The sequence below is a fragment of the Hypanus sabinus genome, chromosome 5 (assembly GCF_030144855.1).
Source record: "Hypanus sabinus isolate sHypSab1 chromosome 5, sHypSab1.hap1, whole genome shotgun sequence".
NCBI lineage: Eukaryota > Metazoa > Chordata > Chondrichthyes > Myliobatiformes > Dasyatidae > Hypanus > Hypanus sabinus.
The window spans coordinates 167,056,301-167,127,897 of NC_082710.1; the positions used below are offsets into that span (position 1 = coordinate 167,056,301).

Below are 71,597 nucleotides of genomic sequence, written 5' to 3' on the forward strand. Positions count from 1 at the left end.
TCATTGAAACCTAGCAGACACTGCAAGGTCTGGATAGAGTGGATGTGGAGAGGATTTCTCCGTTAGTAGGAGAGTCTGGGACAGCCTCAGAATAGAAGGATGTCACTTTTGAACCATGGTAAAGAGGGATTTCTTCAGCCAGAGGGTGAAGTGGAGTATGTTGCCTCGGAGGCCAAATGCAGACTTTAGGTTATAGTTAACAGTGGCATGTATTTGTCGGACATGAGATGTATGAAAGAGGTAAAAAGCCAGGTGAGGGGGGTGTAAGGGACTAGACTGACGGGGCAAAGAAGGGAGTGAACGGCTTTCTGTCCCCAAGGCGGTGGGGTTGGTAAAGCCTCGCACACCGGTGCCTTGCGGTTTGGGCAGAGGGGTTAAAGACCGTGGTTTGACTTTGGGGTATTCTCCACTGATGGAAAGCAGATCACCCCACATCTGTGACCCAGCCTCACAGAATCCTGAGCACAGAGAAATGACCGTCATCACACGCTGGCTTCAGTTATTCCAAAGGTCCTGTTCATCGAACCTGTGTGATCCAATTAAATTACAGCCTGTCGATCGGCAGCATCCTTTTATAGAAATCATCTCAACGGAATTAGACTGACGGTGTGGGTGTGTTGATTCTGTGCGTGCACTGTGCTTTATCTGTATGCGTATTTCATTGTGTATGAGTGTGTGTTAACACTTTACTTACTAGTGTGCACGTGTGCGTGTGTGTCTTTATCTCAATCTCACGCTCTCTCTAACTCTCTCGCTCTCCCCCCACTCTCTCCCCACTCTCTCCCCACTCTCTCCCCCACTCTCTCCCCCACTCTCTCCCCCACTCTCTCCCCCACTCTCTCCCCACTCTCTCCCCACTCTCTCCCCACTCTCTCCCCCACTCTCTCCCCCACTCTCTCCCCCACTCTCTCCCCCACTCTCTCCCCCCACTCTCTCCCCCCACTCTCTCCCCCCACTCTCTCCCCCCACTCTCTCCCCCCACTCTCTCCCCCCACTCTCTCCCCCCACTCTCTCCCCCCACTCTCTCCCCCACTCTCTCCCCCCACTCTCTCCCCCACTCTCTCCCCCACTCTCTCCCCCACTCTCTCCCCCACTCTCTCCCCCACTCTCTCCCCCACTCTCTCCCCACTCTCTCCCCCCACTCTCTCCCCCACTCTCTCCCCCACTCTCTCCCCCACTCTCTCCCCCCACTCTCTCCCCCCACTCTCTCCCCCCACTCTCTCCCCCCACTCTCTCCCCCCACTCTCTCCCCCCACTCTCTCCCCCCACTCTCTCCCCCCACTCTCTCCCCCCACTCTCTCCCCCCACTCTCTCCCCCCACTCTACACCCCCCTCACTCAATCCCCTCCTCCCCCCTCTCCCCCTCCTCCTCCCCTCTCCCCTCTATTTTTCTTCCTGATGCCTACTCTCCTTGTCCCTCTTTGTGGAATCCAATCACATTGATCACCGGCAATGACGAGGAAAGCAATCAAGTTACCCCAAATCCCAAGGATGTGAAATTTGCCCAAATGAGTGCAACTGGGAGCCTTTCACACACCCCCCCCCCAGCCCCACTGACTCCTTCCTGCAAGTCTCCGCATATCTTGCCGCCATTCCTGTGCTCTCTGTGAATGAACGCCACTGTCAGGCCAACAGCTGGCTGCTCTCTGCTGCTCCGCTTGCTAATGTCATCGGATAGTTATGTGCAGTGACATTCCTCGGCACCGTCCCACATCTTGTAGATCCATCCGCTTTGCTTCAGGATGCAAGCAATCGGATTCACAATCAGGTTTAACATCGCTGGCTGCTGTCAGGAAATTTGTTGTTTTCCAGCAGCAATGCAGTGCAGAATAGAAAACATTAAATCACAGTACAATCTATATAGAAAGGGTCAACGACCCTATACCTCATCCCTGATGAATGACAGAGATTGTCATCGAAATGTCAGTTATAATCGACCACTGTACCCGGCTGAGAGGTGTGTGTGTGTGTGTGTCTGTGTCTGTGTCTGTGTGTGTGTGTGTGTGTGTCTGTGTGTGTGTGTGTGTGTGTGTGTGAGTGTGAGAGGGGAAAATAGTGAGTGGTGTAGAAGTGACAGAGAGATGCATATATACACTCTCACACACACACACAAATACACATAGACACAGACAGATACACATTCACACGTGTGCGTACACGCACACAGACTCTTAGTTCACCTCCCAGAAGGTCACAGAGTGGAGACGGGGATGGGCCCTGTGGTCTATTCACCCGATTGAAGAGTTCACCCTGAACTCTCTCCTTGCGGCTGGAGAGTGAGACGGGGATGGGCCCTGTGATATATTCACCCCATTGGAGAGTTCACCCTGAACTCTCTCCTTGCGGCTGGAGAGTGGAGACGGGGATGGCCCTGTGATCTATTCACCCCATTGGAGAGTTCACCCTGAACTCTCTCCTTGCAGCTGGAGAGTGGAGACGGGGATGGGCCCTGTGATCTATTCACCCCATTGGAGAGTTCACCCTGAACTCTCTCCTTGCGGCTGGAGAGTGGAGACAGGGATGGGCCCTGTGATCTATTCACCCCATTGGAGAGTTCACCCTGAACTCTCTCCTTGCGGCTGGAGAGTGGAGACGGGGATGGGCCCTGTGATCTATTCACCCCATTGGAGAGTTCACCCTGAACTCTCTCCTTGCAGCTGGAGAGTGGAGACGGGGTTACCTGAGTACAAGGGTTGACTGGTCTTGTCTCAACTGGGTTTGATGGGGATGTTTAATTCTCCTCGAGCAGTCTTGTTATTGGCCTTTACATCACTGTGAGGGCAACCTGGTACTCTTGCAGAACAAAGTGCAGAGGCAGAGATCTTGAGAGATAAGGACTCGGAGTATGACAGCACAGAAACAACCCCTTCATCCATGGTGACAGGGTGCCTTCCTGGGCCAGCCCCAGTTGCCCGTGTTTGACCTCTATATCCCTCCAAACATCTCCTATCTATGTGAATTTGCCAGAGATGGGGAATCGAGAACTAGACGACATGGATTTAGTGTGAGGGGAGTGGGGGGGGAGGGTGGAGAGCATTGAATAAGAACGCGGGCAGCATCTTTTACAGCTGGAGGACGCTGTTTGTGTGCTCTAATTCTGCTCCAGTGTCTTGTACATAGAATGCATTAATGGAACTGGTCCGTGGCATAAAATAGGTCTGAAACCCTGGTTTTTAAAGGAATATGGGACACATGGAGCAAATGCTGGCTGTCTTGGTCGACATGGACCAGATGGGCCGAAGAGCCTGTGTCTCTGTTTTATGACCGTGAGCTGTCTGATTGAGTTAGGAGAGCATGTCAATGGAGTGAAGGTGAGTGAGAGGGTGAAGGGTCTGTTGAGATGTAAGCGATCGGACCACCGCTGACTGGGGGCGTTGGCACAGATATCGGGCCAACACTGAGCTCTTTCCCCGGAGAACGTGAAGACCAGTGAGGCTGTGAACGTGTGGCGAGGGCGCCGAGCGATCTCCCCGCCACGTGGTCCCGCTGTCGTGTAACACGGGCAAGTTGAGGGTTGCGGAGAGTGGGTCTGGGGTGGAGAGTGGTCCCGCTGTCGTGCGATACGCCCAGAGGGAGGGGGTTGCGGAGAGTGGGTCTGGGGTGCCCGCACCGTCGTGCGATACGCCCAGAGGGAGGGGGTTGCGGAGAGTGGGTCTGGGGTGCCCGCACCGTCGTGCGATACGCCCAGAGGGAGGGGGTTGCGGAGAGTGGGTCTGGGGTGCCCGCACCGTCGTGCGATACGCCCAGAGGGAGGGGGTTGCGGAGAGTGGGTCTGGGGTGCCCGTACCGTCGTGCGATACGCCCAGAGGGAGGGGGTTGCGGAGAGTGGGTCTGGGGTGGAGAGTGGTGCCCGTACCGTCGTGCGATACGCCCAGAGGGAGGGGGTTGCGGAAAGTGGGTCTGGGGTGGAGAATGGTGCCCGTACCGTCGTGCGATACGCCCAGAGGGAGGGGGTTGCGGAGAGTGGGTCTGGGGTGGAGAGTGGTGCCCGCACCGTCGTGCGATAGGCCCAGAGGGAGGGGGTTGCGGAGAGTGGGTCTGGGGTGCCCGCACCGTCGTGCGATAGGCCCAGAGGGAGGGGGTTGCGGAGAGTGGGTCTGGGGTGGAGAGTGGTGCCCGTACCGTCGTGCGATACGCCCAGAGGGAGGGGGTTGCGGAGAGTGGGTCTGGGGTGGAGAGTGGTGCCCGCACCGTCGTGCGATACGCCCAGAGGGAGGGGGTTGCGGAGAGTGGGTCTGGGGTGCCCGCACCGTCGTGCGATACGCCCAGAGGGAGGGGGTTGCGGAGAGTGGGTCTGGGGTGGAGAATGGTGCCCGCACCGTCGTGCGATACGCCCAGAGGGAGGGGGTTGCGGAGAGTGGGTCTGGGGTGCCCGTACCGTCGTGCGATACGCCCAGAGGGAGGGGGTTGCGGAGAGTGGGTCTGGGGTGCCCGTACCGTCGTGCGATACGCCCAGAGGGAGGGGGTTGCGGAGAGTGGGTCTGGGGTGGAGAGTGGTGTCCGCACCGTCGTGCGATACGTCCAGAGGGAGGGGGTTGCGGAGAGTGGGTCTGGGGTGCCCGTACCGTCGTGCGATACGCCCAGAGGGAGGGGGTTGCGGAGAGTGGGTCTGGGTGCCCGTACCGTCGTGCGATACGCCCAGAGGGAGGGGGTTGCGGAGAGTGGGTCTGGGGTGCCCGCACCGTCGTGCGATATGCCCAGAGGGAGGGGGTTGCGGAGAGTGGGTCTGGGGTGGAGAGTGGTGCCCGCACCATCGTGCGATACGCCCAGAGGGAGGGGGTTGCGGAGAGTGGGTCTGGGGTGCCCGCACCGTCGTGCGATACGCCCAGAGGGAGGGGGTTGCGGAGAGTGGGTCTGGGGTGGAGAGTGGTGCCCGCACCATCGTGCGATACGCCCAGAGGGAGGGGTTTGGGCTCCAACTCTGAGGCACGCGTAGCTCCTCGCACTGAACGGCGCCTTGAGCAAGACCATGGAAGTGTCAGAGGCAGTCGGAGGATGGTAGCAGGGCAGAAACCTCCTGGCAGGAGGGGCAAGGGGGAGATTATCGGGAGGCAATACTATTCATGTTTAAGAGGGGGGCACCAGCTTAAAAATCGTAGCTTTGGGTGTCCAGGTCCAGCATCTCACCACAATCTGGAGAGGAAATCCCCCAAAGTCCCACAGGTGTCCACGTCAGTAAAGGAAGCGGCAGAAAGCCTTTTCAACCATCTCCACTGTATCTGGTCCTGCGTCTCAAGTTTACTTTCCCAGCTAGTCTCTGTAATCCCTTAATTCTCTTAGTGAACTGAAATCCAATCTTAACTGCACTGTGCAATGAGCCTCCATTTCTCATGGCGTGCAGATCTCTCCTCATCCCACTCGGACACAGCCGGCTCCTGATCCTCGGATCGTGCCCTCCAGTCAGAATTCTGCAGCCTCAGAAGGCGGTGTCTCACCCTCTGTGTTCTCAGTCCCTCTCAGGACCTTGCATGTCTCAATGAGATGGTTTCTCAATCATCTAGGTTCCAGTAAGTACAATGCAATCTCACTCTATCATAACCAGGAATCGGTGTAATCAATCTCAACTGCACTCAATTCCAGACCAAATACTGAGTAATCCTCCTTCAGTTACAAGGATCAAAATGCTCCAGATATGGTCTGACAGGAGTTTTGTATGAGACCTTTCCATTACTGTACCCACACCCCTTTGCAATCCATATAATATAGGAGCAGAATTAGGCCATTCAGCCCATCGAATCTGCTCTGCCCTTCTATCATGATTGATTTTTTTAAAATCTTATTCTTATTGGCTGAAGAGATCCCTACTCATCCCGGCTCTAAAGAGACATCCCTCCGTCCTGAGGCTGTGTCCCTGGGACTCTGGACCCTCGTATCACGTGAGTCTACAGTCACTCTACAATCATATTGTAACTGTGTACCGTCATGTGAGCGTTAAGGCATTCAGCAAACCATCACACCAGAGCCTCTGGCTGCTCACAGTTTCCAGCTTCCCACTTCAACTTGTATTGACACAGAAGGCTATTTGGCCCATTGGGCTCTTACTAGCTCCCAGGGGAAAATCTCATTGTCCACTTTTATTCTTCCTACCAGGATGAATAATCTCACATTTTCTCTCTTTATATTCCTTCCAATTGCCCACTTCCCTTTGTGCCCCCTTCAAAGATCAGTGTCACAGACGTTCTCCCACCTCCAGCACATTACATACCTTACACGCTCCCTTTACCTCAATGACTCATGCAGCTTGCATGTCGCGGTGTACCCAGTACTCAGTCCAGCTAGTTTCAGTTCCTGAGAACCGGTCTGCTGAGGTTGATGGGCTTATGGAGACACAAGCTATGCCTCCAGCTCAAAATAAAACACAATGTGGGGGGTGAGAGGGGGAGGATTGATGGTGCTTGCTGCTGTGTGTGGGAGGGGCAGGGGGCTCTGGGGGTTCTTGCATTTTTTCTGTCATTCATTCTTCGGGGATTTTTCTGTTTTGTGGGTGTCTGTGAAGAGTAAGAACTTCAGGTTGTATATTGTATACTTTCTCTGATATTAAATGGGACCATTCAACAGGCCGCCCACTGTCGGTGAGACAGACACAGATAGACTGCTTTACCGACCAGCTTTGCTCCATCCGCCACGGGCCATCTAGAGCTCCCCATCCCAGCCATTTCACTTCTCCTCTTCCCCTCCCCAGCCTCTATGCCCTCGGCTTGCCCCACTGCCGGGCACAACCTTGGGGAATTCTCCAGCTCCGGTAACTGCTCTGCCGCGGTCTCTTTCCTCCCTCCTTATCCAGCTGGCCCCCGTCGCCTTGGCTCTCTCTCTCCCCCATCCTCTCCATCTGCCCATCACCCACGTGATGCCCCCACTATCACCATCTGCCCTCCCCACCTCCCTCCCTGTGACCCCCATCAGATTCCACCATCCCCTCGTCTCTCCTCCCTGTCATCTCCCCCAGCTTCCGATAACATTCCCACTCTACCCCTCTCCCTCATCTGCCTATCCACCCCTTACCTGCCAGCCCTTGCTCTGCCTTCTCACCACCTTTTTATATCAGCTACCTCCCGTCTTTCTTTCAGTCCAAATCGACCCAAATCGTCCATTCCCCTTCACAAATGCTCAGCTCCCCCCCCAGCTTTTAGTATGTTGGTAGGTGTCTGTTGGGCGTCAAGAAATACCAAGTTCAAGTTTCAATCAGATTTATTGTCATATGCACAGGCACGGTGAGGTACAGATACAATGAAAAGTTTTCTTCCAGCATCAGTCACAGCAAACAAAATATGTTATATATGAAATTGTACAATCTAGTGGTAAAAAAGACTCTGCAAAACAAGATCATCGTACAAAATCAACTCAGTCAAACACTAGTAGCTCAAGAGGTGGTCCGTAGTGTTCCATGGCTGAAGTAGCTGTGGAGTTGTGCAGATTGATTCAGGAACCTAATGGCCGAAGGGAAGTAGCAGTTCCTGAACCTGGAGGTGTGGGACTTGGAGGCTCCTGTTCCGCGTATGTGCTGGTGGCTGTTCCTGAACCTGGAGGTGTGGGACTTGGAGACTCCTGTTCCGCGTATGTGCTGGTGGCTGTTCCTGAACCTGGAGGTGAGGGACTTGGAGGCTCCTGTTCCGCGTATGTGCTGGTGGCTGTTCCTGAACCTGGAGGCGTGGGACTTGGAGGCTCCTGTTCCGCGTATGTGCTGGTGGCTGTTCCTGAACCTGGAGGCATGGGACTTGAAGGCTCCTGTTCCGCATATGTGCTGGTGGCTGTTCCTGAACCTGGAGGTGTGGGACTTGGAGGCTCCTGTTCCGCGTATGTGCTGGTGGCTGTTCCTGAACCTGGAGGTGTGGGACTTGGAGGCTCCTGTTCCGCGTATGTGCTGGTGGCTGTTCCTGAACCTGGAGGCGTGGGACTTGGAGGCTCCTGTTCCTCAAACCTGATAGTATCCGTTCCTGAATTTGGTGCTGTGGGGGGAAAAAAACCAGAGGTGGACGGGCAAATGGAAGTTCAGCTGCAGATGAGAAATCGTACAGCACAGGCTGGAGGGGGAGGAATTTCCCCAAAGCTGCTGATGTGTTTATCTGTGGCCCTTGTTTGGAATTGTGCTGTGTGTGAGTTTGCACACATTCATTTCCTCCCTCAAGCTGTGTGGTTTACAGGCAATTGACCTGAACGGCTGCTTGTGCAAAATAAGTTGGTGTTTTGTGAGAGGAAGCAAAACGGATGAATTTGCATTAATGTCAGTCCTTTTCTAGCCTTGAGTCATCTCCGAGTGCTGCGCAGCCAATGAGGTGCTTTCGTGAAGGGGAAGCTGATGCAGCCGCCTCTTAATGCAACAAACAACTAAATGGCCAGGCAGCGGCTGCGGTGATGGTAGCCGAGCGGTGCAGGAACAAACTGAGAGTTCAGACGGAGCTGGTGTAAAGGGCGATTTATTAAAGACTAGTGCACAGCAGACCAGCCAAAGCTTATCTATTGAAGAGGAATTGGGCACAGTGTTTGTGTTCTGAGTTGACAAGATTATCAGGAAAACTACAATGGTGGCTACAGGAAGATTAAATAATAGACTAGGTCCTGATGATAGAATAAAATGATTCTCCCCAGGCCTAACAGCAAATCCAACATTTCTGTTACGCGAGTGACAAAATTACAGTCGGCCTCCTTATCTGCGGGTTCCGCATGCACAGTTTCAACCGACTGCGGATTGGGAAAACCCGGAAGTTGAGCATTGTTCGCCTCGTGTCTCGTCCGTTCGCTACTTGTGTTGTGAGCAGGTGGCAGCGGCGTTCCCAGAAGAGCTACGATGGTTGTGTCCATTCTGAACATGTGCACGCTTTTTTTTCTTGTCATTATTCCCTAAACAATGCAGTAATACAACTATTTACATAGCATTGTATTAGGTATTATAAGTAATCTAGAGATGATTTAAAGTATACGGGAGGATGTGCGTAGGTTATATGCAAATACTATTCCATTTTATATAAGGGACTTGAGCGTCCGTGTTTTCTGGTATCCTTGGGGGGTCCCAGAACCAATCCCCCGCGGAGAAGGAGGGGCGACTGTAGTGAACTTTCTGAAAGCAGGGTGTTGTCACTACTGCATTTAGCGTCTCTACTTTTGTCTGCAGTTCCCTGTTTCCACATCAGCACAATCCACGTCCCTATTTATTAGTCAATAGCCCTCACTGTGCTTTACCCTACAAGGGGTGGCTGCGAGCCAGAGGCACGTACCCTCCTACAGGGCAATGGAGGAAAAGACTCACAGTTCTCACTACTACCACGGACCCTCGTCACTGGAAATAAGTTTTGACTCCCAGCGTCTCTCACCCGATTCCCCTAGTGCTGTGATTCCCAGAGAGCACAGTGCAGGTCTTTCAGCCCACGATGGTAGCCGACCTTCAAACCGACTGAGATCAATCCAGCCCTTCCCTCCCACATGGCACTTCATTGTTCCTCATCCTTGTTAAGAGCTTATTAACTGCCCCTAATGCATCTGCCTCTACCCTCACCCCTGAGAGGGTGTTAAGCGCACCCACCACACACTGTGTAAAGAACTTACCTCTGCCACCCCCCCCCATACTTTACTCCAATCACCTTACAATCACACCCCCTCAATTGAGTATTTGATTGAGCTGATTAATGAGGGTAGGGCGGTGGGTGGTATCTACCTGGATTTTAGTAAGGATTTTGGCAACGTCCCTCATGGTCGTGCTGGATCGTGATACCCTTGTTCTGCAGAAGTCGAGGATGAAGGGTAAAACCTGCTGCGTGCGGCCGGTTTACTACGTGCGACAAGAGCAAGAGGAGGCGGAGAGAGCGAAGGAAAAGCCCGTTGTGGTTGTCTCGGGCTCCGACTAGAGATAAACAAAATTGCAGTGATGACTAATAGCCAATAGCCAGGTTCAAGCAGTGTCAGAACCTGATAATGAAGAGCAAGTTTCCAGAAAAACACGAAGCAACTGTACTGTAATTGCTGGGAAATCCTCTGAAGAGTTACCTGTACGCTTTATGGTGGGTGGTGGGGTGCAGAGGTGAGTGGGAGGGGCCCTGGGGTCCTAACATTGTTACTGTCACTCATTCTTTGGGGCACTCCTCTGTCTTGAAGGGTGTCTGTGAAGAACAAGAATCTCAGGATGTATATTGTATACATCCTCTGATGTTAAACGGAACCTTTGAACTGTACAGGAGATTATATAAAAATACAGGCAATCATAGGAAAGTCAAGCTAAAGTAAAAATAACAGTTCTGCAACCCGATCCAGCAGTAGGCTCTCTCAGCGGGTTAAAAAGCGTGGGATCCACGTTTGCAGATGTACTGCACATAAAACTTCGGTTGGACTTCACTTGGCGATATCGTGCAAAGTTCTGATCGCCCCTTTCACTTGGGGATATCGAGGCTCTGTAAGCTGAGCAGGATGCTGACTGGATGAGTTGTCAGGGCAGGTTGGACTCGCCTGGAGAGTTTGAATTCCAGATTGGCTTGCCCGTTGGAGACAGGTTGTGCTGGGCCGCGAGTAAGATTGAAATGCAGAGGCTTTACATCCCCACTCTCAATTCAGCTTCATCAGATTTCTCAATGGTCAATGGACGCTCTCTTTTTGCATGACTTGGTTAATTTATTTTATATCTACTTATTGTAATTGATAATTTTTTAATTCTGTACTGCATTGTACAGCAGCCACAGAGCAACAGATTTGATGGCATAAGCCGCTGATACTAAACTTGGTTTCAATTCGGCTAGATCAGTGCTGGGGCCTCTGTTGTTTGTGGTTTATATAAATGACTTGGATGAGAGCGTAGGTGGCTGGGTTAGTGAGCTGGTGAAATCATTGCCGGTGTAGAGGGCTGTCAAAGGAAAGAGCAGAATATGGAGAAGTTACAGATCTGGGTGGAATGACGGCAGACGGAGTTTAAACTGAGGCGGTGCACTTTGGGAGCTCAGGTGTGAGGGAAAGAAGACAGTAAATGGTGGGGCCGTTAACAGAGGGATCTTGAGGAACAAGTCCACAGTTTAGTTTAGGTCATTCAACCACAAGCTTGTATAGATCTAAATAAAATATCGTTCCTATCGGGCCAAGGTGCAAAGAGTCAGACACAGCTCATGTATAGTTATGATTCTATATGGAGTTACAAAATATTATTTGCACAAAATGCTGAGTGGTCTGGCCTGAAGACGGACAGGTAGACATAAAGTGCAGTTTAGGTCAGACGGTATTATATAACTGACACTGTTATAATGACACAAACTGTTGTATAAATATGAAAGCATCAGTAAGAGATGAAAAGTGACCGGTGCAGGATGAGTGTGTCTGTGCGTTGTGGTGGGGATGGTAGGGTGTTCTGACACGGTACACACGTGTGCTGGGTGGTAGCGGGATGCTCAGAGGCCTAACAGCCTGGGGTAAGAAGCTGTTACCCAGTCCGACCGTTCTGGTTCTTGTGCTGCAGGAGGTCACAGAGACTGTGGGAAAGATGGGAGGGGTCTGGGGGCACTGAATATGCAGTGCTTCAGATATAAGCCCTGAACAGGCAGGAGGAGAGACCCCGATGGTGCTTTCAGCATAACTCGCCGAGTGTGACTACGCAGGCAGGCAGGGTGATAGAGGAGGCAGGTGGCGTTCACTGGTCGAGGAGTTAGACTAAAGGAAGTCATGTTGCAGATATATATACTGTATACATAACACTTTGGTTAGGCTGTAAGAGAATTGCGTGCAATTCTGCTCGCCCCATTACAGGAAGGATGTGGATGCTTTAGAAACTGCACAGAAGAGGTTTACCAGGAACCTGTCTTGATTAAATGGTATTATCTGTAAGGGGAGGTTGGGCAGATTTGGTTGCTTTTACTGGAGGATCAGAGGCTGGGGGGAGACCTGAACGAAGTCTGTAAACTTATGAGGGCACAAGTCAGAATCCTTTAAGCAGGGCAGATGTGTAAAGTACCACAAGACATAATGAGGTGTGCAGGGCAAATCTTTTACACAGACGGGTGCCTGGGTGCAGTGGCGGAAGCGGATACGGGGCTTTTTGAGGGGCACGTGAGCATTCAGGGGGCTGAGGGATTTGGTCCACACACAGGCAGGGGGTATTTAGTTTAATTTGGAATCTTGTTGCGTGCAGATGTCCACAGACCGAGGAGCCTGCCCGTGTTCTATGTCGTATGTTCTGTGAGTCTATTCCTTCCGGTAGCGTGAGCACATTTGATCTTCCCCACCCCCTGAACCACCCACCGAGGGTAAGGAGCGCTGAACCACAGCTGACCCTCGGCACACTGCAGTTAACTGGCCGGCCGCCCTGTCTTCTGTCCCAAGCAGTGACAAGACCGGTTTGCCCACGGTACTTTGCCCCGGCTGAAAGTGCCCGTCCAAGGACATTGGACTGTTGGACGTGGACTGGGCATTCCATCTCCCTCATCCTCCCCACCACCCGACCCAGGTTCAATTCCTGTTGCTGTCTGTAAGGAGTCTGTACGTTCTCCCGGTGACCGCGTGGGTTTCCTCCGGGTTCCTCCCTCAGTCCAGAGGCGTACCGGCTGGTTGGTTAGTTAGTAAATTGTCCTTTGATTCAGCCGGGGTTAAATCAGGGGTTGCTGGGTGGCGTGGCTCAGGGGAGCCAGAAAGACCTGTTCTGTGATGAATCTCAATAAATCAGTAAGACCATGGAGTATTGGAGAAGGTTTCGACCAGTCAGCTCCAGCATTCCATGGCTGATGTATCTTCCCTCTCAATCCCACTCGCCAATGTAGGAATGGGGACGGGAATTGAAATGGCTGCTGCCAGAGGTGTTGGTTGCCCAGTCTACACCTGACTGTTTTTTAACCCCCCCCCCCACCTTCACCTCGTAACACTTTACCAATCTGCGCCTTGTACATAATGACTTAACCTCTGCAGCCCCTTGCAACGCTGAATTCCACAAGTTCACCACCCACTACCTGAAGAACTTCCTCCTTATCTCTGTCCTAAAGGGATGTTCTTCTATTCTGAGGCTGGCCTCTTGGTTTTGTGATCTCCCACCACTGGAAACATCCTCTCCGCGTCCACTCTAGGCCGCTGTAGTTCGACCCTTCCACGGAAACTCCCAGCAGCAAAGTGACTAACAACGTTGCCCACATCCCAGACAGGAATTGGGAAGTGACTGCAGGAAGGGGAATTCCTTTGGAAACACCGGGTGATTGTATCACAGGCTGAAGGGTTAAGTTCAGTCCCCAGAGGAAAGGCTTGCAATGTGTTTATGGACACTAAAACAATGACTGGAAAATATTTCAGTGCTTTCCTTGAGGGAAGTATAAATTGGTTCAATCCCAACAAACGCACGAAGTTCTGAAAAACAAGCTGATTTAGCAGGTCAGTACCAGGAATCTGTAACGACTTGAGAGCTGGAAACTGTTTACCCTCAGGAGGTTAAGGGTCATAGTGTTTTGAAAGGATCAGGGTGGTGGGGGGGGGGGTAGTTGTTTCCACTGAAAGTATAAAAAAACAGATTGATGGTGATGTTGCAAGTCCCACCAAGGGTAACAAGAGCTTTTTCTGCACTTTACCCAGAAAATTTGTGATTCGGAAAATACTGCCTGAAAAGCAAGTGGCACCAAGCAAAACTTGAAATAGATAAACGATAAGGGGAAGGCCCAGCAAAATACCAGAGGAAGTGGGGAGAGGCAGTGGGGGTGGGGAGTGTGTGGTGAAGAACACCATTCTTGTGAAGAGCAAAGCCAACAGGCCCCTGTTGAGCTTCATCTGTCCAGGGTTGAACATAGATCAGCAGGAGCGATTTTAACATGAAGTGGCTGTGAAAGGGTTGATGGTGCCAGAGGGTCACACTCAGTGATGAGCTGGAGGTTAGGAATGCTACTTTTGCTGTTTTCCTTGGCTTGTGGGCTAGAATCTTGCCTGGTGAAACATTCAAGTTTGCAAAGAGAGAAGCCCCAGCTCGCTCAACCTTTCCTGATACGACACGTTCTGTAAATCTGAAAGAATCTGGCATGCTTGCCTTCATTGAGGGTAAGAATTGGGGCGCCGTGTTACAGCTTACAAGGTGTCAGTGAGACCCCACTCGGAGACCCGTGTGCAGTTCAGGTTGCTGAGTTAGAGGATGTGATTAAGCTGTGGAGAGGGTGCAGAAAAGATTCCGAAGCGTGTTACTGGGACTGGAGGACGTGGGTTATAAGGAGAGAATGCGTAAGCTGTCACTCACTTCCCTGGGGCAAAGGAGGCTGAGGGGTGATATTACAGAGGGGCACAGATAACGTGGAGGGCCACAGAGTGAGACGGGGAACTAAGATGACAGGCGTACGGAAATGAGGTCTGAGCAGTTCTCACTCAGTCCAAGTTCGACTTCTCCGAAGGTGAAGTGCTTTAGGACTTTAGACGAGGTGCTTTAGAGCGTAGCACAGGCCCTTCGGCCCACAGTGTCTGCACTGACCACGAAGCAACCCAAACTAATCCCATCTGCCTGCACATTCCCTCCATTCACTCCCAAATCATGTACTGAGCCTGTTTAAATCCATCTTAAATACAGCCAAGATCAAGTTTAATTGTCATTAATCATGCACAGCTAAATGAAACATCGTTCCTCCGGGCCAAGGTGCAATAGACGATACACAGAGTCTCACACAGCACATCGAGGATGACCATGTTATCATATCTGGGGCCGCCACTTCCCCTGATGTGCCAATCTGAATACCTTTGAAACGCCACTTCCTGTTTGCACCATCTCCCCAGGCACCAAGTGCTCTCTGTTTTAAAAAAACACATTGCCTCGTAACACTCCTGTGAACTCTCCCCCCTCACGTTTAACCTATGCCCTTTAGCATTTGGCAGTTCCACCGGATAGTAATCCCAGTCTCTCCGTGTACTTGCAGATCCTACGCTGTCCATTCCTTCCAGAGAAGTGACATAATCCATTGACTGTTTCCACAGCCCGTTGTCTTCTGCATGCTGGTGCCCATCCCGTTGGTGTGGTCTCCCATTGATTCTGTTTTGGTTGTTGGACTGATTGAGTATGCCCGCAAGCAAATGAATCTCAGGGTTGTTTATGGTGCCGTATATGTACTTTCTGACAGCCTGCATCACTGTCTGGTATGGGGGGGGGGGGGGGGGGGAGCTACTGCACAGGACCGAAAGAGGCTGCAGAGGGTTGTAAGTTTAGTCAGTTCCATCTTGGGTACTAGCCTACAAAGTATCCTGGGCATCTTCAGGGAGCGGTGTCTCAGAAAGGCAGTGTCCATTATTAAGGACCTCCAGCACCCAGGGCATGCCCTTTCTCACTGTTACCATCAGGTAGGAGGTACAGGAGCCTGAAGGCGCACACTCAGCGATTCAGGAACAGCTTCTTCCCCTCCGCCATCCGATTCCTAAATGGACATTGAACCCATGAACACTACCTCACTTTATTAATATACAATTTGCACGGTTTTAATCTATTCAATCTACATATACTATAAATTAATTTACTTGTTTATTTTTTTTTCTATATTATGTATTGCATTGAACTGCTGCTGCTAAGTTAACAGATTAATCCCGTTGGTGCAGTCTGTTTTGGTTATTGGATTGATTGAGTATGCCCACAAGCAAGTGAACCTCAGGGTTGTTCATGGTGACGTACATGCACTTTGCTTTGAACATGGAGGGGTGGGAAATTGAGAACCGTGTAAACCATGCGGGAGGGGGAATCCATGGTTAAAGGACTGAGGCGGCAAAGACGCGGGTGTAGAAAGTATTAGCACAGGTGCGGCAGAGCTGGAGAAGTGGGGCTCTCGGTTCATATTGTCACGTGTACGAGACACAGTGAAAAGCTTGCCTTGCCTACAGATCTGATCGTTACACAGAGCACTGAAGTAGAACAAGGTAAAACAGTAACAGAATGCAGAAAGAAGTGTAACAGCCCCAGAGAAAGTGCAGGTAGATGATAAAGTGCAAGATCGTAACGGGGATGTTGAGCCAGACTAAGTAAATTAGTGATCATCTAAATGAATCCCGTTAGCCTACACAATGTCCATATCTTTCCACTTCCTAAACATTCACCTACCTGCAAGATCATAACGAGTTAGACTCTGAGGTCAAGAGTCCATCTTATCGTACCAGAGGTCTATTCAGTGGTCTGATAATGGGGATAGAAGGTGTCCTTGAGCCTGGTGGTATGTGCCTTCAAGCTCCTGTATCTCTTCCCTGTTGGGAGACGGCAGAAAAGGGAATGTCTTCTCCCAGGATTACAAATACCTGTGAATACAATAAACTGGACTGGTCAAAGGGCACTGAGGCTGTCTACAAGAAGGGTCAGAGCCGTCTCTATTTCCTGATGAGACTGAGGTCCTTTAACATCTGCTGGACGATGCTGAGGATGTTCTACGAATCTGTGGTGGCCAGTGCTATCATGTTTGCTGTTGTGTGCTGGGGCAGCAGGCTGAGTGTAGCAGACACCAACAGAATCAACATACTCATTCGCAAGGCCAGTGATGTTGTGGGGGTGGAAATGGACTCTCTGATGGTGGTGTCTGAAAAGAGGATACTGTCCAAGTTGCACGCCATCTTGGACAATGTCTCCCATCCACTCCATAATGTACTGGTTAGGCACAGGAGTACATTGAGCCAGAGACTCATTCCACAGAGCTGTAACACTGAGCAACATAGGAAGTCATTCCTACCTGTGGCCATCAAACTTTACAACTCCTCCCTCGGAGTGTCAGACACCCTGAGCCAATAGGCTGGTCCTGGATTAACTTCCACTTGGCATGATTAACTTATTATTTAATTATTTGTGGTTTTATATTGCTATATTTCTACACTATTCTTTGTTGGCGCGGCTGTAACGAAACCCAATTTCCCTCGGGATCAATAAAGTATGTCTGTCTGTCAGGGTGGGTGAGGTCTTTGATTATGTTGGCTGCTGTACTGAGGCAGCAAGAGGTACAGAGAAAGAGAGAGTCCGTAGACAGGAGGGTGGTTTCCTGTGATGTGCTGAGCTGTGTCAACAACTGTCTGCAGTTTCTGGCAGAGCAGAGAAGATGAGAGAATTGAATGCAGTCCTTACAGGGAAGCGAGGGGCAGAGGGGAAGGTGTGGTCAGGATAGCTGTGGATATTGGATCTTAGCTCATCTCCCGAGACCAGGAACTTCAGTGTCAAAGTGGAGTTTACTTGTCATGTGCACCAGTACATCTATGGACAGGTGCACTGAAAAACTCGCTTACACCAGCCTGACAGGCACAGATCACAGAGGCTTCGGACGGTGAGAGTCAGGAGGACCATGGTAAAGGGAGAGAGGGTGGAAACTGGCAGTAAAGTTGGTGAAACTTTCCAGTTCTGACTGAGTACAGTACCACCAGAAGGAGATTGCTGTCTGATCTATGCATCTCACAGAGGTGGTTGTAACTTGAACTCCAACGTTCTGTGTCGCGACATGTTGTCTTATGGCAACAGTACAGTGCAAAGACGTAAATTACAAATATAGAATAAATAAATCATGCAGAAAAGAAGGAATAATGAGGTCGTGTTCGTGGACCGTTCAGAAGTCTGACGGTGGAGAAAAATCTGTTCCTGAATCACTGACAGTGGGCCTTCAGGCTCCTGAATCACTGACTGTGCGTCTTCAGGCTCCTGAATCACTGACTGTGCGTCTTCAGGCTCCTGAATCACTGACTGTGCGTCTTCAGGCTCCTGAATCACTGACTGTGGGCCTTCAGGCTCCTGAATCACTGACTGTGCGTCTTCAGGCTCCTGAATCACTGACTGTGCGTCTTCAGGCTCTTGAATCACTGACTGTGCGTCTTCAGGCTCCTGAATCACTGACTGTGGGCCTTCAGGCTCCTGAATCACTGACTGTGGGCCTTCAGGCTCCTGAATCACTGACTGTGGGCCTTCAAGCTCCTGAATCACTGACTGTGGGTCTTCAGGCTCCTGAATCACTGACTGTGGGTCTTCAGGCTCCTGAATCACTGACTGTGGGTCTTAAGGCTCCTGAATCACTGACTGTGGGTCTCCAGGCTCCTGAATCACTGACTGTGGGTCTTCAGGCTCCTGAATCACTGACTGTGGGTCTTAAGGCTCCTGAATCACTGACTGTGGGTCTTCAGGCTCCTGAATCACTGACTGTGGGTCTTCAGGCTCCTGAATCACTGACTGTGGGTCTCCAGGCTCCTGAATCACCGACTGTGGGTCTCCAGGCTCCTGAATCACTGACTGTGGGTCTCCAGGCTCCTGAATCACTGACTGTGGGTCTTCAGGCTCCTGAATCACTGACTGTGGGTCTTCAAGCTCCTGAATCACTGACTGTGGGTCTTCAGGCTCCTGAATCACTGACTGTGGGTCTTTAAGCTCCTGAATCACTGACTGTGGGTCTCCAGGCTCCTGAATCACTGACTGTGGGTCTTCAAGCTCCTGAATCACTGACTGTGGGTCTTCAGGCTCCTGAATCACTGACTGTGGGTCTTTAAGCTCCTCTACCTCCTCCACAGTGGAATCAATGAGGAGGGCACTTCTTGGGTGGGGAGCATCCCTAGTGGTGGATGCTGCCTTCTAGCTGTGCCTGCTTTTGAGGCTGTCCTTGCCGGTGGGGAAGGTTGTGCCCTTGTTGCAGCTGGCTGAGTCTACAAGCCTCGGCAGCCTCCTCTGATCTTGTGCATTGGAACTCCACACCGGGCTGTGGTGCAGCCGGTCAGAATCCTCTCCACCGCGTATCTATAGAAATCTGTAAGGGTCTCTGGTTCTATACCAAATCTCCTCCAAACTCCTAGCCTAGTGGAGCTGCTGCCTTCTTCCCACCAAACCAGACATCTTGCTCGGAGAAATTATTTCCTGGTGTCTTTCTAGCCCTGATGAAGGGTCTCAGCCTGAAATGTCGACTGTCTATTCCCCTCCATAGAAGCTGCCTAACCTGCAGAGTTCCTCCAGCATTGTGTGTGTGTGCGTGTAAGTGTGACCTGCCCTTTCTTTTCTGAGCATAAACAGTTAGCAGTTGCCATGGGGGGATGTGCTCTAACACTACTCAGGAGTGGCTGGAATGTTCAGAGTTTACCTGTTTAACGAGATCCAGGCAGGTTTGTCCTGACGGACCAATTCTCTCAGCTGAAGAAGGGAGCTTCACGTTGGGATTTATTGGAATTGATTTCAAACATTCCTTTTCAGACTGTGAGCAGTGCCAAAGAGATCAGTGCCTGTTGTCTGTCCTCGGTTCTGTTTTAGACATCAACCCCACCCCCCACACCATCCGTCATCACAGTTCAAAGTAGAGACGCCCCAGCCAACTGACGGGGGAATCTGGAGCAAAGCACGGTCAGCTGGAAGAGCACAGCAGCTCGAGCGGCACCTGCAGGAGGGGAGGGGAGGGGACTGTCGACGTCTTGGGTGAAGGACTGGGAGCAGAAGGGGGAGTGTCGAGGCTGAGATTGGCGGACTGAGGAGGGGTGGGAGGTGACCTGCCGTAGGTGCCGTATAGGTATTTACAGGGCAGGGTGGGAGAGGCGGATGTAACCACTGGCTTTTGGTTGCCCCCCCCCCCCCACTTCAACTTCAGTGGGGAGGGAAGTCTCTCAGGGTCACGGCACAGCAACAGGCCCTGACAATGCAGCCATTTGCCCAAGTTTGTAAAGCTCTCCTGTCCGAGGGCTTTTGTAAATGCTGGTAATGTACCAGCTTCAGCTGCCCCTCAAGTCCCTTTCTGTGAGAAATGAGATCTGTCTTTGCTGTGGCTGAGGCTCTGATGTTTGAAGTGGCCTCTCATGACGTGAGGAAGTCAGGCGGTATCAGCATAATCTGAATCACATTTACGTACATTCCACTGAGGTAGGGTGGGACTACAACCAGAGGTCATGGGTTAAGGGTGGAAGGTGAAGGGTTTAAGGGGAACATGAGGGGAAACTCAGCGGGTCGTCAGAGTGTGGAACAAGCTGGCTGCTGAAGTGGTGCATGCGAGGTAGATTTTAACGTTTAAGTGGTTTGGCTGGGCACGTCAATGGTAGGCCAAGGGTTCTGCTGCAGGTCGATGGGAGTAGGCAGTTTAAATGGTTTCAGCATGGACTAGATGGGCCAAAGGGCCTGTTTCTGAGCTGTACTTCTCTAAGGCTCCATGTGTCATTGGACTTACAGCAATGACATAAGATAAAACTGTACAGGTGAAAATTAGATCAATAAAGCAAGAGAGAAAGCAGGCAGTCAAGTTCAGGGGCCGGCCAGCCGGAAATGTGCTGGTGGAGGGGTAGATGCTGTTCCTAACACTCTGCGTGTGGTTCTTCAGCTGGCTCAAACATGAAGAGGGCATGATCCGGTGGTGAGGGTCCTTCTCGAGGCACGGCCTCTTGAAGACGTCCCTGATGTGGGGAGGGTTGTGCTGTAATGGAGGTGCCTGAGTCTCCAGCCTCTGTGACCCTGTGCATTGGAGAAGCTGTGCCGGGCTCTGCGCCATACATTTACAAATAATGGCAATCACTGATTCTGAATGCAGTCATAGGACACGGGAATAGCTGGGCAGTCCGTCTGGGCTGGGGGCTGGTGACTGGGGACAGTCCTCACATTACCTCATCCTCTCCTCTTCCTTCCAGCTGAACATCTCTTTCAACGACTCGGAGTCCATCTTCGAGTACCCGTCGGAGCTGGCGCTTCTGGCAGAGTTTGGCACAGGCGACGACGAGGTGCTGCCCCAGGCCCGGGAGCCTCAGGAGGAAGAGGAGGAGGAGGAGGAGGAGGCGCTAGTCTCCCGCCGAGAGGCGCCTGGGTCACCCGTGATCCGAAGGGCAGTCCGCAGAAAACCTCTGCTCGTAGGTAGGAGTCTCTGCGTGGATCAGGAGGAGGAGGAGGCAAGATTGAGGTGCCCTCCGCTGCCCTCCCAATGGGACACAGCACGGTTCTGCGGTCCCATTCGAGAGAGTGGCCTGCACAAAACCCATCCAAACCTGACACCAACCTCCGAAATCACCATCTCTAAATCACACTCCCCCTCGACCATAGACTGGGTATATCACCATCCCTAAATCACACTCACCCTCGACCATAGACTGGGTACATCACCATCTCTAAATCACACTCACCCTGTATCATAGACTGGGTAGATTACCATCTCTAAATCACACTCACCCTGTATCATAGACTGGGTACATCAGCATCTCTAATTCACACTCACCCTGTATCATAGACTTGGTACATCACCATCTCTCAATCACACTCACACTTGACCATAGACTGGGTACATCACCATCTCTAAATCACACTCGCCATGAATCATAGACTGGGTACATCACCAACTCTAAATCCAACTCACCATGAATCATAGACTGGGTATATCACCATCTCTAAATCACACTCACCCTTGACCATAGACTGGGTACATCAGCATCGCTAAATCACACTCACCCTCGATCATAGACTGGGTACATCACCATCTCTAAATCACACTCACCCTTGACCATAGACTGGGTACATCAGCATCTCTAAATCACACTCACCCTCGATCATAGACTGGGTACATCACCATCTCTAAATCACACTCACCCTCGACCATAGACTGGGAACATCACTATCTCTAAATCACACTCGCCCTCAACCATAGACTGGGTAGATTACCATCTCTAAATCACACTCACCCTGTATAATAGACTGGGTACATCACCATCTCTAAATCACAGTCACCCTGTATCATAGACTGGGTATATCACCATCTCTGAAGCACACTCACCCTGTATCATAGAATGGGTACATCACCATCTCTAAAGCACACTGTCCCTGTATCATAGACTGGGTACATCACCATCTCTAAATCGCACTCACCCTGTATCATAGACTGGGTACATCACCATCTCTAAATCACACTCACCCTCGTCCATAGACTAGGTACATCACCATCTCTAAATCACACTCGCCCTCAACCATAGACTGGGTACATCACCAACTCTAAATCAAACTCACCATGAATCATAGACTGGGTATATCACCATCTCTTAATCACACTCACCCTTGACCATAGACTGGGTACATCAGCATCGCTAAATCACACTCACCCTGTATCATAGACTGGGTACATCTCCATCTCTAAATCACATTCACCCTCAACCATAGACTGGGTACATCTCCATCTCTAAATCACATTCACCCTCAACCATAGACTGGGTACATCACCATCTCTAAATCACATTCACCCTCAACCATAGACTGGGTACATCACCATCTCTAAATCAAACTCGCCCTGTATCATAGACAGGGTACGTCACCATCTCTAAATCACACTCACCCTGTATCATAGACTCGGTATATCATCATCTCTAAATCACACTCACCCTCGACCATAGACTGGGTACATCACCATCTTTAAATCACACTCACCCTTGACCATACACTGGGCACATCTCCATCTCTAAAGCACACTCCCCCTCGACCATAGACTGGGTACATCACCCTCTCTAAATCACACTGACCCTCTATCATAAAATGGGTAGATCACCATCTCTAAAGCACACTCACCCTCAACCATAGACTGGGTTCATCACCATCTCTAAATCACACTCAACCTCGACCTTAGACTGCGAACATCACCATCTCTAAATCACACTCACCATGAATCATAGACTGGGTACATCACCAACTCTAAATCACACTCACCCTTGACCATAGACTGCGTACATCACCATCTCTAAATCACACTCACCCTGTATCATCGACTGGGTACATCACCATCTCTAAATCACACTCACCCTGTATCATAGACTGGGTACATCACCATCTCGAAATCACACTCGCCATGAATCATAGACTGGGTACATCACCAACTCTAAATCAAACTCACCATGAATCATAGACTGGGTATATCACCATCTCTTAATCACACTCACCCTTGACCATAGACTGGGTACATCAGCATCGCTAAATCACACTCACCCTGTATCATAGACTGGGTACATCACCATCTCTAAATCACACTCACCCTCGACCATAGACCGGTACATCCCCATCTCTAAAGCACACTCACCCTGTATCATAGACAGGGTACATCAGCATCTCTAATTCACATTCACCCTGTATCATAGAATGGGTACATCACCATATCTAAAGCACACTCACCCTGTATCATAGAATGGGTACATCACCATCTCTAAATCACACTCACCCTCGACCATAGACTGGGTACATCACCATCTCTAATTCACACTCACCCTGTATCATAGAATGGGTACATCACCATCTCCAAAGCACACTCACCCTGTATCATAGAATGGGTATATCACCATCTCTAAAGCACACTCACCCTGTATCATAGACTGGGTATATCACCATCTCTAAATCACACTCACCCTCGACGATAGACTGGGTACATCACCATCTCTAAATCACACTCGCCCTCAACCATAGACTGGGTACATCACCAACTCTAAATCAAACACACCATGAATCATAGACTGGGTACATCACCATCTCTAAATCACACTCACCCTGTATCATAGACTGGGTACATCACCATCTCTAAATCACACTCACCCTGTATCATAGACTGGATACATGACCATCTCTAAATCACACTCACCCTGTATCATAGACTGGGTACATCACCATCTCTAAAGCACACTCACCCTGTATCATAGACTGGGTACATCACCATCTCTAAATCACACTCACCCTGTATCATAGACTGGGCACATGACCATCTCTAAATCACACTCACCCTGTATCATAGACTGGGTACATCACCATCTCTAAAGCACACTCACCCTGTATCATAGACTGGGTACATGACCATCTCTAAATCACACTCACCCTGTATCATAGACTGGATACATGACCATCTCTAAAGCACACTCACCCTGTATCATAGACTGGGCACATCACCATCTCTAAATCACACTCACCCTGTATCATAGACTGGGCACATCACCATCTCTAAATCACACTCACCCTGTATCATAGACTGGATACATGACCATCTCTAAAGCACACTCACTCTGTATCATAGACTGGGCACATCACCATCTCTAAATCACACTCACCCTGTATCATAGACTGGGTACATCACCATCTCTAAATCACACTCACCCTGTATCATAGACTGGGCACATCACCATCTCTAAATCACACTCACCCTGTATCATAGACTGGGTACATCACCATCTCTAAATCACACTCACCCTGTATCATAGACTGGGTACATCACCATCTCTAATGCACACTCACCCTGTATCATAGACTGGGTACATCACCATCTCTAATGCACACTCACCCTGTATCATAGACTGGGTACATCGGCATCTCCAATTCACACTCACTCTGTATCATAGACTGGGTACATGACCATCTCTAAAGCACACTCACTCTGTATCATAGACTGGGCACATCACCATCTCTAAATCACACTCACCCTGTATCATAGACTGGGCACATCACCATCTCTAAATCACACTCACCCTCGTCCATAGACTAGGTACATCACCATCTCTAAATCACACTCGCCCTCAACCATAGACTGGGTACATCACCAACTCTAAATCAAACTCACCATGAATCATAGACTGGGTACATCTCCATCTCTAAATCACACTCACCCTCGACCATAGACTCCGTACATCACCATCTCTAAATCAAACTCGCCCTGTATCATAGACTGGGTACATCACCATCTCTAATTCACACTCACCCTGTATCATAGACTGGGTACATCACCATCTCCAAAGCACACTCACCCTGTATCATAGACTGGGTACATCACCATCTCTCAATCACACTCACCCTCGACCATAGACTGAGTACATCCCCATCTCTAAATCACACTCACCCTGTATCATAGACTGGGTACATCACCAACTCTAAATCAAACTCACCATGAATCATAGACTGGGTATATCACCATCTCTTAATCACACTCACCCTTGACCATAGACTGGGCACATCACCATCTCTAAATCAAACTCGCCCTGTATCATAGACTGGGTACATCACCATCTCTAAATCACACTCACCCTGTATCATATACTCGGTATATCATCATCTCTAAATCACACTCACCGTGTACCACAGACTGGGTACATCAGCATCTCTAAATCACACTCAACCTCGACCATAGACTGTGTACATCACCATCTTTAAATCACACTCAACCTCGACCATAGACTGGGTACATCACCATCTTTAAATCACTCTCACCCTCGACCATAGACTGGGTAGATCACCATCTCAAAATCACACTCACTATGTATCATAGACTGGGTACATCACCAACTCTAAATCACACTCACCCTCGACCATAGACTGGGTACATCACCCTCTCTAAATCACACTGACCCTGTATCATAGACTGGGTACATCACCATCTCTAAAGCACACTCACCCTGTATCATAGACTGGGTACATCACCATCTCTAAATCACACTCACCCTCGACCATAGACTAGGTACATCACCATCTCTAAATCACACTCGCCCTCAACCATAGACTGGGTACATCACCAACTCTAAATCAAACTCACCCTGTATCATAGACTCGGTATATCATCATCTCTAAATCACACTCACCCTCGACCATAGACTCCGTACATCACCATCTCTAAATCAAACTCGCCCTGTATCATAGACTGGGTACATCAGCATCTCTAAATCACACTCACCATGTGTCATAAACTGGGTACATCGCCATCTCTAAATCACACTCAACCTCGACCATAGACTGGGTACATCACCATCTTTAAATCACACTCACCCTCGACCATAGACTGGGTAGATCACCATCTCAAAATCACACTCACTATGTATCATAGACTGGGTACATCACCATCTCTAAATCACACTCACCCTTGACCATAGACTGGGCACATCACCATCTCTAAAGCACACTCCCCCTCGACCATAGACTGGGTACATCACCCTCTCTAAATCACACTGTCCCTCTATCATAAAATGGGTAGATCACCATCTCTAAAGCACATTCACCTTCGACCATAGACTGGGCACATCACCATCTCTAAATCACACTCACCCTGTGTCATAGGCTGGGTACATCACCATCTCTAAATCACACTCAAGCTCGACCATAGACTGGGTAGATCACCATCTCTAAAGCACACTCACCCTCGCCCATAGACTGGGTACATCACCATCTCCAAATCACACTCACCCTCAACCATAGACTGGGTTCATCACCATCTCTAAATCACACTCAAGCTCGACCTTAGACTGCGAACATCACCATCTCTAAATCACACTCACCATGAATCATAGACTGGGTACATCACCAACTCTAAATCAAACTCAGCATGAATCATAGACTGGGTATATCACCATCTCTAAATCACACTCACCCTCGACCATAGACTAGGTACATCACGATCTCTAAATCACACTCGCCCTCAACCATAGACTGGGTACATCACCAACTCTAAATCAAACTCACCATGAATCATAGACTGGGTATATCACCATCTCTTAATCACACTCACCCTTGACCATAGACTGGGTACATCAGCATCGCTAAATCACACTCACCCTGTATCATAGACTGGGTACATCTCCATCTCTAAATCACATTCACCCTCGACCGTAGACTGGGTACATCACCATCTTTAAATCACACTCAACCTCGACCATAGACTGTGTACATCACCATCTTTAAATCACACTCAACCTCGACCATAGACTGGGTACATCACCATCTTTAAATCACACTCACCCTCGACCATAGACTGGGTAGATCACCATCTCTAAATCACACTCACTATGTATCATAGACTGGGTACATCACCATCTCTAAAGCACACTCGCCCTGTATCATAGACTGGGTACATCACCAACTCTAAAGCACACTCGCCATGAATCATAGACTGGGTACTTCACCATCGCTAAAACACCCTCACCCTGTGTCATTGGCTGGGTACATCACCATCTCTAAATCACACTCGCCCTGTATCATAGACTGGGTACATCACCATCTCTAAATCACACTCACCCTGTATCATAGACTGGGTACATCACCATCTCTTAATCACACTCACTATGTATCATAGACTGGGTAAATCACCATATGATTATCTTTGGGAGTTGATCATTGCTGGCCAATTTCCAGCATAATGACAGGATAGGTGTGTCCAGTTCCCTGTCATAATCTGGATTATTCCCAGCCAGCAGCTGGTACTGCTCACCTGGATTAAACTGGATCATCCCTCAAGTCCCGTGTTAGGAGGCACTTTAATCTAACCTCCTCCTTGGCCCCACAGCCGACTGTCAGCCTCAGTTGATCTCAAGGAGTTGGAAGCTGGTTGCAGAATTTGTCATATTTATTGTGAAGTTTGCACTTAGAGAGTGAAGAATGGGTTGATAGCAGGGCTTTGAGTTGTGAATCTGCCAGAAGGCCTGTTGCCATGGGAACATTGCCAGTGATGTTCACTTTGTGGAGCTGTGCCAAATGTTTCAGGCAAGCTCACCGTCTTCTTTTGGTGTGGAGTTTGTGACTGGGAATGTGAGCATTGGAGCCTTTACTGCAGACCTAAGCTGACCGTGCCTGCCCTGGGAACGTTAGGACAACATAAAGGGAACCTTCTGTAACCCAGACTGCTGCTACCCTGGGAATGTTTGTTGGGGCACAGAGGACGGTTTATTCTCCCAGGTTGTTCCCCCTCGCAATTTGGCAAAGTTAGGACAGAAGAAATTTTACTCTGCATCCAACCTGTGATTTACAATGTGTATTGTAGAGGAAGATTAGATGGCCCATCGAATCCATGAGTTTTCTGAGAAAATTTCTCTCTCCTCCATTCATTCACTCATTTTCTGTAACCTATCTGGCCCTCAGCCTGCTGCACCCGAGGTGGATATGGGATCATTTTCAGAAGGGACTCCACCAAGCTTTAAAACCATCTCTCACACTTTCTCACGCTCTGTGTACGCTTAAGAATCTGCACGTTAATCATTTTTCCAACATGCATGCACTTATTTTAGGATGGGATTTCTGATGTACTGTTCAGGTCAAAGACAGGGTGACAAGCTGCGGAGTAAACTTAGCAGGCTCACTAAGTAATAAAGAGTTAAATCGGTGTGAAAGATAGCAATTTTCAGCATGTGATTTTTCAGGTTTAGATAACCAACTCCATCTTCCCTTTTGCTCAAGTTGTACTTCTTCTGTAGATGTATTGTGGAGAGCATTCTGACAGGCTGCATCACTGTCTGGTGCGGAGGGGCTACTGCACAGGACTGAAAGAAGTTGTAGAGGGTTGTAAATTTAGTCGGCTCCATCTTGAGTACTAGCCTACAAAGTACCCAGGACACCTTCAGGGAGCGGTGCCTCAGAAAGGCAGCGTCCATTATTAAGGACCTCCAGCACCCAGGCCATACCCTTTTCTCACTGTTACCATCAGGTAGGAGGTACAGAAGCCTGAAGGCACACACTCAGCGATTCAGGAACAGCTTCTTCTGCTCTGCCATACAATTCCTAAATGGACGTTGAAGCTTTGGACACTACCTCACATTTTTAATATACAGTATTTCTGTGTTTGCATATTTTTAATAATTATTCAATATACGTAACTGACTTGTTTATATATAATATGTTTTATTTTATTTATTATTATTTTTCCTCTTCTATATTATGTATTACATTGAACTGCTGCTGCTAAGTTAACAAATTTCACATCACATGCCGGTGGTGAAAAACCTGATTCTGAAAATTTCCAGCCTCAACAGAATCTCATGTCCTGTTTCCCCTTAATTCCTTGATCTATTTCTATAACACTAGCAGTTCCATTTCAGTAAACAGCCCGATTTTATCCAATAACTTGAGAGCAAATGAATGTTTTGTTTTTTTGCTTCTTGACCTTGTGGGCCAAGAATGTAAATAGACACGGGTAGACTGGTGGGTCAATCTCCGTCAGTAAGATCGCAGCTGATTCAGTCTCGGCCTCAACACCAGTCTCTTTCTCACTCCCTGTATCCCTTCACTTCACTCCCTTGTAGTTTAAATATCTGTCGGTCTCTGCCATGGAGATATTCAAAGATTCCGACTCAGGACAGAGAGTTGTACCCTTCTGCTGGGAGGCATTTCCCCCATCCCCATTTTACATGGGAGGATCAGAATCCGGTTTATTGTCACTGGCATTTAGTCTCAATAATAAAAATCTGTAAATTACAGTGAGTGTATAGAAATGTTAAATTAAATAAATAACAGGAGTAAAAGCAGTGAGATAGTGTTCACGGGTTTAATGTCCATTCAGGAATCAGATGGCAGAGGGGACGAAGCTGTTCCTGGTTCACTGAGTGGGTACCTTCAGGCTTCTGTACCTCCTACCTGAAGGTAGGAGTGAGAAGAGGACATGTCCTGAGTGATGGGGGTCCTTTTTGATGGATACTGCCTATTTGAGGCATCGTTTTGTGAAGATGTCCTGGACGCTGGTGCCCATGATGGAACTGACTGAGTCTTCAGCGGTTTCCAGTCCTGGGCAGTGGCCCCTCCATACCAGATGGTGGTGCAACCAGTTAGAATGCTCTCCACTGGACATCTGTAGAAATTTGCAAGTGTCTTTGGTGACATAACAAATCTCCACAAACTCCTAATGAAATACAGCCACTGATGTCTCTTCTTTGTAACTGAATTGATATGTTGGGCCCAGGGTAGATCCTCAGGGATGTTGACACGCAGGAACTTGAAGCTGCTCACCCTTTCCACTTCTGATTCCTCGATGAAGGCAATGAAACTGTTCGCCTGTGCTGTGTAGCCCCTCGAAGGGAAATATCCAGCTTGCCAATGATCTCGATTTTTCCATACATTCACTTTGCCTTCTGTACGCCCGTGAGTACAGACTCAATCTGATCGATCACTCATCATGGGAGACTCAAGAGATGCAGATGCTGCAATCTGAAGCGTTTAGGGGGCGTCACAGTGACATATACAGCACCAGCAACCCGGGTTCAATTCCCTTTGACTGCGTGAATTTCCTCCAGGTGTTCTGGTTTCCTCCCGCGGTCCGAAGATGTACGGGTTAGTAGGTTAACTGGTCACATGGGTGTAATTGGACAGCACAAGCTCACTGGGTTAGAAGGACCTGTTACTGTGCTGTATGAGTGATTAAAAAAACTGTTTTGCCCCTTATCCTAGTAGTCCCATCAACCCTTCGTTTCCCTTCCTCACCCTCTCTATCTGCCCATCACTCGCAGGTTCCTCCCTCCAATTCCCCTCTCCACCTTTACTCCATGGTCCACCGTCCTCTCCTATCAGATTCCACCTTCTTCAGCCCTTCCATCTATCATCTCCTGGCTTCTTACATCATTCCCATCCCCCCCCCATCGGCTGTCTATATCATTCCCCATTCACCTGAATCAACCTGTCATCTGCCCGCTCTTCCCAGCTACCTCTCCTCTTTCTGCCTAGTCCACGTGAAGGGTCCCAGCCCGAAACGCCGACTATCCATTCCCCTTCAGAGATGCAGCCTGACCTGTTCATCTTGTGTCCGCTTGCTCCAGTTTACCAGCATCTGCAGGCTCTCTTGTTGCTACACACAATCTGCGGGAGAAATCCAGTGGGTCGAGCAGCATCCATGGGAGAAATGAATTGTTGACATTTCAGATCCTGCCAGGGTTTTGAGCTGAAACGTCAGCAGTTCTTCCCTGACGCTGCTCAGAATGCTGAGCTCTCTCAGCAGATAGTTTGTTGCTCTGCCCAGTGAAATCTTCCTCAATGCCTCAAATGTAAACTCATCTTTCCTCAGCCAAAACATAACTTCCATTGATGAAGGGTCTCAGACAGAAACACTGGTTATTTATTCCCCTCCATCAATGTTGCTTGACTTGCTGAGTTTCTCCAGCATTTTGTTCAGGTTCTCAAGATTTCCAGTGCCTGTAGCTTCTCGAAAGCACAAGAAATTCTGCAGATGCTGGAATTCCAGAGCGATACCCCTGCAAAATGCCGGAGGAACTCAGCAGGTCAGGCAGCATCTTTGGAAATGAATAAACAGTCGCTGTTTCGGGCTGTGACCCTTCTTCGGGACTGGAAAGAAATGGGGAAGATGCCAGAAAGGTGGGGGGTGGTTTGATAACTGGAAGGTGATAGGTGAAACCATGTGGGTAGGAGGGTAGAGGGCAGGAGAGGAAGGAATCTGATGGGAGAGCAGGGTGGACCATGCGAGGAAGATAAGGAGAGGGAGACCCAGGGGAAGCTGATAGGTAGGTGAGAAGAGGTAAGTGGGGAATAGAAGAAAAGGGGAGAGGCAAAGGGGAGGAGAAATCGATATTCACTCCATCAGTTTGGCAGCTACCCACATGGAATGCAGAATTTCCCTGGTTGCCAAACACTTTAATTCAGATTCCCATTCCCATTCTGACAAGTCGGTCTGTGGCTGCCTCTTGTGCCATGGTGGGGCTGCCATCGGGGTGGAGGAGAAACATCTTGTATTCTGTGTGGGTAGTCTCCAATCTAATTGCATGAATATCGATTTCTCCTTCTGGTAAAAAAAAATTTACCTCCTCATCCCCTCTTCTATTCTCTTCTCAGGCCTCTTACCTCTCCTCACCCACCTATCAGCTCCCCCTGGGTCCCCTCCTTCCCTTTCTCACAGGGTCACTCCCCTCTCCAATCAGATTCCTTGCTCTCCAGCCCTCTACCCTTCTCACCCATGCTTCACCTCTCACCTTCCAGCTAACCTCCTTCCCGTTCCCCACTTTATACTCTGGCATCCTTTCTGGTCTCGGCCTGAGACGTCTACTGTTTGCTCTTTTCCTTTGACGCTGCCTGGCCTGCAGCGTTGCGTGTGTGCGGTAACACCCCGTGTTTGTGGTTTTCTGGCCACCAGACTGATCATTCCGTACGGAAGCACACGAGGTCGTGCAAAAGGGAGAGGTGTTACACTTGCAGACGATGAGCAAGGGCCACGACAAGGTGGATTGGAAGATCCGCGGTTCACCTGTATTGCACAAGAGTCCCAGAACAGCAGGATAGAGGCCGTCCTTGAGCCTGGTGTCCTCAAGATTTTGTAACTTCTGCCCGATGGGACTGGGGAAAAAAAGGGAACCCACGGACGTAGACATCTACGGCACATTACAGGCCCTTCGGCCCACAGTGTTGTGTCGACCATGTAACCTACTCTCGAAACTGCCTAGCGCATAGCCCTCTAATTTTCCAAACTCCATTTGCCTACGTAAGAGTTTCTTAAAAGACCCTCTTGTATCTGCTTTCACCACCACTGCCGGCAGCCCATTCCATGCACCCTCCACTTTCTGAGTAAAAAAACTTACCCCTGACATCCCCTCGACACCTACTTACAAGTACAAGCCCCCTCGTGATAGCCATTTCAGCCCTGGGAAAAAGCCTCTGGCTATCCACATCATTGTATACTCCTCTGTCAGGTCACCTCTCATCCTCCATCACTCCAAGGAGAAAATCCAAGTTCACTCAACCTATTTTCATAAGGCATGCTCTCCAATCCAGGCAACTTGCTTGTAAATCTCCTCTGCGCTCTCTCTGTAGTATCCACATCCTTCCTGTATGTGAGGTGACCAGAATTGGACACAGTATTCCAAGTGGACTAAGGTCTTATATAGCTGTAACATTAGCTCTCAGCTCATGAACTCAATCCCACTGATGAGTATGCCTTCTTAGCGACACTGTCAACTGTGCAGCTGCTTTGAGTGTCCTATGGACATGGACCCCAAGATCTCTCAGATCCTCCACACTGCCAAAAGTCTTAGCATTAATATTATATTCTGCCTTCAGATTTGATCTACCAGAATGAACCACCTCACACTTATCTGTGTTGGAGTCCATCTGCCCGGGGTGAGAGTTGTGTTGATAATGGTGTCTGCCTTTCTCAGGCAGCAGGGAAGCGTGTGTAGTAAGTTGATGTAATAAGATCTCGGCTGATTTACATGACCTGTAGTCACGATGATGCATCTGTGCCTTGGAAACAGTTTCATTGTTCAAGTTGATCTGCGGATGGGAGTTGTTGACTCAGCCCTGGCAACAAGCCTCCCTCCGTCAACTCCACCAACTTCCTTCCTCTCCTGACCTATGTTGTTTTCCCCTTCACAGACGAGAGCTGCAGGTGATGCTGGACAGCCGCCACCCGACGCTCGACTTCCGGAAATGCCACCGAACTCTGCTTTAAGTCTCGTAAGTTGCTGAGGACCACATACCTAACGAGAACAAAGATCACAATCCAGGAGCCTTTGGTTTCCCCTCCGTTCACTGGGCCTGCAGTGGATGCCTCTGTCAAAGTGGTTCACTTCCTCTGGATGCTTTTCTCAGGAACGAACATCTCCACCAGGTCAAGTGGAACTTGTGACCACAGCCGGAGAGAATGGACATCGTGTGTTTATACTGTTAGAGGACCGCTGCGGTTCCTCGCTCGAACATAACTTCCCAAATGCCAAATCCTTTTTCCTAGCTTCACATGCCGGATACATGAAGTTCTTGAAGAACGTAAGCTCCTGCAGGAGGAACAGTTGTCATGGCGATGTGTGTGTGCGTGCGCAAGTAAAGGGGGATTTGGTATGTCAATAATATTTATTCCTCCCCTCGTGTGTAAACAGGGTTGAGTGCTGTACTTTGACAGGGTTTCTCTCTGTGGGGAGACAGGACACTGGGCAGAATGAATATCCCATCCTACCCCCCCCCGCTGGTGAGGGTGAAGTAAGTGCGACAGAGGACAGAGGCCTGGTACGGTCCAGACCTGGACCTCATCTGTGCTGTGGGGAGGTTCGCAGTTCCCAGTGGCTCAACAGTGTATTTCACACAGATCCCACTGGGCAGGACCTCTCCAGCAGCACTGTCCATCCTGGAGCGAGCCTGCCATTCTCTCACTTCCTGTCATCGGCTTACGACCCCGCTCATGGCAAACAGATTATCACGAGGCGTGGAGACCCTAGCCAGCCTACCCTGGGATCTTCCAACCCTAATTCCTTCATCTTCCCTGTCTTCCTCTACATAGCATTTTGGGAATTGGGAAAACAGGGAGGAGCCATAAGACTATAAAATATAGGATTAGAATCAGGCCATTCAGCCCACCGAATTCGCCCTGCCACGCACTCATGCCTGATATTTCTTTCTAACTTGCTTCTCCCGCCTGCTCTCTGTAAATCTTAACCCCATTACCAATCACAAACCTCCTCGATCTCTGCCTTAAGTACAACAATTTGGCCTCCACAGCTCTCTGTGGCAGTGAGTCCCATAGATTCATCACCCTCTGCCTGAAGAAATCCCCCCTCCTCAGGGTTCTAAAAGGACGTCCCTTCATTCGGAGGAGAATGTAATGACCCCAGCTACTTGTCTATCCTGGGATGACCGGTCCCAGTGAACAGCAATCAGTGTGCAAGGAAATATGTCCAACTCCGACTCAGGAATTCTTCCCCCAAAATGACAGGGTTTCCCCAACCCTCACCCCCACTGGGCATCGGTGAGTCCGTTGGCCTCTCTCTCTCTCTCTCTCTCTCTCTCTCCAAGTCATTCAGACACAATCCCTCTGAATAATCCTGGGAATTGTCCCACCTTCTAGTCATGCATCTCTTCTGCCTGGAAGTGGAATGCACTCAGCTCCTGTTAATCAGAGGCCCTGCACGGGATAAATCCTGGGATTATCTGTGACAACTGGCTGGTCCCAGGATCACTATCAGGATATGAGATTTCCTAAAAACCACCCCTTCCCGCTCCCAGTCCGGATACAGTCTTCCAGTCCGCACAAGACATTCCCGTCTCCCAGTTTACAAGCTCCAGATTGTAAGTGTTTTTTTCTAATATAAACTTTACAGTAGATTTTGTGTGTGAGTGTGAGATTTTATTACGAGTTTGGTGTGAGTGGTTAAACGATGCATGCCAACTATTCAGCTGTCACAGCCGTATCCTCCTTGAAAGTGTACTCGCACATGAACCTCAATAAAATTTTGTAACTGGTTCAAGGGTGGCTGAAGTCCAGGTATTGGAGTTATAAGCAACATCAAACAGTACAGCATCAGAACAGGCCCTTTGGCCCACAGCATCTGCATCCAGCGTGACACCAAATTAAACCAATTCTATCTGCCTGCATACCAGACCATCATAAGGCACAGGAGCAGAGTGAGGCCATTTGGCCCATCGAGTCTGCTCCGCCATTTCATCATGGCTGATCCAATTTTCCTCCGCACCAATCTCTTGCCTTCTCCCCGTATCCCTTCATGCTCTGACCAATCAAGAATCAATCAACCTCTGTCTTAAATATACACAAAGACTTGGCCTCCACAGCTGCCAGTGGCAAAGAACTCCACAGATTCACCACTCCCTGGCTAAAGAAATTCCTCCTCATCTCCATTCTAAAAGGACACCCCTCTAATATGAGGCCATGTCCCCTGGTCTTAGACTCTCCCACCACAGGAAACATCCTCTCCACATCCACTCTCGTGAAATTGACTGTGTCTATCTCGAACTGCTGATAGGGGAAATGTCACAAAGTTCTTCACAGAAGCATTCACAAACAAAATATGTCTCTGTGTCACTGAGGGACACCTCCATTCACAGACTCCTGGAGAGGTACGGTACAGAAATAGGCTTTCGGCCCACTCCGTCGGCTCTGACCACTGGCCGTCTATTTACATTAATCCCAGAGACAATGGAGACCGCAGATGACTGGAACCTGGAACAACAAACAAAGATGGATGAACTCAGTGGGCCAGGCAGCATCTGTGGAGGGAGATGGAGACTCGATGTTTCTGATGGCCGGAAATGTCAGCTATCCATTTCCCTCCACAGATGCTGCCTGACTCGCAGAGTTCCTCCAGCTTTTTACTTGACACATTAATCCCAGAACCTGAACCGTTGCCATGTAGCCGTCCAAGTTTCTGTGAAATGCACTAACTGACCCCACATCCACCAGTCATGCTGGTAGTTCTTTCCACACTCTCACCATCCTCTGAATTAAGTTCCTCAAATATTTCACTTTTCACCCATGCCCTCGGATTCTAGTCTCACCCAACCTCGAAGGAAAAAGCCTGCTTGCATTTATCTATCTATACCCCTCGTAATTCTGTACACCTCTATCAAATATCCTCTCAATCTTCTATGTTCCAGGGAATAAAGTCTTAACCTATTCAATCTTACCCTGTAACTGAGGTCCTCAAGCCCTGGCAACATCCTTGTAAATTTTCTCTGCACTCTTTCAACCTTGTTTACGTCTTTTTGTAGGTAGATGACCAAAACTGCACTCAGTACTCTGAATTAGACCTCACTAAGGTTGTGTACAACTTTAACAAAACATATCATTTTCTGTACTCAGTACACTGATTTATGAAGGCTAATGTGCCAAAAGCTTTATTAACAACCCTGTCTACCTGTGAACCCCCTTTCAATGAATTATGAACCTGTGTTCCCAGATCCCTTTGTTCCACCCCACTCCTCAGTTCCCTACCGTTCACTGTGTAACCAACCCTGGTTTGTCCTATCGAAGAGCAAATCCTCGCACTTGTCTACATTAAATTTCCTCTGCCATCTTTCCAGCTGACGCAGATCCCTCTGCAAGCCTCCTTCCTCACATCCACTACACCCCCAATCTTGGTGTCAACCACAAATTTGCTGATCCAGTTAACCACATAAATTCAGATCAGTGATATAGATGACAGACCCAACACCGAACCCTGCGGCACACCACCAGTCACAGGCCTCCAGTCAGAGGGGCAACCCTCTACCACCTTCGCTGGCTTCTCCCACAAAGCCATTACCTAATCCAATGTCCTACCTCATCCCGTGCTGAGTGACTGAGCCTTCTTGACCAGCCTCCCAGGTAGGACCTTATCAAATGCCTTGCTAAGGCCCCCATAGGCAACATCCACTGCCTTGCCTTCATTAACTCTCTTGGTGACTTCCTTGAAAAACTCTGTAAGACTGGTTAGACACGACTTAGTACACACAAAACCATGCTGACTATCCTTAATTAGTCCAGGTCCATCGAAATACTTATTCCTTAGAAAACCTTCCAATAACTTTCCCACACCTGATGTCAGACTCAGGGGCCTATAATTTCCTGGTTTATTCCTAGAGCCTTTCCTCAAAAACGGAACAACATTTGCTCTCCTCCAATCCTCCAGCACCTCATCCACATTTCCCTCAACTCCTCCCAGATTTGATATGGTGATATGTCCTTTAATAGTGAATTTACTCTGACCTCTGGATTAACCCACTGACCCACACATCTGTGGGATGTGGGAGGAAACCAGAGCACCTTGGGGGGGGGGGGATACATGGGGTCACAAGGACAGCGTAGAGACTACGCATGCACACGCACACACAAACAGTATAATAAATACGAAAATTCTGCAGATGCTGGAAATGCAACGTAACACACACAAAATGCTGGAGGAACTCAGCAGGCCAGGCAGCATCTGTGGAAGAGTACAGTCAATGTTTCAGGTCAAGACACCTTCAGCAGGACTGGGAAGGAAGGTGGAAGATGCCAGAATGAAAAGGTAGGGGGAGAGGAAGGAAATTGGACATACTTTCCCCCGTTCATGCCTTTCCTGGAAAAGGTCATAAGTGTAAAAGAGGTTAATGAATATCGAAAGTTTCTCCTTAATGAAGGAGTGATGTGTTTTCCCGGCCTATCACATCTGCCTGGAACCGTAACAGCTGACGAGGTAGGGAGGAAACTCCGGACTCTGGAGCAGTCAGACATCAGCCCTGGTCCAGTGAATCCATGCGTTGCTCAACAGCCAGAGAGTTAGCAGTGAGAGTGCAGTGCTTGCAGCAGGGAACAAAATGGGAGCTTGGCTGTCACAGTAGGGAGACAGCCGCTCGGCCCATCCGCTCCATGCTGACCATCCCAGCTAGACCCACTTGCCAGTGTTTGGCCCATAACTTTCTAAACCTGTCCACTCCGTGTACCCACCCCACTGCCTCATGTATGCCCACAGTATTGTAGAGGTTAGCACAACAGTATTACAGCTCGGAATGTCCGTACTTTTGGAAAGGAGTTTGTACGTTCTCCCCGTGACTGCGGGGGTTTCCTCTGGGTGTCCCAGTTCCCCCCACAGCCCGAAGGCGTACTGGTTAGCAGGTTGATTGGTCCCGTGATTAGGTTAGGGATAAATCGGTGGGTTGCAGGCGGCTCAGCTCAGTGGGTGGGAAGGGCCTGCTCCAGGCTGTATTTCTAAGTAAAAATGAATAAATAGATGTTGTTACTATCCTTCTGGCCACCTGTTCAATGTACACACTTTGTTAGGTACAGGAGTCGCCTAATGAAGTGGCCTCTGAGTGCACGTTCATGGTCTTCTGCTGCTGTAGCCAACTACTTAAAGGTTCAACTTGTTCTGCACACCGCTGTAAGATCACCTCTCGGTCTCCTCTGCTCTGTCCCATGTGCAGATGATGTTGTCCAGAAGCCGCTTTGCAAGAATGAAGCATAAGTCTTGTTGTTCCATGACAGAGAAATAACAATCACCAACTCAACCTTCTGTAAGAACGAAACAAAGAACACAAGTGAAGGAAGCAAAAAGCAATTAACTCATTTTGACACTGAACAGCAGCTCCACGGCATTTTGTGTGAGATGCTCCAGATTGCCAGGTTCTGCAGAAAGCTGTGTCTCTGTAACTCGCCATTATCACCACGTGCCGTGTCCTACGACCTAGGCAATCGCGTTCTTCCATCTGCCTTCAATCTGAGTTCTAATAGACCCTTCAAAACTTGTCTGTCCGTCGTGAACGTCACGCGTTGTCGACGGCGACTTTTCCTTCCACCAAGTTTTTTCCAGCAGATTCCTCATGTGTTTCCCCGCAGACATTTCAAATCTGTCGGGCTTTCAGTGATGAAAGCTTCCCGTGCTTGGAGCAGTGCCACCTGCTCCCAATGCCTCTGAACTGCAACACTTTATTCTGTTGTTGTTTTCCATTGCGACGTATGGGTGTGATGAAATGATCTGTTCCGTGGCAAGCGAAATGAAGCCTTACACTGTACCTCCCCACAATAACAAACCAATTTACCTGGTCAGGCGTCTTCTGTACAGAGAGGGACGGTGATCCTTCCACGTTCTGCGGCTGCGTACTGGACAGTGCGGCACAGGAACCTTTGGCTCACAGTATTGGTTTATTACTGCCATGCATACCGAGATAAGAGTGAAACCAAAAGAGAATCTGCAGACACTGGAAATCCAAAGAGAGAGAGAGAGACACACACACACACACACACACACACACCATCTATGGAAAAGACAGTCCATGTTGGGCTGCGATCCCTCGTCCCGACAGGGGATGAGTCAGACTGAGAAGCTGCGGGGAGGGGTTGACATACAAGGCGGCAGGTGAGAGGTGAAACCAGGGGGGGGGGGGGGGGTTGAAGTATAGAGCTGGGAAGTTGGTGAAAGAGGTAAAGGGCTGGAGGAGCGGAACCTCATAGGAGGGAATGGGCTCGGCCCAGCGGTCTCCCAGCCTAGGTCAGGTCTCACTGATGTACAGCAGGCCACACCGGGAGCACCGGATCCCACTGGACTGACAGGTGGTCGCCTCACCGGGAAGGACTGTCTGGTGGTGAGGGAGGAGGTGCAGGGGTAGGTGTCCCACTTGTTCTGCTTGCAAGGATAAGAACCAGGAGGGAGATCAGTGGGCAGGGACGAGTGGACAAAGGAGTCGATCCCTGCGGAAAGTGGGAAGTGTGGGAAACAGAGAAAATGCGGTCTTGCATGCTGTTCATAGAGATCAACTCATTACACAGGGCACTGCATTCATGCGACAACAGTGCAGAGTGCTCAAAGAGAAAGGAAAAATGGAAAAGTTTTCCACCTATTCATCCTTCCACACTTCCAGCCTTAAATCCTCCACCATCCATCCTCCATCTCCCTGCAGATTCAAGGGCTGGTCTCAGAGCCTATCGTATTGGCCCCCACCACCTTAGGAAGGGCTACTCAGCTTCAGAAGAGCCTAAACAACCTTGACAGGGCGAATGCGACCCCTAGCTGGGGGCATCTAGAACCAGTCTCAAGACGGGTCAGCCGTCGGTGAGAAGTCACTGCAACCAGAGGGCTGAAGGCCTTTGCCTTTCAAGAGGGCTGTAGAGTTGTTATCACTGCGGTGAAGCATTTGACAGCTCTGGGCCTGTACTAGATGGTGATCTCATTGAAACAAACCAAATATTGAAAGGCCTGGGTAGAGTGGATATAGAAAAGACACCTCCATTAGTGTGGGAATCTAGGACCAGAGGACACAGCCTCAGAATACAAGAATGTCCCTTTAGAAAAAGTTCAAAGAAATTTAATTATCAAAGTACATATGTATCACCATATACAACCCTGAGATTCATTTTCCTGTGGGCATACTCAACAAATCTGTAGAATAGTAAATAAAACAGGATCAATGAAAGATCAACCAGCATGTAGAAGACAACAAATTGTGCAAATGCAAATATAAAGTCCTGAAAGTGAGATCAATAGTTGTGGGAACATCTCGATGGATGGGCAAGTGAGTATAGCTATCCCCTCTGGTTCAAGAGCCTGATGGCAGAGGGGTAGTAACTGTTCTTGAACCTGGTGGTGTGAGTCCTGAAGCTCTTGTACTTTCTACTGTGAGAAAAGAGCATGGCCTGGTTGGTGGGGATCTCTGACGATGGAACTGAGAAGAGGGGGAGTTTCTTCAGCCAGAGGGTGGTGAATCTGTGAAATTCATTGCCTGAGACAGCTGTGGAGGCCAAGTCATTGGGTATGTTTAAAGCAGAGGTTGATCAGTCAGGGTGTCGAAGGTTACGGGGAGGAGACAGGAGAATGGGGTTGAGGGGGATGATAAATCAGCCAAGGTGGAGCAGACTTGATAGACTGAATGGCCTATTTCTGCTTCTACGTCCAGGAGCCTTATGGTCTCATGCAGCGGGGTAAGAGGTGTTTAAATGCCCTCTGTGTTCCTATTTCTGAAGGAGCTGTTATGACTGGTCTCACGTTGCAGTGGGTGAGCTGGGTTCGACGTGGCTGGGGATTTCCCCACCCCTCACACTGGCCGGTGTTATTACCCACCTCCCGCCCCCCTGACCACCCGACAGCTCCGCAAGAGCGTGCCAGAGGACCACGTCACGCTTATCAGCTCCGATCACAGGAGGGGAGTGTTTAACTCTCTGGCCATTCCGTTTCCTCAGATGTGCCCTACACAAACTTCATTTCCAAATTTGGCCTTTTAGAGAAGAAAATGTACAATTTTTTTTTAAAAATTGGATCATCCACAGCCCTCAGCCTGCAGAGCCACAGTGGAGCCCTCCCTTGCAGCTGAGAGGCAGTTAGTGCAGGGCTCTGACCAGTCCAAATATAGACAGGGAGCCAGGGAGGTCGGGGGTGGGGGGGGGACGGTGGTGGAGACTGAATGCTTGGCATGCCTGAGTTTATGATGATAAGGGATTTGCTCAGCTCCTGACAATTTCAGCATAAATAAATGCTGTGGATTGGGAAGTGCTTTTGTGGGTCTGAAGACAGGAATCTGAGGGAGATGGTCAGCAGTTGCTTCACACACTTAAGGATATGACGCTGCAAATTTGATTTACTTGGTCCAGTCTCACACTTTCTCAGGCCTCTCCCCTGCCCTCTTGACCTGAATTTCTCTGCTCAACCCCTGGGCAAGAGGCACAAGCCAGGCAGCATCTCCAGAGGGGAATAAACAGTCACTTTTTTCTGGTCGAAACCCTTCATCAGGATTTGAAAGGAAGGGGGAAAAAGCCAGAACGAGAGGGCGAGGGGAGGGGGAGGAGGACTACAAGCTGGAAGATGATAGGTGAGACCAGGTGAGGGGATGGTGGGTGGATGTGGGGCGGGGGAATTAAGTAATAAGCTGGGAGGTGATAGGTGGAAGAGGCAAAGGGCTGAAGAAGAAGGAATCTGATAGGACAGTAGAGTGGACCATGAGGGAAAGGGAAGGAGGAGGAGCACCAGAGGGAGGTGATGGGCAGGTGAGGAGAAGAGAAGTGGTGAGAGGGGAACCAGAACGGGGATTGGATAAACAGAGAAGCTGGGAGGGCAAGAAAGTACCGGAAGTTAGAGAAATCTATCTGGCCAGAGAGTACACAGATGGAATATGAGCAGTTGGTCCTCCATCTGAGTTTGGCCTCATTGTGGCAGTAGTGGAGGCCATGGACCAAGATGTTGGAATGTGAATGGGAAGAATTGAAATGGATAACACTGGAACACCCTGCCTTTCCAGTCCTGATGAATGGCCATGGCCTAAAATGTCTTTATTCCCTTCCATAGATGCTGCCTGACCTTCTGAGTTCCTTCCTTCATGGTGTGTGTGTCTGTGTGTGAGAGAAAGAGAGTGTGTGTGTGTGTGTGTGGGGGGGTGTGAGAGAGTGTGTGTGTGTATGGGGTGTGTGTGAGAGAGTGTGTGTGTGTGTGGGGGGGTGTGTGACAGTGTGTGTGTGTATGGGGTGTGTGTGAGAGAGAGAGAGTGTGTGTGTGAGAGAGAGAGTGTGTGCGTGTGTGTGTGTGGGGGGGTGTGAGAGAGTGTGTGTGTGTGTGGGGGGGTGTGTGACAGTGTGTGTGTGTATGGGGTGTGTGTGAGAGAGTGTGTGTGTGTGTGGGGGGGTGTGTGACAGTGTGTGTGTGTATGGGGTGTGTGTGAGAGAGAGAGAGTGTGTGTGTGAGAGAGAGAGTGTGTGCGTGTGTGTGTGTGGGGGGGTGTGAGAGAGTGTGTGTGTGTGTGTGTGTATGGGGTGTGTGTGAGAGAGTGTGTGTGTGTGTGGGGGGGTGTGTGACAGTGTGTGTGTATGGGGTGTGTGACAGTGTGTGTGTATGGGGTGTGTGTGAGAGAGAGAGTGTGTGTGTGTGAGAGAGAGAGAGTGTGTGTGTGTGTGTGTGTGGGGGGGTGTGTGACAGTGTGTGTGTATGGGGTGTGTGTGAGAGAGAGAGTGTGTGTATGTGAGAGAGAGAGAGTGTGCGTGTGTGTGTGGTGTTGCTCAGGACTTCCAGCATCTGCAGAAACTTGAAGTCCCACAGACCAGCTTCAGGAACAGCTACTTCCCTTCAACCATTTGGTTCTTGAACCAACCAGCACAACCCATATCACCAGCTCGGTGTAGCAACGCTGTGAACAGTTCACACTATTTGCTTTTGTTGTAACTCTTCTATCGTTAAAGTCAAAGTCAAATTGACTGTCATATATAGAAATCCACTTGTACAATGAAAACCTTACTTACATCATCACAGGCACAAGAAATGTTGTATAATTGATATATAATTAATGTTTTTCTTCTGAATGTTTAGGTTCTAATAATATGTCAAAGTCAAGCATGTGACATAGGCAGCGATCCCTCGAAGCTGCACGGGCACGTGGCCACACCGTAACAGAAACGCTCCCGTGTACACAGCTTTCGTTGCCACGCAGCTGAAATGTTCGTAACAGTTAAACATGAAAAATGCCACGCAGTTTTGAGGCCGTTTTCCTGTTCAGACCGATGGTTGGTCCACGCGGCTGTAAAAAAAAATTAGAGAGGAAGTTGTTCCTAAGAAAAATGTAAGTTAAAGTTTGTACAGCATTTTACGAGAAAGAGCACAATTAAAGAACTGTACCTGTGAAGCTGCTGTAAGTTTTTCCCCCTTTCCCTGTGCATATGAGTACTTGTATGATAGAAGTTTGATTCTGAATTGCAAACTAATCTAGACTTTTTTTTAAACCAAGACCACAGTTAAGGTTGTTTTACTGACTGACTAAACATCCTCTGTTATAAGCAACACACACGAAATTTTGGAACTCAGCAGATAAGGCAGCAACTATGGAAAAGAGTAAACAGTCAAAGTTTTGGGACGAGATCCTTCTTCGGGACTGATAAGGAAGGGGAAAGGCGCCAGAATAAAAAGGAAGGGGAGAGGAGAGTTTGGCCGGAATGTGATCAGTAAAGCCAGATCAAGGGCTGGAGGTAGGAAAGGAGAGTGGACAATAGGAGAAAGGGATGGAGGAGGGGACCCAGGTGAGAAGAAGTGGAAGTTTGGAGTGGGGAGTAGAGGAAGAGGGGATGGGTGGGGGGAATTTGTTTACTGGAGGGAGAAATCAATATTCATCCCATCAGGGTGGAGGGTGCCCGTACAGAATATGGGGTGGTGCTCCTCCACTTTGAGAGTGTCTTCATCTTGGCACACGAAGAGGCCATGGATCGACATGTTGGAATGGGAATGGGAATTTGAATTAAAATGTTTGGCCACTGGGAAGTCCCATCTGTGGTGCGGAGGTGCTCAATGAAGTGGTCCCCCAACTTACGACGGGTCTCATCAATGTGGAGGGGACCACATCCGGAGCACTGGACGTAATATTTTGCAACTGCTGTTTTGCAAAGGGCAAACGTCAGACCTGAGACACCTCTCTCCGGAGTATCTTGCAGAGTATTCCACCAGCAGGACTCTCATCATTCCAATCTGCTGCCACCCCCACCACATAGCTCACTTCTACCTACCGATCAACAAACAGGACTGTCCTCAGTTCCAACCCCACCCACAACCAGTCGCCCCTTCCCCTCACAAGAATCCCGCAGTGATCACTCCCATTGTCTCTGCTGTCCCCTCCCCATCCCACGGAGCAGGAGGGGACATGACACCCGGCCATTCGCCCTTTTCCCACCACCCAGGAACCCAAGCAATTTCCCCAAGAGAAGACACGATTCAGTCCAGATCCTTCCACTTCAATTCACAGTGTAGCCTCCTCCAACACTTTTGTGAAGTTCGGCCTGCGAGAGTGGGACTGGACTTCCAGTTAATTCTCAACCCGCTCCCTTTTTAACCAGGCAAGTACTGAGGCAGGGTTTTGACCGGAAATTGCTGCGCATTGACCTCCAGAGCAGCGGGAGGCGCTGCGGCCACCGTCTGCAATGGTCCTCCAGAGCAGAGGGGAGAGCTGCGGCCCCGGGCTGTTTTCTCGAGCGGAGGGGGCGCTGCGTTTGCCGTTTGGGCGCGGTCCTCCGGAGCGGAGGGGGCGCTGCGGCTGCCGTGTGCGCGGTCCTCCGGAGCGGAGGGGGCGCTGTGGCTGCCGTATGTGCACTGTCATCCTGAGCGGAGGAGGCGCTGCGACCGGAGTTTTCTCGCGTCCACTCTGCTTCCGGGTGAAAGGTCGGAGTTGTTGCTGCCGGAGGGGAGTGAGTTGTGGCCTAAAGTCGGGAAGTGTGGCGCGGAGGAAGGTGAGAGGGGACGGGGGGACGAGGGATAAGACAATCCACCCTTGGCTTGAGTGCTTGTGGCCTGGAGTGTCACGGTAAAGACCAGGCTGGGAACAGCCCCCACCCCGCCGGACTGAAACTCTTTCCCCTGAGGTGTTAATGGGGTGGGGGGTTATGGTGTGGTGGGAAGAGACCCTTTGGCTTCCCCGGCTGTCGCCCCCCACTTTCTGAACCCATCCGCCTTTATGCAGAATTGCTTTGGACAAGGGGAGACCTGGGGTGAGTGCTGGGGGCGAGGTTCTCCATTCACTGTCAGTCGATGCACCTGGGGCGAATCGACCCGGGTGCCTCTGCTACCCTGAACATCCAGATTAACCCTGACAGGGTGGGAGCTTCCATTGACATGCGGGGAAGATTCATTCATTGATCGATTAAACTCCAGGATTAGACATTGGCTTTACCAATCAGTGAAATTTGTCTCTTTGTGTCAACGACCAACGCCAAGGATTGTGCTGAGGGTAGCCCGCAAGTGTCGCCAACCCACAACTTTATTTATTTATTTTTACCTCTTCTTCTACATTATGTATTGCATTGAACTGCTGCTACTAAGCTAACAAGCCTCACGACACATGCGGGTGATAGTGAACCTGGTTCTGATTCTACACGCATTAGGAATGTGGGGGGAAACCCACAGTCACAGGGTGAACGTACAAGCACCTTACAGACAGCAGTGGGCATTGAACCCAAGTCGCTGGCCCTGAAATAGCTTTACACTAACTGCTGCAGCACTATGCTGTCCCAATAAAATAAATATTTTGCAGAAGTACCTGCAAGAAATGAATGACAAGTTATAATATGCAGTAACATGTACAATACTGTGCACAGGGGGTACCGGAGACTTCTACACAGTGCTGTATTTGTCAACGTGAGCGAAATCTGGCAGGTGCAAAGGGTGTTGGGAATGATTGGAGCGCTGTGGGAAGGTTGTGGGACAGAAGGCAGAGAAGGAGTGCCAGGGTGGGGGGGAGGGGGTTGGGTTGGATGGAGGCACACCATGCCCTGAGATACCAGGCAAGGTCATTTGAATCAAACAGTTGGTGTGTTGATCATTACAGAATGTCTCTCTGGTGCTTCCCCGCTCCCTCCCCTCTTCCTAACCAGGATTCCCCTCTCCCTGCCCCCTTCCACAATAGAGACCCATACAGAATCAGGTTTATCATCACTCACAAACGTCATGAAATTTGTGGGGTTTATTTTTGTGGCAGCAGTAAAGTACAATGCATAAAATCACTGTGCAAGCGTCTTGGCCCCCGAGCTACATCTAAGGCTTTTGCACAGTACTGTACTCTGAGCTTTGGAGGTGCCCGTGACTGTCAGGCAGACCTGACTGTGCCTGCTTTCCGGTTAGAGCCGCCATGGCCTCCCTCGAGCGGTGGGTGAGCGACCAGCTGCACCAGCTGCTGGGCCTGAGCGACAAGTACGTGGCCCAGTTTCTCATCGGGACAGCCCGGCGCAGCGGAGACCCCCACGACTTCGTCCGGCGGCTGGAGAGCACCGGCACCATCGACATCACCCCCAGCGTGCGCCTCTTTGCCGGCGAGCTGTGGGCCAAGGTGAGTGCAGCAGCGGGGAAGTGGGGGGTGGTGTTTCGCTCTCCAGAAAGGTGATCTCCCTTTGATGGACACCCAGCAGGCAGCTCTGTGTAGCTCTCCTGGGGTATGCAGGGGACAGTGCGGGGAGGTGTGGTGCTTGTGGTGGAGGGAGTGGAAGCCACTGAGCCTCCCTGGAGGGGAGTCGGTATGCCGTGTTCCTGAGTTTCATCTGAGAGCCTGCGTTGGGGGGAGGGTGGGTTCTAACTCTCTGCTGGGGGTATGTGGGGGCTCCTGATTGTTTAGAGGGCACGTGAAAGGGCATATACAGAGCTGGTTAGACCACACATGGTATCATTTTCAGTTCCATCATAGGAAGGATGTGGAAACTTTAGAGAAGGTGCATAGGAGATTTACCAGGATGCCGCCTGGATTTGAGAGCATGCCTCATGAGGATGGGTTGAGAAGTGACTCGATAGAGGAGAATAAGAGGATAGTCTAGACAGCTGGCGTCCTCTTTGCAGGCAGTACCAGGAGACATACTTTAAATTCTTTTAAGGTGGCTGGGGAAAAGCATAATGGGATTTCAGAGGTAGGATTTTTACACAGTGGTGGGTGTGTGGAGCTTTCTGCCGGGGTGGGGGTACAGGCAAATCCTTTGGGACATTTACATAAATGTTTGGATGACAGGAAAATGGAGGGTTCTGTGGGAGGAAAGGGTTAGATCGATGTTCTGCTCTGTGCTGCGTTCGAAGATCCAACGCTGGGAGAAGGGCTGATCTGTCCGTCTGCCAGCGGTGTCCGATCCCCAGCTGTCAACTGGCCCTGACTCTGCCTCTCCCCGACCCAGATCCCCAAGAAGGTGCCAGAGGAGAAGGCGTCGCGGGCGGTGGAGCGTGAGGCCCGGGCCCTGCAGCAGAAGAACCGGACCTACCAGCTGCTGGAGGAGAGCGAGGAGAGTGAGCCCGAGGGGCAGTCGGGACGCAACCGTTCCAAGGGCAAGGCCAAGCGGCCCCATCTCCGCCGGAAGAGGGCCGAGTCGTCAGGCAGCGAGGCTGAAGAGAGCACGTGAGTGTCTTCGGGGGGGGGGGGGTTGGGGCGGTGGTCTACTGGAGTGGGGTGGGCAGGTCGAGAGGATGCGGAAAGCTCGGGGCAAGGGATTGGTTGGGAAGTTGGGTGAGAGGACAGCAGGGAGGTTGGGGCAAGAGGGGATTGGGGGTGGGAGGTGGCGAGAGAGGTGGGGGGGGCAAGATGAATATAGGAAAGAGGGATGACAGAGAGAGACACAAAGTAATTTAGCACGGAAACAGAGCCAAACTTGTCCATGGAGCCTAATAATCCCTGTAAAGCCCTCCCATCCAAATACCTTCTCAGCCACTTCCTCTGACAGCCTACATCACCTTTGGAGTAAAGAAGCACCCCGGGTATCAGTAAACTATTGATTATTGATTGGGACTGATGGGTTGGTAAATTGAACAGATGGGGTATCCCAATTTAATTTAATCCCGACCAGGTAACTTGCGCATTGGAAGCTTGTCCCTCCCCCTCCCCCTCCCACACCCTACCCCAGCTCTCTCCCGCAGCTCTCTGCCCCCGCTCTCCCCCTTACACTGTCACATAGTCAGTTTTATGTTTGTGAGATCAGTGTATGCACTTTTGACTTTTGTAGTATTAGGGGAGCTCGTTCATAGATACAGATGTCATTGGGCAGGCGTTTGTAATGCAGGGATGGCCGGTATTTAGGAAAAAGGGTCCTTGCTCTTCAAGTCCAGAGGTCCCTGAAGTTGGGAGCACAGATAGATGGTGAAGGAGCTGCACAGGAGAGTGAAGTGTACAGACAGGGAGGTGTTGGTACAACTTCATAAATTATGAATTCCCAGTTCGGTTATGAGATACCGAAGGCCCGTTCTGTTTTCTTTGGAACCGTTGGGGGGGGCACCTGGTGGACGTGTACTGATTATGGGAGGTGTAGGTAGATAGGATGGATGATTTTCCTTATGGCATAGGAACACAAGACCAGAGGAGGTGGTGGAGGCAGGAACAGTAACAGCATTGAAACGGTACTCGGCACAAGTACATGGATGGGAAGGGTGTAGGATCTGGGCAAAGCAAATGTAAATGGGAGCAGCTTAGGTGGAATCTTTGTCGTCATGGACCATTGGGCTAACGAGCCTGATTCTGTGCTGTATTAATCTATAACTCGAGGACATAGTTTTGGTTTTTAGACGCGTGGGGGTTTAGAGAGATTCTGAGGGGAATATTTTCATGCTGAGGGTGTTTTGAATATGACCCCCTTCTGCCTGAGAAGATGCAGGAGGCAGGTACTCTGATGGAAGTATCTGGGCAAGCACTTGAATTTCTAAGGTGTATACCAAGTGCTGGTGTTTTATTGTTGGCACAAACACAATGGGCTAAAGGGATGTATGATTGATACTGGTAAAGCAATGATGTTGCTGGGTCCTGAGCTGTTACAGGGGGTTTGGTGTTAGAAGGGAGTGTGCGGGCTTGTCTCTTGTTGCTGGGGTCCAGTCCGGTGTGTCCCATTGACTGGTGCACTCCTCAATCAGGAAGAAGTCGCCGTCCCCTCGCAAGCAGTCAGCGTCCGAGGAGGAGGAATGGGAGAAGGAAGAGAAGGACCGGCTGAAAGATCTGGAGGAGCGGGACGCCTTCGCCGAGCGGATCAAAAAGCGGGACAAGGACAGGACCCGCCTCGTCGTGGAGCGCTCCGATAAAAAGGTAGGGAAGTTCGGGAACTCGGCCAGCCAACCCCTGCAGCCTGTTCAGGGATTCTGCTACTTCTAGATGTGACACGTGTGTGTGGGCTGTCTGACACTCCACGTGGTTAACACTGCCTTCTGGTTAAGCAGCTGGTAGTTTTATTGTTGCCATGTGTACTATGATCCAGTGAAAAGCTTGTTTTGCCCACTGTTCATACAGACCCCATCATTGCCGGGTGCACTCAGGTGGGACTAACAGTGCAGAATAAAGTGTAAAAGCTGCGGGAAAGTGCAGTGCAGGTAAAAGATAACGAGGTAGATTGTCAGGCCAGGAGTCCATCTTATTGTACAGGAGCTCCATTCAAGAGTCTGATAGCAGCAGGCGAGAAGCTGTTGAGCCAGGTGGTACATGTTTTCTGTCCTTTGTATCTTCTGCCCAATGGGAAAGGGAAGGGGAGCGAATGACCGGGGTAGGTGGGTCTTTGATTATGCTGGCTGCTTTACTGAGGCAGTCAGAGTCCATGAGAAGGAAGAAGGTTGGTTTCTGTGATGTGCTGAATTGTGTCCACGATTCTCTGCTGTTTCTTGTGGTCTCGTGTAAAGCAATTGCTGTACCAAGGCGTTGTGCATCCAGATGCTGTCCGTTGAGGCCCTCCGTTGGTCAGGATCGACTGTGATCCGAGAGTCATATGACAGAACTAACTTCACTCCAACTTGTATCTGCGGAACAAGGTGCCTTCCCGAGCAAGTACTGTTTGCCTGCGTTTGGCTCATGTCCGTCCAAACCTTTCCTGTCCATGAACCTGTCCAAATATATTCGAAATGTTGTAGTTTGTACACATTTTTAAATTTCCATAAACCTACCATCCTCTGTGTGAAAATCTTCCCCTCAGATGCCCTTGACCTGTTCCCTCTCATCTTAAACATGGCCTCTAGTTTTATACTCCCTTAAGCTGGGCAAAAGATTGCCAGCTCTCAGCCTCCTTCACTCCAAGGAAAACAATTCCAGTCCATTCTGCCTCTCCTTGTAACTCCCGCCATCTAGTCCTGGCTACGTAGTGAATCTTTATCGCACGCTCACCATGTTGTTACTACCGTCGCATGGTGTCTGAAAACCCACCATCAGTCCACGAACACTGCCTCGTCAGGTTTTGTGATTTTTGTGTCTCCGCACCACTCTGCTGCTGTAGAACCACAAATTTCATGCCAAGTGTCAGTGATATAGACCTGGTTCTGATTTCAGTTCCTGGCTTAATCTGTAACTCAATTTTTTTTTTTCCCTTCGTGATATGGCTCATGTTGGGCCAGTTTTTATTTATTCTCCTTTGCAACTCCTCACAGCGTTGTGCTGATTCCTGTCGAGTAACACTTCTCAGGGGAGCCGGGAGGAACTCGGCAAGTCGGGCAGTATCAATGGAAGGGAATAAACAGTCCTACGAAGGGTCGAGACGTCGGCTGTTTATTCTCTCCCGCGAATCCTGCCTGACTTGCTGAGTCTAGTTAGTTATTTATCGATTGCATCTCTGTCGATCGATTATTGATAGATAAATCAATGCGGAATGTGCCCTTGGAGACACACCACCCAGCAATCCCTGGATTTAACCCTAGCCTTATCACGGGACAATTTATAATGACCGATTAACCTCCAGCCGGTACATCTCTGGACTGTGGGAGGAAACCCACTCGGTCACGGGGAGAACGTACAAGCTCCTTACAGGCAGTGGTGGGGGTTGAGCCCAGGTTATCTGTACTAACCACTACGCTACCATGCCATTCGTGTGTTTCTCAGGGCTTCCAGTGTCTGCAGAAGCTCCTGTGTCTCTGCAGAGCCTGGGGTAGTTGTAGGAATAGGTGTTGTTGCAGACGTTGGGTGAGTTGGTATGTCTGTCCCATGTCTTCAGCTGTGCACTCTCAGTACCTGGGAGCTGGAGGACGAAGGGTCCCATGGGTTGAATTCAAGTGCTGCAGATGCTGGAAACCTGAAACAAAATCGAAGTACTGGAAACACTCAGCAGGTCAGGCAGCCTCTGTGGAGAGGGAAGCTGTTCACATTTGCTTTTCTAAGAGCCCAGACTTAATCGAGTCTTCCTACTGTGGCAATGTGGCTTGATACAGCATCCTCATTTCTGGAGAATTAGAATCAGAATCAGGTTTATTTTCAGTGACAAATGTCTTGAAATTTGTTCTCTGACAACAGTACAGTGCAAGACATAATAATCAATATGTTTCAATAAGAAATAAAATAATAGTGCAAAAGGTTCAGAAATCTGGTGGAAGAGGGGAACAATCTGTTCCCAAAATGATTGTGGGTCCTCAGGCTTGTGTATCCACACCATCCCTCACCACCCTGATGGTAATGACAGAAGAGGGCATGTCCCGGGTGGTGAGGGTTCTAATAGCGGAAGCTGCCTTTTTGAGGCACCTCGATGGAGTGGAGGGTTGTGCCCATGATGCAACCGGCTGAGTCTACAACCCTCGGCAGCCTCTTTCGATCCTGTGTAATGAAGCCCACGTGAATAGATCCCATGGCTGATTAGATCCCAGCCACGCTTGCAGGTCATGATGCCTTTTATAGCCCAAGTATTCTGACGCTGACTGTGTGTCCGAACTCAAGCTAGTGCTTCTCTGCACTAACCATGAGGGCCGTGCGCTGGAACATCACTGAGGTTCAGCTGGTTTATATTGAAAATAGCACCTACCCAGGTGCATTATGGGCTGGAATCCTATCGAGGACTTTGGGTGGTTTATATATGGAACGACAGATACCTGACCGTGATTACAAAATGGAATTTAATTACAGGGGTTCAAGGCATTTATAATTAAAATAACACATACACAGGACTGAGTTGCAGGCTGGAATCTATTGCAGAGGTTCAGGGTTTCATATGTAGAGTAATGGATACCCCGGAATCAGTCACAGTCTGGGTTCAGGAGACTTATTCATAGAATAATAGATACCAAGGAATCTATTATAGGCTGAGATTTAATCCATGGGTTCTGGGGCCGTACATATAGGACAGCGCATTCCCAGATCTATTCCAGGGCTGTTTGTTTACATCTGGAATAATAGATCCCTAAGTGGGTTAAAGGCTGGAATTGTATTGAGCATTTCAGGGATTTTACAAGTAGAACAATGGGTGCCTGGGTGTGAGTCGTCCAGCTGGTGAGTTCAATGGGTGGGGGGTTATAAAATTAATGAAAGGAATTGATAAGAAAGAGGCAAGAAGTATATATCCGGAATGTGTGGGTGTGAGTCAGTTACAGGCTGGACTCCTGCTGCAGGTGTCAAGTATGGTCTGGGAATCCTTGGGCTGCCGTCTGACTCTGCTCCCTGTGTTCATTTGTTCCAGGCTTATGAAGAGGCACAGAAACGCCTGAAGATGACTGAAGAGGATCAGAAGGCCCTGGTATGACGGCAGTTTGGTGTGGAAGAGCTCGCTCATTGTGGCTGCCGGGCATTTGTTCCGTGAAGAGCACAGAGAAATGATTCACAAGGAAATGGGGGGCAGGAGTAGGGTCGAGTCCAATGTGAATTAAGGCTGATCTCCCCAGGAAACACCTCCCCTGTGTCTGTTCCCCATTGCTCTCAATCCTCCAAACCTTCGAAGGTTAATCTACCACTTCATACTTCTAATGGGCCTGCCTTCAGTGCAGGGGTTTGCAGAGAGTTACTACCCTCAGACCCTGCCCAGCTCCTCTCCAATGCTCCTTCCTCATGCCTCTGCCTCCACAGCCACTTCCCTTGTACACGGGTGTTACCAGGATAGCAGCTAGAACGTTGGCCTTCATTGCTAGAGGGTTTGAATTTCAGAGCAGGAAGGTCATGCTGCAACTGTACGGGGTACTGGTGAGGCCACACCCAGATCCCTGTGTGTAGTTCTGGTCCCTCTACTTTTCAGGAAAGGTATACTAGCTTTGGAGGTGCTGCAGAGGAGTTGGACCAGGTAGATCGGGGGGGGGGGGTTTAGCCTATGACGAGCGGTTGAGTCGTCTAGGACTATTCTCACTGGAATTCAAGAGAATGAGATGGGATCTTAGAGAAATATAAAATTATGAAAGCGATAGATAAGAAGGAGGCAAGAGATTTGTTTCTACTGGTAGTGAAGTGAAAACTAGGGGATGTAGTCTCAAGATTTGGGGAAATAGATTTAGGACGGAGATAGAGAAACTTTTTTTCAGAGAGTAGTGAACCTGTCCATTCCCTGCCCAGGAAGCAATAGAAGCCACCTCATTAAATATACTTAAATCAGTGTTAGATAGATGTCAGCGAAGCTGGGGAAAAGGCAGGCTGGTGGAGTCCACAGCCAGGTCTTATTGAATAGCGGAGCATGCTTCATGGGAAAGATGGCCAACTCCTGCTCCAGATGTTGTTATGTGTATCTGCGGTCACGCCACGTTAGCTTCGTGAAGTAGCAACCCGGTCTCTAGCCGACACCCTCGGACAAATTCCATAGTGTTTGTCATGGAGGCAATGTTAACTCCTACAGCAGAATCTCCTCCAGCGTGTCAGTAGCGTCCTCCTGAAGAGCCAGAGGAAGCAGTCCACAGGCAGTGCGAGCAGGGGTCTGGGTTCAGACCCCTCGTACACTGGGAACTGCCGAGTAGGGAAGTCAGATGTTAACTTTTCCTTTGTATCTAATCTGCCTTGCTCCTGAACACCACAGACACAATGCTGGTGGAACTCAGCACGTCTCTGGAGGGGAATAAGCAGCTGACAATTCAGGCCGAGCCCTTTGTCAGGACTGGAAAGGAAGGGGGATGAAGTCAGAATGAGAAGGCGAGGGGGAGGAGAAAAAGCTGGAGAGGGGAGATGAGGTAGGTAGTTGGTGGGGGTGGGGATAAGTGGAAGAGGTAAGAGATATCTAATAGGGGAGGACATTGGACCGTAGAAGAAAGGTAAGGATGAGGGCCACCAGGAGGAGGAGGCGATGGACAGGTGAGGAGAAGAGAAGGGTGAGAGGGTAACCGGACTGGAGAATCGAAGAAGAGAGAAGGGATCAGGGAGAGCAATTTCTGGAAGTTAGGCAAATCGATGTTGGAGGCTTTTTGTGGGTTGCACGATTTCAGCGTGTGGGTCTCCAGGCTTCTGGTAATAATAAGAGGGCAAGTCCTGGATAGTGAGGGTCATCAGTGATTAGTGCTGTCCTGAGGCACGGTCCTCCTCGATGACGGGAGGGCTGTGCTCATGAAGAGTCCTCTGCAGCCTGTCTGCGTTTCTGTGGTTTGCGTCTGCACGCGAGTTACGAGTGCCGGTGTAGAGGCCTTGCGCTTGTCAGAAGCCGGGAGATTCTAACCTGTGTCGCCCCTGATCTGTCCCAACCCAGGTCCCGGAGCTCCGCAAGAGGTCGCGGTGGGAGTACCTGGGTAAGCGAGAGCAGGAGAAGCTGGAGGACCTGGAGGCAGAGATCCAGGACGACGAGTACTTGTTCTCGCCCAGCATCCTCACCGAGCGGGAGAAGCAGCAGCTGGAGTACAAGAAGAAAGTTCGGGACCTGGCCCGGGAGTACAAGGCAGCCGGCGAGCAGGAGAAACAGGAGAAAAGCAACCGCTATTACATGCCCGAGGAGTCCCGCAACAAGGTGGGTGCAGGCACAGCTCGGGGAGGGGCGAAGGTGTGGGGTGGTGACCCAGCAGGATGTCGGGAGTCCTGAGGTGGTTAAGTTTACTTCCCCGGCTTGTAGAGCTCCATCCCTGGACGCCTGCGTTTCCCTTCTTCGTTCTTGCTCTTGTTCCTGTAATAATCCGGAAAGCAGGAATGCCATGCCAGTCTATGGGGCGAGAGCTCGGAGAGGGAGGTCTGAGGGAGAATGCGTGTGGTGGTGCGCTGGGAATGGCACGGGATGTACAGCCAGAGCCTATTCCATCTATTTTCCATGTTTGCTTCCCTCGCAGCAGGGACTTTCAGGTCACAGGCCCCTCCTGCTCCCAGTAACCCACATCCCCATCAATATCCGCCCCCCTGACTCATCCGGTTCCCACTAATTTTCCAAGTGACCCGCATGCCTATCGATTTCCGCTCTCCACCTTTACCAAAGTAGGTCCTTTGCATTGACCTGTCACCCAGCACAGCTTGAGAAGTGGGAAGAATTCAGCACATGAGGGGGTGGGGAGAGGATGTGGAAACTTAGCACACAGACAAACAGCACCCGAGTCCCGGGTCTCCAGAACTGTGAGCCAGCAGCTCTTCCCACTGTCCGTGCGTGTTAGCAGTGAAAGCTGACTGCCCCAGGCCATGAGACACCCCAGACAGCTCGAGGTGGACGAGCGTCTGCCCTTGGCTCAAGCCTGCCAAGTTTGCTTGTCACCTGTCCATCCGCTCGGATTGCCACCTCTCTTTGACGCCTCTGTTCTCTCCCTGTCCTGACTCTGCCGTGTTTCCAAAGAAAGTGCCCGATCGCTACGAGGAGCCCGAGGGGGATGGGAAGCACGCCCCCCGGGACGAGCAGAAGCGGTGGGAGGAGGCGCACATGGACGCCGCCCTGCTGAAGTTCGGCGCCAAGGATGCCCGCGAGCGGAACAAGCAGAAGGAGTACGAGTTCGTGATGGAGGAGGACGAGATGATCGAATTTGTCAGCTCTATGCCCATGCAGGGCACAGTCTCCAAGGTAGGCCCACACTCTCTGCTGCCTGGATACTGAATCCGGTTTATTACCACTGACAGAGACGGTGAAACGTGTTGTTTTGTGGCATCAGTACAATGCAATATGTAAAAAAATTATTACACGTTACAATAAGAAATATATATATAAACAGATCATGCAAAAATAGTGAGGTCGTGTTTATGAAGTGTTTGGAAATCTGATGGTGGGGGTTAAGAAGCTGTTCCTAAAACACTCAGTGTGTGTCTTCAGGCTCCTGTCCCTCCTCCCCGATGGTAGTAATGAGAGGAGGCGACATGCCAGATGGTGATGGATGCCATCTTCTTTGCTCACTGCCTCGTGAAGATGTTGTTGATGGTGGGGAGAGTTGTGCCTGTGATGGAGTCTATAGCCCTCTGCAGCCTCCTTCAATCCTGTAGAGTCTCAAGCTCCATTCTACACGACGTGGGCCACTTGGCCCCCTTGAGCCTTTGCAAACCTGGCTGATCTACCTGGCTCCCCCTTCTGTGCCAGTTCGCCAGGTCCCTTAATTCCTCAGTTTCTCCAATATTTATCTATCTCCGCCAGAAACATATCTACTGATCGGCCTCCATCTCCCTCAGGGGTGGAGAATTCCAGAGATCTTTACTACCCAGTGAGAGAAGAAATTTCTGTGCACCTCAGTTTTACACGACCAGCCCCTTAAATTGCATCTGTGTGACTCCCATTAGCGTTTGGATTAGCTGCTCTGTTCATTGTATCGCTGTTTCGGCATTCCCATCTCCGTTTGTGGAATGGGAGTGGTGGAGATCTCGGGGGATGGTATTGGGTTTTTACTCTGGAGATGTTTAGTCCTGGAGCAACCCTAATCTTGGGTATGCGGAATCACGGGGGCATACTCTTCTGGTAGCAGGGGTAAGTTGGTTTATTATTGTCACAAGCACCGAGGTACAGTGCAGAGTTTATTTTGCATACTATCCATACAGATCTTCTCATCGTTGGGGTAGTACGGGGAAAACAGTAACAGTGCAGAAGTGTAGTGTGACAGTGACTCTGCAGGCAGACAATAAGGTGAAAGGGAGGTGGAGAGATTGGGATTTCATAAGCCTGGTTACAGTGTGTAGACAGAGTCCGTAGACGGGGGGCTGGTCCGTGTGACGTGCAGGGCTGTGCCCACAGTGCTCTGCGGTTTCTTTTGGTCTCAGGAAGAGCGGTTGCCATACGAAGCCACGATGCATCCGGACAGGGTGTTTTTATGGTACATCGATAAAAATTGGTGAAGGTTAAAGGGAACATGCGGGTTTCTGTAGCTTCCTAAGGGAATAGGGCCACTGGGGAATTTGCTTTACATGATGTATTGATGACGTTTGTGCCTAGAAACCTGAAGCTGTCAGTCATCACAGCGTTGATGTAGACAGGAGCACATTCACCGTCCGAGCATCCTGAAGTCACTGAGCTGCTCTTGAGTTTGCTGACATTGGAGGGAAGGTTGTTGCCATGACAACGTGTCACTAGGCTCCCTGGCTCCTTCTGTTACTCCAACTCATCGTTGTTTCAGATTGGATCCACTACAGTGATGTCATCTGTAAACCTGTAGATCGGGGCTTCCCAATCTCCTCCAGCCATGGACCCTTCCTATTAACTGAAGGGTCTGTGGACCCCTGCTTTGGGTGGAGTTGGTGTCTCCTCTGGCATTGGAGAATCTGTGAAACTGGTGCGTGACTTCTGCCTGCCCCCTGTCCGGTACAGGGCAGCAGAGAATGAGGAATGCCACTGTCCCGTCTATGAGGATTGGACAGTGGAGAATGAGGAATGCCACTGTCCTGTCTGTGAGGATTGGACAGTGGAGAATGAGGAATGCTACTGTCCTGTCTGTGAGGATTGGACAGTGGAGAATGAGGATTGCCACTGTCCTGTCTGAGAGGATTGGTCAGTGGAGAATGAGGAATGCCACTGTCAAGTCTCTGAGGATTGGACAGTGGAGAATGAGGAATGCCATTATCCCATCTGAGAGGATTGGACAGTGGAGAATGAGGAATGCCACTGTCCCGTCTGAGAGGATTGGGCAGTGGAGAATGAGGAACGCCACTGTCCTGTCTGAGAGGATTAGGCAGTGGAGAATGAGGAATGCCACTGCCCTGTCTGAGAGGATTGGGCAGTGGAGAATGAGGAATGCCACTGTCCTGTCTGTGAGGATTGGGCAGTGGAGAATGAGGAATGCCACTGTCCCGTCTGAGAGGATTGGACAGTGGAGAATGAGGAATGCCACTGTCCTGTCTGTGAGGATTGGGCAGTGGAGAATGAGGAATGCCAGTGTCCCGTCTGAGAGGATTGGACAGTGGAGAATGAGGAATGCCACTGTCCCGTCTGAGAGGATTGGGCAGTGGAGAATGAGGAATGCCACTGTCCTGTCTGTGAGGATTGGCTATTATTGTAATTGGCTAATTGGCTATTATTGTCACATGTATCATGATACAGTGAAAAGCATGTCATCCAGACAAATCATTGCATAAATCAATGTCCAGTTCCAGGGAAGGTGAAGATAAATAAGCTAGAAGGGCAACGACGAGGTAGATGGAGGATCAAGAGTTCATCTTTAGCTTCTCAGAGGTCCGTTCAGGAGTCTGATTACAGCGTGGTAGAAGCTGTCCTTGAGCTTGGTGAATGGGCATTTGTATCTTCTGCTTAACGGGAGGGGGAGAAGGGAAAGGGAGGTGTTCACTATGTTGGCTGCTTTCTTGAGGCAGTAGGAAGTGTGGACAGAGTCCACGTAGCAAGGGTATTCTCAGATGTTGGGAGTGGTGAAGGCCGTTTGTCATCAGATCTGTGTGTGCCTCACTGGCTTTTTTTCTGCTATCCCCCCATCCCCTCACCACCTCCCCAGGACGAGGCAAATGAGATGTCGGAGGCACAGAGGCAAAAGGCTTCGCTGCAGGAGGTGAGGAGGAGCCTGCCAGTCTTCCCCTACCGAGAGGACCTGCTGGCAGCTGTGGCTGAGCACCAGGTCCTCATCATCGAAGGGGAGACGGGCTCTGGCAAGACGACCCAGATCCCTCAGTACCTGTACGAGGAGGTGAGTGCATGTCTGCACGAGGAGGCGCTCGTGCTGTCAGGTTACTTGTTTGTGGTTTTGATGTCATCTGAAAGTTTCACTGCCAAGTGGTCACTAGTGCAGAATAAGTTTGGCCAATTAAATACAGCACACGATGAAAGCACACCAGACAATGACTCATCCAGACAACTGTACTGCTTTGTTAACCATGACTGATTCAAGCAACTCAAAGATTCAACAACTAGTTTCAAACAATCACTGCACTCTATAGTTTCACAACACTGATCTTTAGTTTACTTTCCCAACTTCCAAAACACATAACTTGTGTTCAGATGTTACCTGAACTTGACAAACCTAGCCAGGGTTACATCCTGCTGACTCGAGATTCTGCAGATGCTGGAATTCTTGGGCAATGTGCAGAAAGGGCTGGAGGAACTCGGCACTTATAGATTGGAATAAACAGTCAACTCGTGCACCTTGGCCTGGAACCTCGACTGTTTATTTACCTCCATGGGTGCTGGCTGACCCGAGTTCCCCCAGCATTTTGTGTGTGCTACATCTTGGCAAGTTCTTCTCGGTGTCTCTGACTCGCCAGTGTCTTCTCCAGTGGTTGTTCTTCGCAGTCACTGCTGCTGCTCATCTTGTAAGGCAGCGTTTATACATTTTTCACATCCCTCCTCAACATTGGTTAAATCTTCACTGCCTTCACACTGCTGTTATTTTTCTGATCCTCGGGGTCAGGAATGGCAAGGAGTTTCAATTCTTAACGCTTTTTTTTAAAGTGTAAACAAAGATATAGACATTTGAAACTAAGTGAAGAACTTAGAACTAAAGCAAAGATTCAGTAGATTCAATGAAAAGAAAAGGTGGTGCCTCTAAAAAATCCATCACCTTTATAATCCAGATAACAGAACTTCCTTAGATAAGAATAAACCAATCAATGGTTGCACAATTACATTATGGGGTAATATGCTACTGCTTAGCCAATGAAAAATTAGAAAGGTGATAAACTGTTAATGTAACTTCTATACTGCTTTCTGCCAGTAAGCACCACACATACTGTGAAAAATACATGGGTACAAATTATGATTAAGCTCCAACTTTGTCCTTACATTAATTCATCCAATATCTTATGTTACGTACCCCGTAACTGGGTCACTTACCAGCAAAGATAGAGAGGTCAGTTGAAGTCTGATGGTACTATTTTTAACAGTATTTATTGATAAAAATACACAAAAATAATATCAATGCAAACATACAGATAATATACGTCGTCAATACTAAATCTAAAAGCGTGGGTATAATAATAATAAGAAATAGCTCTATCGTTGTCTAGGGGATAATGTATTGTCCGATGGAAATATAAAAATCACTCAAGTTCATTCAAGCTGCAGCTTTTTGGTTGGAGAAAAAGACAGAGGTTTACTTGCCCATTCCTTTTATGATGTCAATCCTTCAAGAGTCGTTGGGGGCTGATTTCCCCATTGTGGTTAGCTAAAGCCGTGCTTCCGTGGTAAAGACCCACCAATCCCGAGACAAATGGAAAAGGACGCATGTGGGCTTTTCCACCGGCTTTCGCTATTACGCTGTTACAGGAGTTCTAGCATTTCTTCTGGTGCGTCTAAAGGGGCTGTTCCCCAGACCCTTTTTTATCCTGACTCACAGGGTCTCAGATGTCAATCAGGTTGGGATGATGCAATCCCTCCACCAACTCCCCCCCCCCCCCCCCCCACCGGCTCATTGCCTGGGGCTTCGATGCATCGTACAGTATTCAATACACAATTCCGTCTCCAAGAGACAATAGCTGTTATCAGTGGTTCCACCTTTCGGAGGCCAGGACACATTCCAAACTCTTTGTGGATTCTGCGTGTCTTTCTCTCATTTCCTGGGTCTCCTGAACTGACTTAATAGTGATCTTGCGATTCTCAAAAAGGAGGGGGCTACTTTGTACCCTTCGGCCCCTCAGAGTTGTGGCACATTCGTAACACTTATAAAAAGTATTTTAAAAGAACGGTGGATGCCGTTACACGGTCTTAATTCCAATCGTCCGTATGAGCGTCTGTTTCATTTTATTCAGATTTTATTGTTAAAAAGGATTATTCTAATTGCAGGTCAAAATAATTTTGCAATTATTTTAGCCATTCGGTTCCTAAATTATCCGTGTTTGTTGAGATTCCTGATCCGTTATTTTCCCTCAGGATGTCAGGTCGTAAGTGCACCGCCTGCCTGTCCTGTTTTTCGGATAACTAATGGAGGGAGGTTACAGGCCCGTGGGTCAGTTGCGTGTAGCAGCTCTGAGTGGGTTTCTCTGCTGCCTTAGGTAGGTCTGCGCCTGGGTCCTTGAACTCTCGCGCTCTCTCCACAGGGCTACACGTCCGGCGGGAAGAAGATCGGCTGCACCCAGCCCCGGCGCGTGGCAGCCATGAGCGTCGCTGCCAGGGTAGCGCACGAAATCGGGGCCAAGCTGGGGAACGAGGTGAGCCAGGCCGTCGCATCGCCGGGGGAGTGGAGAGAGGCAGGCAGGCAGGATGCTCGGGTTGGGAGGGTACAGAACCAAAGGCAGATAAACTGAGCTGACGGGACGGAGTTGGGGGGGGGGAATAATTGCAGGCAGAGGAAATGCCTGAGGACAGGAATGAGGGGAGGGAACGAGGATAACAGTGGATGTAGTGGTGGGAAAGGCTGCGTAAGAATGACAAGAAGGGGTTTGTAGTGGTGGGCAGCAGGCGGGAGCAGCGACTGGCACTGTGGGTGTCATTCAGGAACAGTGACGGGTGGTCAAACAAACTGCTGGAGGACCTCAACAGGTTGAGCAGCATCTGTCACGTCGTATCAGAGGTAGTGTTTTCTTGTACACAGCGTGGTGGGAACATGGAACACACTGCCGGGACTGGTGCAACAGGCAGATACATTTAATAAAGTTTTAGATAGGCAAATGGAGGGCTCTGCTGAAGGGAAGGGTTAGAGAAGGTTAAAGGGCTGGCACAGCATTATGGGCTGAAGGGCCTGTATATTCTATGTCGCACCCTGCCCCCACCTTCCACAGATGTTGGTCATCTGGCTGAGTTGGTCCAGCAGATTGTCTGTTGGTCCAGATTCCAGCAGCTACCTGTGTCTCTGTAACTGCGGTTAAGGGGTGGTGATCTGAACTATATTGTCCAGTACATGGGGGCAGGAGGTGGCTATGAATGAAGGTTAAGAGGGGAAGCAGGGGTGGTCAAAGTGTGAAACTCCACACAGGAATGGCCGCACACTTGCTCAGTGCTGAGGTCGGCAATGTTCGAGTAGCCAGAGACAGAGTGACAGAGTGAGACAGCACAGAAACCGGCCCTTCAACCCAGCTGGTCCACGGCAAGCAAGGTTCCCATCTAAACCACTCTCATTTGCCATATACTCAAAACCTATCCTATCCAAGTGTCTTTTACCTCCCTCAACCACTTCCTCTGGCAGTTCTTTTCATACATGGCCCATCTCTGTGTACAAACATTACCCTTCAGGTTCCTATTAAATCTCTCCACTCTCACCCCAAATCTGTGCCTTCTAGTCCTTGATTTCCCCAAAGCTGTGAAAAAGCCTGTGTGCCTCTGTACTATCTCTGTTCCTCATGAGTTTATGCACCTCGATAAGATCACCCCTTTAACACTCCAGTGAAAATGTCCCTGTCTGCCCAATCTCTCACCATTTCTCATTCCCTTGACTCTTGATAGCATTCTCATCAATCTCTTTCAGCTGAAGGACATCCTCCTATCGCAGGGTGACCAAAAATGACACAATATTCTGACTGCACCCTCAGTGATGTATAAATTTCAGCGCATCCTCACCAAGATTCCGCTGGCAATACATGGCGACTTCTTGTGGAGAGCTCACAAAAGCTTTCCAGCGTCCTCCAGCATTGATACAAACCTCCAGCGTCCCGTACAAACCTCCAGCGCCCCGTACTAACCTCCAGCGCCCCGTACAAAGCTCCAGCGACCCGTACAAAGCTCCAGCGACCCGTACAAAGCTCCAGCGCCCCGTACAAACCTCCAGCGACCCGTACAAACCTCCAGCACCCCGTACAAACCTCCAGCGCCCCGTACAAACCTCCAGCGACCCGTACAAACCTCCAGCGACCCGTACAAACCTCCAGCGACCCGTACAAACCTCCAGCGACCCGTACAAACCTCCAGCGACCCGTACAAACCTCCAGCGACCCGTACAAACCTCCAGCGACCCGTACAAACCTCCAGCGACCCGTACAAAGCTCCAGTGTCCCGTACAAAACTCCAGCACCCCGTACAAAGCTCCAGCACCCTGTACAAAACTCCAGCGACCCGTACAAAGCTCCAGCACCCCGTACAAACCTCCAGCAACCCGTACAAAGCTCCAGCGCCCCGTACAAAGCTCCAGCGTCCCGTACAAACCTCCAGCGCCCCGTACAAACCTCCAGCGACCCGTACAAACCTCCAGCGACCCGTACAAACCTCCAGCGACCCGTACAAACCTCCAGCGACCCGTACAAACCTCCAGCGACCCGTACAAACCTCCAGCGACCCGTACAAAGCTCCAGCGACCCGTACAAAGCTCCAGCGACCCGTACAAAGCTCCAGCGTCCCGTACAAAACTCCAGCGACCCGTACAAAGCTCCAGCACCCCGTACAAACCTCCAGCGCCCCGTACAAAGCTCCAGCGCCCCGTACAAAGCTCCAGCGTCCCGTACAAACCTCCAGCGCCCCGTACAAAGCTCCAGTGTCCCGTACAAAGCTCCAGTGTCCCATACAAAGCTCTCTGGATTTACGCCCGAGCCGCTTCGCCCTAAAGTGAGCAGTTGAGTCTAGGATAAAGATAACCGATGTTGATTGAATAGACTGAATGAGGTCGAGCAGCCAGCTTCTGTTTCTCACTTGAAATAGCAACAAAGCGGCAGAGCGATACAGACAGGGAAAGGTGTGAGTGTGAAAGTGTGAGAGAGAGAGGGGAAAGCATGAGTAGGAAAGTGACAGAGAGATGGAAAGGTGTGAGTGGGGAAGTGAAAGAGAGAGAGAGGTGTGAATGGGAAGGTGACAGAGGGAAAAGTGTGAATGGGGAAATGCTGGAGGGAGAAAGAAAGGTGTGAGTGGGGAAGTGACAGGGAGAGTGAGAGAGGGAAAGGTGTGAGTGGAGAAGTAACAGAGGGAACTGTTGTCGACGTGCTGTGTCAGGGCTTACTGCTGAGCCCCCTGAATGAGAGTGTGAGAAGCAGGCTTGACTTGCTGTGTAACTCCGCAGGTGGGATACAGCATCCGCTTTGAGGACTGCACGTCGGAGCGCACGGTGCTGAAGTACATGACTGACGGGATGTTGCTGCGGGAATTCCTGACAGAGCCGGACCTGGCAGGGTACAGGTACGGGAGCGGTCGGCTGTGTCCCTCACTGCTAGACACACCCCTGCATCCTTTAGGTGGTGCAATTAGTAATGTGTGTCCTTCTGTCCTCACTATGTGTACTGTGTCACCCTCTGTAGTAGGTGTACGCTCTCTGTGCCAGGTAGTGTGTTAGCTACAGAGCAGAAATGGGCCCTTCCATCCTAAGCACCCACTTACTCTCATAAACGAGAGAACATTTGCAGATGCTGGAAATCCAAGCAACACACACAAAATGCTGGAGGAATTCAGCAGGCCAAGGTGAGGGGAGATGAGAGAGAAATGCCAGACGATAAGTGAAACTTGGTGGGGAAGGATGAAGTAAAAAGCTCGGAAGTTGATTGGTGAAAGTGACAGAAGGCCATGGGAGAAAGGAAAGGGGGGGTGGAGGAGCACCAGAGGAAGGTGATGGGCGGGCAAGGAGATAACATGAGAGAGGGACAAGGGGGTGGAAAATGGTGAAGGGGGGGTGAGCCATTGCTAGAAATTTGAGAAATTGATGTTCATGCCATCAGGTTGGAGGCGATGCAAACGGAACACAAAGTTTTGTTCCTTCAACCAAAGTGTGGCCTTGTCCTGACAGTGGAGGAGGCCATAGATAGACATATGGGAATGGGAAGTGGAATTAAAATGGGTGGCCACTGGGAGATCCAGCTTGTTCTGGCAGATGGAGCATAGACGCTCGGCAAAGCGGTCTCCCAGTCTACGTCGGGTCTCACCGATATACGAGAGGTCACACTGAAAGCACCGGATACAGTAGATAGCCTCACAGGCGAAGTGTTGCCTCACCTGAAGGGTCTCTTTGGGACCCTGAATAGTAGTGAGGGAGGAGGTGTCAGGGCGGTGAAGCACTTGTTCCACTTGCAAGGATAAGTACCAAAGAGGAGTCAGTGCAGAGGGGCAAATGGACAAGGGAGTGAGGGGGAGGGAAAGATGTGTTTGACAACTTAGAATGGCCAGTTAGCACGTCTGTGAACTGGGAGGCGACCGGAACAGCCTGGTGGGAATCCTTCACAGCCCAGGGAGAATGTGTAAACTGCACGGACACAAACACACACACGTGCAGATAGACAGATGCGCACGGACAGAGTGCCAGCCGTCGGGGTCGAGCCGAGCTCTCGAGCGGTGCAGTAGCGGGTCTGTCAGCTGCACCAGGCTGACGTGTTGCTGAATTTCCTGGACTTCGCTGTTTTCCCTACCGCCCTGCCACGTGTGGATACTGTGAGGCAGCACAGAGAGACCCGAATTTGACCCCGGCCTCTGGCACTGTCAGCATGTGGAGTTTGTACCTTCTTCCTGCACCGAGGCTTTCCTGTCTCCCAGGTGCTCCAGCTTCCTCCCGATCGGCTGCTGGTGTAGGGGAGTCACTGGAGTTAGTCGGCATCCGAGACAGATTAGAATGGTACAGAGAAATTCCTCGTTTGCATGACGCTCACAGCGTGGTGGTAATAAAAAATATCATCATCGTAAGAAATGAATTTAACGAAAGGTGCAAAAAGAATGCAGAACAGTGAGCTGGTGTTCGTGGACCATGTCCTGGGCGGTGAGAGTCTGTAACGATGGGTGCTTGTGAAGATGTCCTCGATGTTTCAGACGCTAGTGCCCGCGATGGAGCCGGCTGACTTTACAACTCTCTGCAGCTTTCTCCCAACCTGAGCGTTGGAATTTCCATACCAGACGGGAGAGGCAGCCAGTCACAATGCTCGCCGTGGTATTTCTGTGGAAACTGGCTCGAGTGTTTGGTGACAAACCAGATCTCCTCAGTGAAGTTTAGCTGCTGCAGAGCCGCCTTTGCGATTGCATCAGGGAGTTGGGCTGACGGTAGGGCCTCTCAGTTACTCGCTGCTGTTTCTGTAACAATTTCTTTGACCGGTCAGGGTTGTCGGCCCTGAGCTGAACCCCCGAACCGGTGGGCCACTCTTAGTCTGGCCTCTACCCTTTGACCTGTTTGGCGTGGGTGACCCTACCAAGGGTCAAGGCATAAGCCCCAACTCCAGCCAACATTTATGCACAGAAGCCTCTGAACCCTATGACAAGGTTAGAACATAGAAATCTACAGCACACTGGCCCTTTGGCCCACAATGCTGTGTTGACCATGTAACCTACTTTAGAGACTGCCTAGAAATTCCCTACCATAGCCCTCTATTTTTCTAAGCTCCATGTATCTACCTGAGAGTCCCTCAAAAGATCTTACTTTATCTGCCTCCACCACCATCGCTGGCAGTGCATTCCACGTGGGAAAATTTACCTCTGACATCCCCTCTGTACCTACTTCCAGGCACCTTAAACTATGCCCCCTCGTGGACCTCGGAGGATAGGCCCCCTGAGATGTTGATTTAACGCTTCCTTTGTGCCCTTCCAGTGTGGTGATCATCGACGAAGCCCACGAGCGCACGCTCCACACCGACATCCTCTTTGGCCTCATCAAGGACATCGCCCGCTTCCGCCAGGACCTCAAAGTGTTGATCGCCAGCGCCACGCTCGACACCGAGAAGTTCTCCACCTTCTTCGACGACGCCCCCATCTTCCGGATCCCCGGGCGCCGGTTCCCCGTCGACATTTACTACACCAAGGTGCTGGGGCAGCGAGAGAGGGCATGGGAGGGAGGCTGAGGAAGGGTGGGGGCAATTCTGACCAGAAGGCTCTCATGTGCACAGCCACCAAGAGAGGAAACAAACTGCAGACTTTGTATCCCTGTTGTTCAAAGTAAATTTATTATCAAAGATTCATATTCTAGCAGGCATTCACAGTAGGTATAAAGAAACGCAATAGAATCAATTTTAAAAAAACTACACACAAAGATGCACGAACAACCGATTGCCCCCCAACACCCTAACTAATGCCCTCCCCTTGCTCCCCACAGGCCCCAGAAGCGGACTACCTTGAAGCCTGTGTGGTTTCCGTCCTCCAGATCCACGTCACCCAGCCTCCAGGAGACATCCTGGTGTTCCTCACCGGGCAGGTAGGTGGGTCCTGTGGACATAAGTATGGGCAGGAGGGAAATCCTCAACATCTTCCCTCTCCCTCCCCACCTTTGCCTCCGCCCCTTGCCCTCCCTCCCTAAAGGTGCAGCTGGAGCCACGGAGTGCCCTCGGCAGATTGTTTATGTTCAGTGCGGGGGTGGGGGGGCTGGTGCCGCCCTGCCATCGCTGACGGGTTCTGGCTTCCCCGCCCGTACAGGAGGAGATCGAGACCACGTGCGAGATGCTGCAGGAACGCTGCCGCCGGCTGGGCTCCAAGATCGCCGAGCTGCTGGTGCTGCCCATTTACGCCAACCTGCCCTCCGACCTTCAGGCAAAGATCTTCGAGCCCACCCCACCCGGTGCCAGGAAGGTGAGAGGCCTCTTTGCTCGGTGTTTGGAGAGGTGAAGCCTCCCTGCCCCCGAGCATGGAGCGACGTGACTGTGCGTAGGCGTGAGACTGGAAGTGTCTGGCTCTGCAACTGCCAGAGAAACTCAGCAAGTCTGGAGGGAAACGGACAGCCGATGTTTCCAAGTTAAGACCGTGTGTTGACCATCTATTTCTCTCCTCACATGGGATACTGTTTCTCTGTAGACGCTGACTGACCTGCTGAGTTTTCCCAGTTTTTTTAGGTTTTCGTGTCAGGTTTCCAGCATTTTGATCCTGATATTACTCTTGAGGTACCTCAGTAAATATTTTCTCTATGTCAGTAATCCATATCATGGGATCGGAGCAGTCGGTCAGTGATGCTGCTGATCCGTGTTGCTGACGTGTCACACTCGTGTCTGCTCAGCTACTTTTTCCAGAGTCCCACTTGTCTCATCGTTCTCTCCTCTCCCTGATCGTGGGGTTTTATTTTCATTTAGACGGTAACAGGCCCTTCCGGCCAAGCGGCCCATTTACATCCATCTGACCAGTTAACCTACTGACCCGTGCGGTCAGGTGGAGCACGTGCAAACTCCTCACAGACAGCGATGGGCTGTTGGCGCTAACTGCGAAGCTGCCATGCTGACAGAACAGGATCAAGTGGTCACTCCTGTTTCTACAGATTTTAAACATTCGTTAACTGGCTTCTCATTGATCCCTTCTCACTCTGAAGGCGGTGATGGGTCCTATGTAAACGTCTTTTTTATTTGATTACCACCTTCTGGTGTCACCCACCTGCTCCACTTTAATGCCTCTATTCCTGAACTCACCCTTGACTTTGCACGTTAGCGTATTCCTCAATGCACACTGTGCACAGTGGTCCCCTCCCTCCCAATGCAGGCTCTCAACTCAAAACGCTGATAATTCCTCCCCAATCTCCCACCCCACAGATGCTGTTCGACCCACTGCATTCCTCCAGCAGGTTGTGTGTTGCACCAGATTCCAGCCTCTGCAGTGCCTTGTGTCTCCGTTGCTCTGTGTGCCAGCCGTGTGTGGAGAGGGGTTTGAAACCCCTCCCATTTTCTGGCGGAGAGGGGAAGAGACAGACAGACAGACAGACAGGCCTCTGCTGTGTGTGTGTGTGGAGAGACGTTTAAACCCCCCCATATTCTGACAAGGAGAGAGAGAGATCTGCTGAGTGAGTGGAGTGGGCTTTGATCTCACCACTTTCTGACCCAGAGAGAGAGTTCTGTGTGTGCGAGGTGGGGTTTGAACCCCCCCCCCCCCCCACTTTCTGACTCAGAGAGAGGGATAGATCTCTGCTGAGTGAGTGGAGTGGGGTTTGAACCATGCCCCCCTTCCAAAGTTCTGACTCAGAGCTCTACTGAGCCTCGAACACTACAGGACTGATCGGAGGGGGTTGAGTTTGCTATTGGGCCCTATACTTCCTATAAAATGAATGATGAGAGAGCAGGTGAATGAAGAGGTGCAGCAGTGGACTTGTCCTGTGACACCAGGGTCAGGTAAGTCGAAATTAGCTTCATTTGCCACATGTGTCAAAACATACAGCGAAATGCGTAGTTTGCATTAAATCAAATCCCAGGTGTCACGCTTCCAGCGTGAACACAGCATGCCCACAACTCACTAACCCTGAACATACATCTTTAGAAAGTGGGAAAGCCACAGGGTCACGGGCAGACAGCGCTGGGAATCAAACCCCTAGCCTACAGTGATATGTTACAGTAACCACTGGGCTGCTGTGCTACCCCAAACACAACTGTGCCGCCCTATGTCAGCTCAACTCCTGCACTGAGACTTGCCGATCCAAGTGTGGAAGCGCAGTCTGGTTCGCTGATCAGAATCCACTGGTTTGTCCTGCTGGGAACTGCTGACCCTCCCACCCTTTCCACGTGCTCTGGTCAGGAGTGTTCACCTTGCAGGGAGAGGGTGGTATATAAGAACGGGGTCCCCTCTGATGCCCCACGTAGAGAAACAGGACCTTCTACCCACACTGACCATCAGCCACCTCTTTGCACTAAAAGTAATTCTCTCTTATTCTGAGCCACACACACAAAATACTGGAGGAACTCAGCAGGTCAGGCAGCATCTATGGAGGAGTGTAAATGGTTGACATTTGGGGCCAAGGCCCTTCATCAGGACTTCCCCATTCTATTCTCCCCACGTTCCCATCTACTCTCCCCACATTCCCATTCTGTTCTCCTCACATTCCCATCCGCTCCCCACATTCCCATTCTATTCTCCTCACATTCCCATCCGCTCACCCCTACACAGCAGTCCAGCACATCTTTGGGATGTTGGAGGGAACCGGAGCACCTTGTGGGGTGGGGAGGATAGCGATCCCAGATTGTCACAGGGAGAACGTGTAAACTCCACAGGGCCGGAGGTTGGGATCGAACCCGTGTCCCTGACACTGGGAGGCAGCAGCTCCACTTGATAAAGCTTTCGTCCACAAGTGTTTCACTTTCAGCCGCCACTGTGTGACTGAGAGCAACTTGTCTCTCCGTCGACCAGCACACTTTTATTTGCGCTCTCCCCGCAGGTCGTCGTGGCCACCAATATCGCGGAGACCTCCCTGACGATTGACGGGATCATCTACGTGATAGACCCCGGCTTCTGCAAGCAGAAGAGCTACAATGCCAGGACGGGGATGGAGTCCCTGATCGTCACTCCCTGCTCCAGAGTAAGTGCCGGGATCACCTCGGCCACAGGTTATAGAGACTTGGAGGAAGCACATCACAGACCTGCGTATACACTTATCAAAAGGGCCTGCATTAATGTGGTGCCTTGCACCTCCAGTGCAGGGCTTTTTGCCATATATGTTGATGGGCCAAATGGCCTAATTCTGATCCAGTGTAGCATGAAGTAGGCCATTCAGCCCACAGACACCCTGCTAACCATCAAGTTCTCATTTTAAACTAATGCCATTTTATTCTCAGATCCATTGACTCCCCCTGGGTTTCACCACCCACCCACACTGGAGGCAATTGACAGCAGCTGGTTAACCCACACATGGGAGGAAACCAGGGCACTTGGGGGGGGGGAACCCATGTGGTCATAGGGAGAAGGGGCAAACTCAGCACACACAAACACAGGCACATACAGATTCGACACGCAGATGCTAATCCCAGTACGGAAGCTTTTCTCCTTCTGCCTGTGGAGAGACCTAATAGAACTGAATAAAACTATGAGAGGCAAAGACAGAGCAGACAGCCAGCACCTTTCCCCAGGTCAAAAGTTTGTAACCCGAGAGCACATCCCTTCAAGGTGAAGGGGTAAGTTGAAAGGAAAAAGGCAGGGTAATTTTCTTTTATTCAGCACGGTAGGTGCCTGGAATAGACGGCCGGCGGAGTGGTGGAAGCAGATATGATGGAGGTGTCCAGGAGCCTTTCAGGTAGACATACAGAATGAATGGATATGGATCGTGCAGACTGAATTGAGAATTGTGTTCAGTACAGTCATCATGGGCCAAAGGGCCTATTCCCATGTCGAATTATTGCAGGTTCTGCGATAGCACATCTTTAGGTGCTGTGAGCACTGATGTTGGATTTAATTTTCCCCTCCCACCAACGTGTTTCAGAGGCCCTCAGACAGCACGTGAAAGTGCAGAGAATGAAGACATTGTGTAGGCAGGAGGGATGAGTTAGGCATTTCATTAATTGTGGGGTGAAGGATTTGTTCCTGTGCTGTACCGTTACATGTTCTATGCTGCGTTTTACCTCCAGGCTTCAGCCAATCAGAGGGCAGGCAGGGCGGGACGCGTGGCAGCCGGCAAGTGCTTCCGACTGTACACGGCCTGGGCCTTCAAGCACGAGATGGAGGAGACGTCTGTCCCGGAGATACAGCGGACGAACCTGGGCAACGTGGTGCTGCTGCTGAAGAGTCTGGGTAAGGGGAGGGCTCGTGTTTACGGCAGGAGCGACACGGTTTTAAGCTGGGAGGTTCTCTGCCATGCCTACAGAACTG

General features: G+C 50.2%; 1 protein-coding gene and 2 long non-coding RNA genes across 3 annotated transcripts in view; 2 read left to right on the top strand and 1 right to left on the bottom strand.

Annotated features, from left to right (window-relative positions):
• Positions 1-7,125: 7,125 nt before the first annotated feature.
• LOC132393808 (uncharacterized) lies at positions 7,126-19,164 on the bottom strand. Its single transcript, XR_009512088.1, has 4 exons — positions 18,984-19,164; positions 16,001-16,191; positions 9,650-9,835; positions 7,126-7,946 (listed from the first exon to the last, which is right to left on the bottom strand). It is a non-coding gene; the product is annotated as an uncharacterized LOC132393808 (long non-coding RNA).
• A 599-nt stretch (positions 19,165-19,763) lies between these two features.
• On the top strand, positions 19,764-34,800 carry LOC132394547 (uncharacterized). The gene is made up of 2 exons (XR_009512363.1): positions 19,764-20,725; positions 32,939-34,800. It is a non-coding gene; the product is annotated as an uncharacterized LOC132394547 (long non-coding RNA).
• Positions 34,801-44,874: 10,074 nt separating this feature from the next.
• The window catches only part of dhx16 (DEAH (Asp-Glu-Ala-His) box polypeptide 16), a 48,755-nt gene continuing 22,032 nt past the window's right edge, over positions 44,875-71,597 (top strand). The window contains exons 1-15 of the mRNA XM_059970838.1: positions 44,875-44,990; positions 46,378-46,582; positions 47,409-47,626; positions 49,126-49,294; positions 52,626-52,682; positions 54,600-54,854; positions 55,659-55,880; positions 58,738-58,926; positions 61,271-61,381; positions 64,153-64,268; positions 66,649-66,859; positions 67,150-67,248; positions 67,467-67,619; positions 70,174-70,314; positions 71,357-71,519. Coding sequence (XP_059826821.1) covers positions 46,385-46,582; positions 47,409-47,626; positions 49,126-49,294; positions 52,626-52,682; positions 54,600-54,854; positions 55,659-55,880; positions 58,738-58,926; positions 61,271-61,381; positions 64,153-64,268; positions 66,649-66,859; positions 67,150-67,248; positions 67,467-67,619; positions 70,174-70,314; positions 71,357-71,519 — 2,302 coding nt within the window. The 5' untranslated portion in view covers positions 44,875-44,990; positions 46,378-46,384. The remainder of the gene's footprint in view (positions 44,991-46,377; positions 46,583-47,408; positions 47,627-49,125; positions 49,295-52,625; positions 52,683-54,599; positions 54,855-55,658; positions 55,881-58,737; positions 58,927-61,270; positions 61,382-64,152; positions 64,269-66,648; positions 66,860-67,149; positions 67,249-67,466; positions 67,620-70,173; positions 70,315-71,356; positions 71,520-71,597) is intronic.